Source organism: Indicator indicator, chromosome 1 (assembly GCF_027791375.1).
Source record: "Indicator indicator isolate 239-I01 chromosome 1, UM_Iind_1.1, whole genome shotgun sequence".
Lineage (NCBI taxonomy): Eukaryota > Metazoa > Chordata > Aves > Piciformes > Indicatoridae > Indicator > Indicator indicator.
This window is the reverse complement of record NC_072010.1, coordinates 6,403,394-6,474,725: the sequence shown is the minus strand read 5'-3', so window position 1 is coordinate 6,474,725 and position 71,332 is coordinate 6,403,394. Positions and strand designations below refer to the sequence as shown.

General features: G+C 42.5%; 2 protein-coding genes across 3 annotated transcripts; one reads left to right on the top strand and one right to left on the bottom strand.

Annotated features, from left to right (window-relative positions):
* Nucleotides 1-25,473: 25,473 nt before the first annotated feature.
* On the top strand, nt 25,474-44,558 carry EED (embryonic ectoderm development). Its single transcript, XM_054384188.1, has 12 exons — nt 25,474-25,602; nt 29,988-30,140; nt 35,416-35,508; nt 37,307-37,372; nt 38,076-38,201; nt 38,320-38,401; nt 39,924-40,015; nt 40,964-41,097; nt 42,214-42,319; nt 43,078-43,236; nt 43,679-43,752; nt 44,418-44,558. Exons 1-12 carry the CDS (start codon nt 25,474-25,476, stop codon nt 44,542-44,544), a joined length of 1,341 nt encoding a protein of 446 aa, XP_054240163.1. The 3' UTR covers nt 44,545-44,558.
* Nucleotides 44,559-54,601: 10,043 nt separating this feature from the next.
* Nucleotides 54,602-64,662, bottom strand: HIKESHI (heat shock protein nuclear import factor hikeshi). Of its 2 annotated transcripts, none has more exons than XM_054384315.1 (5): nt 64,583-64,662; nt 63,570-63,807; nt 59,779-59,930; nt 57,568-57,686; nt 54,602-54,961 (listed from the first exon to the last, which is right to left on the bottom strand). In XM_054384315.1, the coding sequence occupies exons 1-5, from the start codon at nt 64,610-64,612 to the stop codon at nt 54,907-54,909; spliced, it is 594 nt and encodes a 197-aa protein (XP_054240290.1). In that variant the 5' UTR covers nt 64,613-64,662; the 3' UTR covers nt 54,602-54,906. The 2 variants fall into 2 exon arrangements, with proteins under 2 accessions (XP_054240290.1, XP_054240297.1); XM_054384322.1 differs by having other exon boundaries at nt 57,568-57,626.
* Between the last annotated feature and the right edge of the window lie 6,670 nt (nt 64,663-71,332).

Genomic DNA, 71,332 nt, shown 5'->3' with positions numbered 1-71,332 from the left:
CAGTTTTGACTTCCTTAACATCTTTTGAATTAATTGAAATACTGACATCTCACTTGCTTAGGTTCCTCTAGGATAAAGCCTTTCCCATGCATCCCATAGGCAAAAATTCTGTGCAAGCTTTAGGTCTTTTTCATGAGCAGGCTCTAGAAATTGTCTACAATCAAACTGCTTAAGAGTATGAAACTCATAGATAACTTTACTCAGAATATGGGGGACTCCATGCTGTTATTTTTTATAATCCATATACTATATGCATAGCCACGTCTGTGTGATTTTACTTGCTTCCCCTTCTGTCTTCATCAAACCTCACCTCTATCTCTTCACCTTCACTGAAGTCCACAGCTCTTCCTTTCTGTCTGTTCCCATCGTCCATGTTGAGAGAGCAGCTCCTGTTTCTGCTTCATATTTGCCACATTTCCAGAAATGAAAAAAACCCACAGCCTTGTCCCTGTTAAATATCTATCAGCCTTGTTCATTGTTCTCTTCGGATTCCTCCTTGTAGTTCTCCTTGGCCTTGATGCCTAGAAAATACTTGGCAATACATGCTGTCTTGCTGACTAATGCAGTTGCATCGTTTCCTCACACTCCAATACAAGTCTATTGTCTTTTGTCTTTGATTTAGATTGTAAAGCTATTTGCACATCTATATGCCGTGCTGAGCAAAACTGCTCCTGGGCCTCCACAGTACCATGAATAAATAATAACAATCAGGTAAACCAGTTCTGAAAAAATGAGGCACAAATAATTTTTCAGCAAAACCTTTCCTGTGGAGATTTCCACTGTCATCTTTCACAAACACTAGCACTGTGCTGTCTTTGTTACAAATTTTTCATTCTTCTGGTTTTGATTCTTTCATGCTTCTAGTTGAAAAACTTCAGCTAGGTCCTGAAGCCAACACACTGTTGCAAGGATGTGCTTTCTTGGTAAAATTAATTTGTTTGTGTCTGTAAACTACCACATAGTAGGGGGGAAAAAAAAAATCATTACCTTTTTGAATATGCTCAAGGGAGGCAGAAAACTTCCAGGCTGCAGCAGGTTTCTACCATCTGTTGCTTAGACAGAAAGTTACACTTTCAGCTGGGTATTGGTGAGACAAGGCTTACTGATAACCTCTTTCATTAGACCAGCTGGTATAGCTTGAAAAATTAGAAAACTTTTCAAAATGTAAGCCCTTCTTATGTCCCAGATATGTCCAAAATATAATGTATATTAAATGATCTAACATATCATGCCATAGAAACAAGAAACAGACAAAACACACCAGGAAAGGTGTAATACAACTCAAGCCCTGAGTTACCACTGCATTTGGTCCAGAAAGAACATGCCAATATTGTTACATCAATGATGTAAGGGTTATTTTTACCAGAGGATGCTATTCTACTTAATAGATGGAATTTTGAAAGAGATATTTAAACACCTTATAAGGAATTGCTTAGAAAAGGATGAAAACCTTCCCTGATTGTATGAAGCAGCTAACAAGTGTCATCCTAGCCTGAAATCCACACAGAGTGGTTATGGCTGTGAGTACAGTCTTATGAGACAAACATCCTAGTTCCAAAAAGTCCTTCTAGATCTTTGTTTAGTCTGGAGAAGAGGAGGCTGAGGGGAGACCTCATTGCTCTCTACAACTACCTGAAAGGAGGTTGTAGTGAGGTGGGATTCGGTCTCTTCTCCCTAGCATCAGGTGACAGAATGAGAGGAAATGGTGTCAAATTGTGACAGGAGAGGTTTAAATTGGGTATTAGGAAAAAATTCCTTATGGAAAGAGTGGTCAACTTTGGAATGCCCAGGGAGATGGTGGAGTCATCATCCCTGGAGATGCTCAAGAAATGTGTGGGCATGACATTTTGGGATGTGGTTTAACGGCCATGCTGGTCTTAGGTTGACAGCTGGACTTCACAGACTTAACCAGGTTGGAAAAGACCTTCGAGATCATCAAGTCCAACCTATCACCCAACACCATCTAATCAACTAAACCATGGCACTAAGTGCCTCATCAAGTCTTATTTTAAACACTTCCAAAGACGGTGGCTCCACCACCTTCCTGGGCTGCCCATTCCAACAGGCAATCACTCTTTCTGTGAAGAATTTCTTCCTAACATTCAGCCTAAACTTCCCCTGGTGCAGCTTGAGACTGTGTCCTCTCATTCTATCACTGGTTGCCTGGGAGAAGAGACCAATCCCCACCTGGCTACAACCTCCTTTCAGGTAGCTGTAGAGAGCAATAAGGTCTCTGCTGAGCCTTCTCTTCTCCAGGCTAGACACCCCCAGCTCCCTCGGCTGCTCCTCACTTTGTCTTTCCATGATCTTAGAGGTATTTTCTGACCAGAACAGTTCTATGGTTCTATGATTCTATGATTCTATCCTGCCCTAAAACAACCCTCATGTTTGAAACTAGGGTGTCATTTACAGAGCTGCAGTTTCTTCAGGTCTTCTGTTCCGTGTAGTGTCTCATTTCTCTTTTACTTCCAGTGAAACCTAGGTGAGGAAATAATAGGTGGAAGAATTAAACTACTGTATGGCAGTAATTATTAATGCAAATATATCTGAGAAGTGAGAACTGTGTGTTCACTGAACTTATTTTTCCCAAATGTATGAAAACTGAGCCCTGTCAGAGGGAACTAGCTCAGATGCCTGTCACCTTCCACCATCTATCTGTGCCTGTATCAGGGTTAAAGCGTCTGTTGGTGCAGACTGTAGCTGAATGGAGCTGTTCAGACATGGATGAAGGTGGTGTCCCCCAGGGATCATTTCTGGGCCCCATCCTGTTCAATATCTTTATTGATGATCTGGATGAGGAGATTGAATCAGTCATCAGTAAATTTGCAGATGACACCAAGTTGGGAGCAGGTGTTGATCAGTTAGAGGGTAGAAGGGCTCGGCAGAGGGACCTTGGCTGGCTGGACAGATGGGCAGAGTCCAACATGATGGCATTCAACAAGTCCAAGTGCCGGGTGCTGCACTTTAGCCACAACAACCCCATGCAGAGCTACAGGCTGGGGAGAGAGTGGCAGGAGAGCAGCCAGGCAGAAAGGGACCTGGGGGTACTGATCAACAGCAGCTGAACATGAGCCAGCAGTGTGCCCAGGTGGCCAAGAAGGCCAATGGCATCCTGGCCTGTATCAGGAATAGTGTGGCCAGCAGGAGTAGGGAAGACATTCTGCCCTGTACTCAGCTCTGGTTAGGCTGCACCTCGAGTACTGTGTCCAGTCTGGGACCCTCAATTTAAGAAGGACATTGAGACTCTTGAACATGTCCAGAGAAGGGCAACGAGGCTGGTGAGAGGCCTCATACACAAGCCCTACAAGGAGAGGCTGAAGGAGCTGGGATTGTTTAGCCTGGAGAAGAGGAGGCTCAGGGGTGACCTCATTGCTGTCTACAACTACCTGAAGGGAGGTTGTAGCCAGGAGGGGTTGGTCTCTTGTCCAGGCAACCAGCACCAGAACAAGAGGACACAGTCTCAAGCTGCGCCAGGGGAAGTTTAGGCTCGAGGTGAGGAGAAAGTTCTTCATGGAGAGAGTTGTTAGCTGTTGGAATGTGCTGCCCAGGGAGGTGGTGGAGTCACCATCCCTGGAGGTGTTCAAGAGGGGATTGGACGTGGCACTTGGTGCCATGGTTTAGTAGTTATGAGGTCTTGGGTGATAGGTTGGACTTTGATGATCCTTGAGGTCTTTTCCAACTTTATTGATTCTGTGATTCCATGATTCTGTGGATGTAGGTAGCCATAGGGATTTTATCAGCAACAGAAATCCCTGCAGTGCAATCAGCCAGCATTCTCTCTGAACTCTGCCAAGCCTTTTGTAGGCACCTCAACAGCTTTGCCTTCTCTTGTGTGCCCTGTTCCTCTGGATAACTCTTTTCTGCTCTTTGCTAAACATGCCTTATGTTTTGGGAAATGCTGTTGATCTGGCATGATGCCTGAAAGCTTCTGCAGATGGGCAAAAATGGTTTATTCTGATAAAGAAAGGGCTTCAGATTCAAGAATATCAATTCTAAAGAAAAAAGGAGGAGAGTACATGGTAGAATGGAAATAACCCTCCCTTTCTCAAGGACAGTAGATGTGCTTAACAGTTTTTCTAACTCCCTTTCGTGCTCAGCAGCAGCTTGTGTTCTACTCACTATTTTGTCTGTGGAGGAGGATCTAATCTTCTTGGTGTTTTATCATCCACACAGGCAACTTCTGGGAGAGGCAGTGAACTTCTCTGATGTTAGTCATTTCTGCTGCTTGAAATCTGTTGATCCTGACATTCTGGTAACATTTGCACATGACTTTCTTTGTTACAGTTCCAGCCATTTTCACTTTTCTTCTTTTCCCTAGTGTCTTGGTCTGATGCAGAATCTGTGCAGTACTGTGAAATTAGTCACCTTAACGTACCACAGCCCTGTTCTAGGAAGCAAATCTTCAATTTACACTTGAAAATTTCCAACGTTATTTAGTAGGATTCACTCAACAGGGGCTTGTTCACATCAGGAATAAATGTGGTCCAAGAGTACAAAAAATGCCCCATCCTAAAGTAAATGTCTAAAAGACAGTAGATGAATGGTGCTGCCTCCTGCACTGACTGCTCATGGACCCTAAGGTGATTAGCTGAGACAGACCTACCTCTGCTATGAACATGGGGCACTGGGAAAATGAATCCCATCTAAAAAGCCTGAAAATACCCAAGAACAGTCCAGCACAGAGATTGTATACTAACAATTGCTATGAGACAACTACCTCTTTGTACTGACAATGAATATAGTTTGTCCCTATAGCTCAAGCAGGCTGAGCAGTCAAGCAGATGGGTCAGGACTCATGATGGTTCTACATGTGCAACATCTGTTTCTTTCTTTATCCCTGAATACCTAAGGAATAAGAGTACTAGTTGGTCAACTATAGCATAGGTGTTAGGATCACATCTTTATTTATATAATCACGTGCTATTGTGTCCCACAGAAAAGTTTACAGAAAGACTTCACAGGAGGAAGGAATTAGGACAATCTTCTGTATGGCATCTGTTTAGCTTTCCAACCTATATGCATGATCTTTTGCATAGGATATATGGAAAATACAATGGTAAGTCATCTGTGAATCCTGTTCATGGTGCAGTCAGGGGAGTGAGTGGAATGGTAAAGGATGAGAAGTCAGTGCAGAGAAATAAGGTTATTTTTCTATCATCAGTTTTCTTCACAAAGAATGCTGGGAAATGGCAGAGAATGGGAGAGAAAATGAGATTTTTAGCAAAAACTAAGAAAGGAATTTACGGGAGTATAAAAGAAATGGTAGCATGACTCAAAGCCTGTGGATTACTTATTGTAGAGATTTGAAAGAGTTTAAGATTCAATGAGATGCCAATAAAATTATACAGCTTGCTTGTGAATGCTCATCCAGTCTTTTAGTGTTGAGAGGACAGGGAAATGTATGTTTATTTTCTGTCTGGAAACTCCAATATTGCCATTTGAAAAGGAGCACCACCAATATGTGCCTCATTTAACTTTTTGCTGCTTTCTTAGGTGTAAAACAAAGGCACTGTCAGCCCTATGATTGCTCCAGTAACATATCCTGGCTGAACTCAGATCAAGCTCCTCTAGCTCACATGCTCCTCCTGATTATTTGTCTGTTATTGTGCAGATAGGATGATGTAGAGAATCCTTTAGTAAGTGCTGATCCATACTTACAGATCTGTATAGTAGAGATGTTCTTAATCTTGTCCACTGTACTTTTTGCCTAGTTGTGAATGTTCCATGGGGCTACATCTTCCCAGCTGAGAACTGAGAGTCCCTGTGCTACTTTTGACTCTCTGTCCTGGGTCTCCTGGGATTTCTTCTCTCAGCCCCAGCCACATACATTACTGTTTTAGGCTCCACAGGCCACACAGAGTCTATAGACAGGTGTTTTTCTTCCATAGTCAGGTGATGGTGAAAGAAGTGACCACTTCTGCCTATGTCATTGTGTCTCCCCACCAAAGCTGCTATTCTTTCTCCACTTTCAAAATATGATCTCCAGTGTGAATGCTTCCTAACCCATTTGAATGGGAAAACAGCCAACTTGCCTTAGAAAGTTTAAATAATTAATTTTCACAGACTAGGTCACTTTGCTAGAGATGGGTTTAGAGGTGTTTACATGAACAACTCAGCTGACAGATATGAGGAGTCACGAATCCATGGAAGAGAGGTAGAAAGAACATCTGGAAGTGACAACTTATTCCAGTGTCACAGATGAATCTAGAGGAAAGTACTGGGGTACAGACCAAAACTGTCTACTCTTCAGAAAGATCATGGACAGCCAATGTACATAGCTAGTAGCAAAGCCTGGTGCCTGGGCTATCAGTTGAGCTAAAATTCAAAATGGAATGATGAACTAGAAAGAAGATCAAAATATGGCAGATCCTCATCCGTCTTCTAAAAAGGAAACATCTGTCCCATCACATTGCATTGCAATGCTCTGACTCCATCAATAACATAGGAAGAGGACAAGAATCATGTGATAGAGCTGGACGTGAGTGAGCCTTTGAATAAGTTCTTTGCAAGGAATAACTAATCTGTCTGAGAGAAGTAAAATACCATCACAGATGAGAGACAGGATAAATCAGTACTTATTCCACCCATGTTCATCACAGCCAACAGTTAACACTGAGAAGCCAAGTTTGTAGCAGAAGTTGCAGTACTCAGTGCAGCTTTGCCACACTGCCAAATGACAGGAGACATCCCTGTCCTCACAGCTTGGTGTCCTACAGTACTCACACTTTTGCTGTAATGATATGTTATGTAGACCTGGGAGTAATGGTGAGGACAGTGTCACCTACTCTTTCATAAATGCCAGAAGCAATATTGTCCCCAGATCTGTTCTGGTGAGAAGGATTAGATGAGAGAACAAATGGTCTTTCTACTTACCATGATTCTTCCAAAGGAAAAGCATCATAAACCAGAGATCAATAAAGCAATTTCTCCCCAAACTGAACTGCTTACATAACAAGAAAACCAACTTGTAATATTAACTGTAAAATTGACATTTAGGGGCTGCTCATATTATATTCCTTGTTTGGAGCGGTGTCCATGGATTTATTTCTGAATTTTCATTACTGAGCTGGAAAAGAGGTGAGAAGTATGGAGGCAAAAACCTGCAGACTAGTCAGTATTATTTAAGGAAGAAGAGGCCTGGAGACAGAGCAAAGAATTTCTGCAGGGATATTCTGGAATAATGTGTTCAGCTTGGCCACTGTGTCTAATAAAGAATACAGCTGAAATAAAAAGGTTGAGAGATGGGCAGTAAAAATCATGTTAAGAATGGAAAACCGTGAGTATTAAAGGAAAAATGCTGAAACTTAATTTTAGAAACAGGACAACGAGGAGAAACTGTGATGGAGTGCATGAAACGAACGCTTAAAAGAGGCACGCTGGGACTCTTCCATTCATGTGTTTTTCACAAGAAGCCATTCACTGAAACACAATAGTGGTGAGCATGAAAGGAAGGAGGGAAATAGTATTTCAAACACTGTACAACCTCCATTGACTTATGATGTATTAGGATGAGAGATTAGCTGGGCTGAAAAAGATATTTTCTGAATTTTTCATGAGTGTTTTCCGACTATTTTAATGAAAAAATGTGAACATCTTCACTTGAAGGAATAGAGATCAAACTGTGCTATGGAAGAGATATAAACTGCAAAATTCCACAGCAAGAATGTAGCCAAAGTTTAAGTGATACTGTTAGGAAGAAACCACCAACCACAAAGTACTCATGCACCTGGTGTTATAGGATCTGGCCATTACCAAGGGTAGGACACTTAAGCAGATCACAATGCAGATCCAATATTACAACACTTATGCAAGCACCAACACTTTGATGGGCATCCTAATTAAAGATTAAGAGAAAATTAGGCATCTATGTTGAATCTTGTTTGGCTTCAAGTGTCAACAGCATGAGATAGTGAGATCTGCTTAATCACAGAATCATAGAATGGCAGAGGTTGGAAGGGAACTCCAGAGATCATCTAGTCCAAAACCTCTGCCAAAGCAGGATCACCTAGGGCAGATCACACACTAATGGGTCTTGAAAGTCTGCAAAGGAGACTGTGCAGCCTGGGCAGCCTGTTCCAGTCCTCCAGCACCCTCACAGTAAAGAAGTTTTTCATGTTGAGGTGGAATTTCCTGTGCTCTAGTTCATATCCATTGTCCTATGTCCTATCACAGGACACCACTGAAAAGAGACTAGCACCTTCTTCTTGACAATCTCCTTTCAGATATTTATGAACATGAATAAGATCTCCTCTCAGTCTTTTAGTCTTTTCCAGACTAAACAGCCCCAGGTCTCCCTGCCTTTCCTCATAAGAGAGATATTGCAATCCCTTAATCATCCCTGTAGCCTTTGTGGACACTGTCTAGTGTATCCCTGTCCCTCTTGGACTGGGGAGCCCAGAATTGGACATAATACTCCAGATGTGGTCTCACCAGGGTAAAGGACAGGTGGAGGTGAACCTTTGTAATTTTTTGTAAAAGACCTCCAGACCCTCCCTCTCCCTACAGTGACACCTGAGGTGGCTTGTGCAGTATGTATTATATGGGAAAACATGTGAAATAACTCCTTTGTCCCCAGATGTCTCTGAAATGGTGAAGTCTTGATATGAAAAAAGGTTCCCACTTAAGGTAGAATTTGCTGAGGGCTTTTCATTTCCTCCTCCTGGCTTTTTTGTTTTTGCAAACTGAGCACAAATGTCAAACTCTTTGGTAGAACAGTGGCATGCAATTACTGCAGAGAAGGTGTGGAAATGCTGTGTATATAATAACTGTGTGTACAGGCATTTAAAGTTGGCCATATCTTTAATTGTTGTGAAACAGTAAAGCCAGCTATAATTTGGTTTTAGTACTGGGCACACTTCTTCAACCTAGAAACATGGTAGATAACTCTGGTTTGATTGTTTGTGGCAGCTGGCTATATTCCAACAGCTATTTAAAAAATAAATCCAGGCCAATATGACCCATAATAATTCCTGGGATTATATTAGAGAACAGAGAGTGCATTATTTTCTTTAAAGCTTTTAGACTTCTCCTTCTGGAGGATATGTCACTAGCCTTTGGCAAGGAATTTATTACTTTAAAAATTGCTATGAATCAGAAATACAGTGAATCTGGCATGCACATGCACAAGGGGAAGACAGAAGATGATGACTAGCAGCCTGATGGCCAGTGCCTGTTAGGCTGCTGTGGGAAATTGTGTATGAGGATAAGTGTATCGTTAAGGCATTACATCTTCTTCAACTGTGAAGAGCCATTCCCTGGGCAAAACAAGACAAAGGCTAGCTTAGGTTATCATCACCGTTAGAAATTTTAAACCAAAACAAAGCTTTTCCAGTATTTAAATATCTCATCATTAAGGCAAGACTAAGATGATGCTGTTCTGCAGAAGCCTTTACCTTGTCCTGATATGCAGCAGCTGAAGATTTAGTCCTAAACGTCTCGCTTCCATTTAAGGTCTAAAAGTGGCTGCATTCCAGTGGGTATCTTCAGGGACCTTATAAAAATACTGATCTCCAGTTACCATTGTAGTGTGCAGTTCAAGAGGTAGGCAGAGCTCCTCCAACAGCAATATGAAAACATAGTCCTAGTATCACCTCTTCCATGAGCCTGTATTATATAAAAAGTTGACTCTGTAAATAAAATGGTCAGCTTTAAGGTGGCTTTAGATCTGATGAATTGTGAAAATGGTGCTGAACTGTGGCATTTTGCTATGAGGCCAAAGGAACTTAGGGTTGTGACTCATGCTCATAGGCAGCTTAAAAATGTCTGTAGGGGTTGACACCTATAATATGATCACAGTGTCCTCCATCACACTGACACTGGAACTTGTCCAGTCTCTTGATGAGCCAGTCCTAGGCACCAAAATGGTAGGAAACTAGTTCAGGGGGATAAAAAAGGAAGAAAGCTTTCTGCTAATTTATTGCCTTGAAGTGAGTCATCAAGGGCATGAGAGCTGGCACTAGGAACAAGATGGGATCATATAGCCAGGTATTGATCAGGGCTGTGGCAATCAGACTGACTAAAATTGTCACAGAACTGAGACCAGAGCTGGACAACCATTATGGGTCGAGGTCCCATGGATGTGGATGGTGATCCTTTTCTGTGCTCAGCTCTTCTAGCTGCCAGTCCTCAGCCTCCTCCTGCCATTAAATGGTGCTGTTCCCTAGGATCTGTCAGCAGAGCTGCTCATTCAATCATGGTGAGCCAGGACACTTAATGTTACGGGAATTAAGCAAACCAAACTGGCAGAGACTGAAATGGGCTGGGAGACATCTCTGCCTGCAGACAGGGACAGTAACCTCCAGAGGAAGAACATGGCAAGAGGCTTGATGGGCTGGGTACAGGGGGTAGTTGCAGCAAGTACTCCTGTGGTCATAGGTGTTTACAGTCTGCATGCTGGTTTCTGCCCTTAAAGAGCCTGTATGTTTAGTGTTTAAGATATAAATAAATAAAAAACCCAGAAACAGACAACTAGGTGGCTTGGTAATAAAATTTCTTCTTACAGGGAAGAAATACTAGGTCTCTTTATTTTAGTGGAGGGAGACATAGCAAGAAGAGATGGCCATGAGCTGGAGCCAGGCAAATTTCGCATGAGACATAAGGCACAATTGTTCAGCTGCGAGAATGATTAATCAGTGGAACAGGCTGTCACAGGAAAGCAGTAGATTTTCCATTTCTTCAAGTCTTCAGCTCAGGACTGGATGTCTTTGTGGAAATTTTAATAAACATGATTTTTTTTTTTCTTTTAAAGTGGAAACTTTTAATAAACATGAAATTTTAGGCTCAGCATTAACTAATTCAGTAAAATTCTGTTGTGCTTATTAACCAGGAGATCAAGCTGGATGATATAATATGCCTTCTATTCTTAAAAATCCATGAACTGTAAAAGGAAACAGTTATTGAGCTCCACTCTGGAACTGGTTAGGGTACACATTCATGCACTTTCCTTGTCAGTGGCAATATTTTGGCTGGAACATTGCAGCTCCTGGTGTCCAGGACAGCATTCTACTCCTCCTGAACCCTCACAGAATGGTAGGAATTGGAAGGTACCTCTGGAGGTCCTCTGAAGCAGGTTCATCTAGAGTAGATTGCACAGGAAAGTGTCCAGGCAGGTTTTGAAAGTCTCTACTGAAGGAGACTCCACAGACTGTTCCAATTCTCTGTCATCCTCAAAGTAAAGAAGTTTCTCCTTATGTTCAAGTGAAACTTCCAGTGTTCTAGTTTATACGCATTGCCTCTAGTCTTAGCACTAGCCACCACTGAAAAGAGCTTAACCCCATCCTCATGAGTTCTATCTTTTGTATATTTATAAGCATCAATAAGTCCACTCTCAGACTTCTCTCATGAGGTCTCTCAGCCTAATAGGAGAGATACTCCAGTCCCCTTGTCATCTTTGTGGTCCTCCATTGGGCTCTCTCCAGCAGTTTCCTTTCCCTCTTGACCTGGGGAGCCCAGAATTGGACAATATTCAAGGTGTGGCCTCTTCGGAGCAGAGGACAGGGGGAGGAGAAGCTCCCTCATCCTGCTGGCCACACTCTTCTTAATGCACCCCAGAATACCACTGGCCTTGTTGGCCACAAGGGCAAATTGCTGGCTCATGGTGAACTTGTTGCATACCAGCACCCCCAGATCCTTCTCTGTAGAGCTGCTCATCTGTACTGGTGAAAGGGGTTATTTCTCCCTGGATGCAGGACTCTATACTTGCCCTTGTTGAACTTCATGAGGTTCACCTCTGCCCAAATCTCCAGCCTATTCAGGTCTCACTGAATGGCAGCACAGCCTTCGAGTGTGTCAGCCACTCCTCCTAATTTTGTATCATCAGCAAACCTATAGAATCATTAAGATTGGAAAATACCTTCAAGGTCATCAAGTCCAACCTTCTATCCAGCACCACCATGACCACTTAGACCATGTCCCAAAGTGCCACATCTACTTGTTCTTTTTAACACCTCCAGGGATGGTGACTCCATTACTTCTCTGGGTAGCCTGTTCCAATGCCTCTTCACTCATTCAGTAAAGAATTTCTTTCTAATATCCAATCTAAACTTTCCCTGGCACAGCTTGAGGCCATTTCCACTTGTCCTGTAGTTAGTTTCTCGGGAAAAGTGCACTCTTGCTGAGAGTACACTCTGTTCCCTCATCCAGGACACTGATGAATATGTTGAACAAGGCTGGACTCAGTATTGACCCCAGGGGAACACCACTAGCCCTCTTCTGAGGTCAGTCCATCTCTGTCTGAAGTCCCTTAGCTATGATTACCTGTAGTTCACCATTCATTGTGTTTAATTTAGATTGTATCATACAAAAGCAGAACTACAAATTATGGGATAAAGAATTGTGCTTTAGTACCAAGTGAAAGGTAAGTGGAACAAAGCAAACGCAGTCAGACACAACAGATGCTACATGTGAACGAAGGCTGAGTTAACAGGCTTTTCCCGAAGTCTGGAATCTGCAATTTTCTCAGCAAGGCATACCAAAAGCTCCCACAGTCCTAAATAATCTGAAAATAATAAAGTAGCTCTTAAAAAAGCACTTTCCATCAGTAGGGTCCAAAGTCCATTAATGAGGAAATCAGCATTATTATTATTTCCTTTAGTTTTATACATTGAAGTGAAAAAAGTGACATGTTTGTAGCTAGTCATAAACTAGTGATGCTGATCCTGCTGTCCATAGCTCAGAGAAGTATCTAACAAGCTCACAAGTATACAAATGCATGTATTTGATTACAAGAAACTCAATTAACTTTCTTAGAAGGGAATTCTGTGGCTGCCTTTTGATAATAGTCCTGAAGGAACTGGGATAAAGAATTCTTTTACTCAGAGTTGGATCTGAACCTTATGATTTGGATATTAAAAGAAACTTCACTGACGGAGTTCTCAAACACTGGAAAGAGGCTTCCCAGGGAGGTGGTTGAATCACCATTCCTGGAGGTGTCTAAAAGACGTATAGGTGTGGTGCTAAGGGATGTGGTTTAGCACTAGGCTTGATAGAATTAGATAATCATTGAACACGATGATCTTAAAGGTCTTTTCCAACTGAAGCAATTCTATGGTTCTCTGTTTTTCACCAAATACAGTCAAACAGACAATACATAGTTAAAAGCTCTAAATACTTCTGATACCCACCTAGAGTGTCATTTCCATCCCTTTAATGTCTCCTTTAGATGTAGTTAAGATGTTAACAGTTGATCCATAGCCAGCAGTATGGGTACTGTGCAGTCCAATGGCAAATGAATGGTATCAGGTGGGAGATGTGAAGTGACTGTGACTGCTGTTCAGACTGAAGTTGGGCATGCAGCTGTGCAGCACAGGCTGGATGCCTGCCTGCCGCCACAGTTAGGAAGGGTTCGCATCTATGCCCTTGGACTTTCTGTGTGCCTGGCTACACATTTTAAAGCAGGCCTTCAGTTTGAGGCTGAGCTAAAAAAATAAGAAGGCTACTGTTGAAGCAGGTCCAGAAGAGAGCCACAAAAAAAGGTCAGAGGAATGGAACACATCAACACGTGAGAGTTGGGGTTGTACACGCTGGAGAAGGCTACTGGTAGAACTTGTGGCAGCCTTTCAGTACCTAAAGGAGGTGTGTAAGAAAGATCAGGACAATCTTATTAGCAGGGTCTGTTATGACAGGATGGGGGTAATGGTTTTCAACTAAAAGAAGTGAGATTCAGGTTAGATACAAGGAATAACGCTTTTACAACGAGGGTGGTGAAAAACTGACATATTACCCAGAAAGGTCAGTGCTCTGAGCCACCTGCTCTAGCTGAAGATATCTCTGCTCACTGCAGGAGGATTAGAATAGATAACTTTTAAAGGCCCCTTCCAACCCAGACAATTCTTATGAATACTACAACACTATTTTCATCCCTGAAGGACCCACACAGTCAAGCATTAGCCATGATACCTAGAATGATCTGGAGGCTCCAGTTTTCACTGGAGTCTTTTTTTTTCTACCAGCCAACTTTATAAACCACTTCCCAGAAACAAGGCAGCATACACACTGTGGAAACACTGACCCTCAAGTTTCTTGTGGATTATCAGAAATATGTAGCTACCTTGAGCTCAAATCTTACCTTGGCAATAAAGGAAACAGGACAATGAGAGTTTCTTCTGATTCTGCTGCTGTGTAATCTGTTAGACTATTTTGTTCTCTACTAATCTCCGTTAATTCTGTGCTTCTTTCTTGCCTGCCCTGCACCTGGAACATGCCTGTACAGAAGGGAACTCAAAAAGCCATTGACCTCATTGACCTTATACAGGATCAGTTATGCCTAAAATATTCCTGACTGACATTTTCCCAACCTTAAAGTCTCCATGTATCATCCTCCACAGCGATCTATTCCTATTTATTATCTGTCACTATAGCTTGCTATATATAAACTGAATCTTCTTTACTGCAATTAAAGCCCATTGCTTCTTGTGCCACAGAAAATAAATTATTTCTTCTTTTCAATGGCCTTTCATTTCTTTCATGTCTATGATCTTCTCAGTTTCCTGTTGTTTAGAGTAAGAAATTGATGATTGTTACATTGTTTGCATTGCAGTTCATGGTGTCAACCCTCTCAACATTCCTGCTGCTTCTTCTCTGGACACTCTCCATCTGAGTCATATTGTTCTTGAAGTGTAGTGCCTGAACCTGGAAAAACAGATGATACTTTAGCTGCAGTAGCTGACATTATGCAACATTCATCTGTTATTAAGCCCTCAACCTGAAACCTGGTCCACCCTTCTGTGTTCTCTGTCCCATTCTTGTGCAGTTGAACATTCCTGCCTAAGTATGGTATCTTGAATTTATCCCCATTAAAAAGATAGTTTCAGACCCTTTTAGGACTATGTAAAGAGGTTTTGGAATTCTAATACTATACCACAGTGTATTTTCAGTCCCTTCCCACTTCATTATCATTTCCATGACAAATGTGCCCATTTTCCATCCCAACAGCTAAATTATTACTGAATAGATTGAAAAAGACTCAACGAGGGAGAGTCCTAGGACAACAAAGAACAGTACAACACAATTGCAACAGCACTGTACTAGTGTGGTAGCACCCAACACAGGTATAGATCAAGTTTGGCATCATCTGCAAACCTTTTAAGATATCAAGTGAAAAAGTGGTACAAAGCCAATCAGTTTATGTATTCTGTCCCCTACCCTCCATTTGGCACTTGCTCTTACCTCTGCACACCCTCCTCTGTTCAAAACAACACAACTGTCTAGCCAAGTGGTAAACCAGGTTGAGGAAAAACTGAAACAGCACAAAGAGCATATCTCAGGGCTCAATGCATTCCCTGAACCAGCTCACTGTGGAGCTTGGGCCCACACAAAGAAGAGGATGGGAAAGTGTGGCTGGAAGTGTACACTAACAGTGAGTGAGCCCTTGCTGCTCTCACAGAAATGGCCCCACATACCTCTCTGCTCTTATCTTCTCTCTGACACTGGGTGTAGTACCTACTCTGTTCTTTTTGGCTTGGTTAGTTTTCAATCTGATTGGATCTTGATCTGGCTCACAGCAAATCTAAACAGTCAGTAATGTTGACTCAAGGCAAGCATTGGACATAGGAAAAGAGACTCCTGAAAAAAGTAGTTTCATGACTGCCTTTCATCTAGCTAAAACAATGTTTTGGCCCAGAAAGGTTTCCTTTATTGTACCTTCCACCAGCTCAGTGTGTGGCTGTGTGACTGATAAAAAGGGCACAACAAGTACCAGCAGTGTGTCCTGGGGCTGCTGCACCAGTGCCTTGTGTGTCTTAGCCTTCTGCACTGATAAGGGCCTTCCATCCACCTGCTTTCTACCCCCAGATCTGTGTCCTCTCCTCCAGCTGCCTTGGCAGTGTTTCCCAGAGCCTCTGGAGCCATATCTTTCCCTTGTTTTTCTCATGCTGTTATCCTCATGACCTTGTACCTGCAACCTTGTGATAGTCCTCTCTGCAGGTTCTCATGGGAAGCGATTGCCAGCAGTGTGAGAAACAACCCTTCTTCTCTGCTTTTCCTATCCTTGGATTGTAGTTTTTGGTTCACTTTACAGAGGGCACAAAGATTAGCAACCATCCAGTGTTAGGCACCTGCAACATAAGCAGTTGCAACCAGCAGCCTTTGGATGACCCCAGATAAACACCATATTGTTCCTACGGGAGAATTGCTATGGGGAGGGGGGGGCTGAAGAGGAGTCCAGGACAATATGCTTTCTGGTCACCCTTCTATCACCTTTTTCTCAGCTGCCCACTTAGAAGAGTTCTCCCTTTCCCTTTGTTTTTTCAATCTCTCTCTAGTTTATTTCACTATTAGATTCAGTGTATGCTCTCAGCTATGAATCACACTAAGACACCTTTGTGCACATCAGTGTCCCCACACCCTATGGGTGACAGGGGAAAGACACTGAAGGCAGGAATCCTCCCAACACTCCCCCTGCTTTAGCAAAAGCAGTCTTAGACTAGTTTTGCACATCTTACAGGTGACACTGCAGTTCCATGCAGTTTAGATTAATCTAAATTGGATGTTCCACTGTGTGTAATGGAGGGAAGGGACCATCTAGCTGAGACAGGAGGGAAAGTGACAGTGGAACTTTATTGGAATAGGGTGAAACCATACTCTGTGTGGGAAGAAACTCCATTAATACCCAAGACTTTCTTCTTTGTAGAGAGTTAAGTTTACATGAACTGTTGTGAGCAGAGGAGTAGTTCAGGAATAGAACACTGCCAATCACTACAGAGACAGGTAGATCCTGGGGAGCAGAGCTCTTGGGAGAAGAAAGGGCACCAGTAAAATTGTGAGGTGACAGGACACAGGAGCTGCTTCAGTAGCTGCTGCTGTTAGGTACTAAGTGGCTGTTGCCCCCTTAGCACTGCTGGCAAATCTCTGCCTGCACCCTGTTACGAGATTTCACAGTTACTTTGGAGCTTTTCCAGTACAACTACTGAAGAATTAAACTGAAGCATGAGCTGAGAGAATAACCCATTTTTTAAAATATAGATTAACCTCAGGTGTCAGGCCATTTTTCTCAGCAAACAATTCCCACACCATGCAGCTAAAGAAAGCCTGAATTAGAAAGAATACGTACGTCTCTAAGGCATTTCTAAATCACCAGATTTTGTTGCAGCTAATCATCACACTGATATTTCAGCCCTGTGAGTAGCTTCTGAGGATGATGCCAGCACAGTCATCCTGGCTCTGTGTGTTTCAGTGGAAAATATTTTGGACTAAATATTGTGCATGGCTATTTCAATAGAAAAAATATTTAAGGGAAAAGTGCATTGTCATAGTAAATCACATAGAAATCTAGGGTGGGGAATGGGAAAAAAGGCCAAAGTTACATACAAAGAGAAAAAGGTAAAAGCCCCATTTTGCAAAACTTTATTCTGTTATCCATAGATCCTTTGTATTATCTGCTCCTTTGGTGAGTGAGACTTAAACAGAACAGACAACACAGCACAAGATTAACCCTGTAATTTCCCCATAGACTGGCTGGTTAAAAGAACTGTTGATCTAGGTGGGTTTCCCAGTGTTAAGGAGAGAGTCATGAGCTGCCTGCCCAAGAGGCACCAAGAGGTAACAGAAGCATGGGGCTTGTTGGGTGGGGCTGAGCTGTTGTCTTTCCCAAGGGGAGATCATTCTTGTAGTGGTTTTTGGGAAGACGTGGAGAAAATTCTAGGGAGGTAGCTGCACATCCTTCTGTTCATTGTACAGACAGGGTCAGTGAAAGACAGTTTATCTGAACAGCAGTTTCTTACATTGGTCTTTCAGATTCTTTGATGTTATGACAGATTTAGTACTTTACTATTCACATTTCCAGGAGCAATTTCTGGGATGGCCACAATGGTGGACATCAGCCTTCAGCATTTAGATCATTTGTAGTTGCTGCTGATATAGATGGATTGCCCACAGCAGCTGCAGAATTCCTGATGAGTCGATCATAGTCATTTCAGTTGGAAAAGACCTTTAAGATCATCAAGTTCAACCATTACCTGACTCTGCCAAGTCTTGTGCTAAACCATGTATCTTAGCACCACATCTCTTTATCTTTTAAATACCTCCAGAGATTGTGACTCTACCACCTCCCTGAGGAGCTTATTCTGGTGTTTGAGAACTCTTTCAGTGAAGAAGTTTCTTTTAATATCCAGTCTAAACCTTTGCTGGTGCAACTTGAGGCCATTTCTTCTTGTCCTATCACTTGTTAGGAGAGACCGGAAGAGACCAACGCCCACCTCACTACAACCTCCGTTCAGGTAGTTGTAGAGAGCAATAAGGTCGCCTCTCAAGCCTCCTTTTCTTCAGACTAAACAATCTCAGACCTTTCATCAGCTTCAGATGATGAAGACCTCAATGTCTTTCTTGTAGTTTGAGGCTGCATTGTTAGTGGACCATACACAGTTAGTGCAAGGCTGCAGATCCCCCTCCTCCTCATTTCTTCCATAAACTGGGGTCTGAAGTCCCTTGGTAAATATGCCTCATACACTGTAAAATGTGTCTTGCTGTTCAGTGAGAGCTCCTTCACACACAGAACAAGCTCTTCTGGAAGAAAGGTCACTTTAGACTAAAGGCTCTGTTCACATGTGCTGTGGGTCCATGAGGATTTATTTGGTGACGATACTAATTCTGGCTTGTTTCCTTCCCACCTCTCTCTCTTCCCACCAATTGTTTGTGTGCCACTCCCTGCACTGCACCAGCAGAACTGTTTGTGTAGCTACGTTGTGAACAAACAAGGGAACTGATCTAATAGAACTAGGCAAAATAGAGAAATGTTTTTTGTTTTCTTCTGCAGAATCATTTGACCTGAGTGATTCATTATACAGCTTTATAAATCACTCCAGAGAACAGGAGGGCAGGTGGAAGCAGAAGGAATTAGATGGATGGAGTGGGATGGAACTGACTGAGCAGTGCTGTTGCTGGCCATGAAACCACAGACTGAGTTTAGATTTTACTGATGCTAACTGCATGTTTTTAACACTCTCCCATCGTGACAGCAGAGCTATTGGAGTAGCAAGGACAGTCCTACTCCTTGGGTCGAACTTGTTCATCTGTGAAGACAAATATTTGACAAACTAAAGTGGCACACAAGGAGATTTCAGGAGATTGCTGAGCTGGAGCTCACCACTACTCTCAGGATGAGATCTTGTTCCTCAGCCATCTTTCACTCTTGGCTGCAGCTTCCAGTCTTCCTTTGCACAAGTTCTGGAGGTCATTACAGAGCTTGCAAAAGTCTGGTCTTGTTCATTAGCCTGAGAGAAAAGATCAACTTTGTGCTTGATCAGTTTTCTCCTGAAAACTGAGCTGAACTGGCTCATTGATAGCCCTCTGACAAGCAGAGCCCATGGAAGAGAAGTGGTGGAAAACCAGATCTAGGAACACAGAGAAAGTTTGGAAAGGGAGGTGGGGGAGATGTCCATTCCTTCAGTAGTGCTGAGTTGTAAGATCAATTCAGCTGTCTGATCTTCTGATTCAGGTACACCTTCCATTTCTATGGAGAAAATATATGACTTTTATCCATATCATCCTGAGCTTCTGCAGCAAGATTTATATATGTGAGCTGTTCCTTGCTTTCAGAGCATGAATCAGCTAAAGGTTTGACCCATTAATTTTCCAAAAGTGAGAGGGGAAAAAAAGCTGAAGCCTTTTCTGGCTGTCATGTTCCCATTATGCAAAAGGGATGCCGTGACTTTTGATGTTAATGCTTCTAAATTTTCTGTTTTCATAAGGCAAAAACTGTGATGTTGGCTGTCAGATTTGCAAACTCAACTGCTGTTCTGAAAATCCAGCAGCAGTGTTTTCAGATTCTCAATAGAATACTAGTAGTGCAGCCTCTGTAATTGGAGATCAACTGAGAGGGCTCCTGAAAACACCTGAAGCAGAACAGAATCCCTCTCAGTTGCCATGGCTATGTTTTCCCATCAAGCTAACAGAATTTTAAAATTACTTTTTTTTCCAGTTAATTCAGCAATTCTGACCTATACATACACAGAAAACAGCTAATATCAGTAACAGGGAAACGCTTTTATACAGCAGATGCTGGTATCAGGTAGTTTAGGTGCAGGGCTATCTCTATATACAGGTAAAATAACCTGTGTAGTATCAGGGGCAGGACAGAGGCTAGGGCCCCACTATAAATGCTCTGAAGAACCAAACTTAGCTACTCCACTGAGTAATGGGAGAGGTTTGAGGGGAACAGGTCCTGCCTGGGGAGAATACTACTTTTTCATGCTCCCTATAGCTGTGGAATTAAAAAGCCTAGTTTTCCAAGACTCTCGATCTGTTTGCCCACTGGCTCTTATTTCAAGTATCCTTCTCCCCCAGCATAGCACAACTCCTTCATCTTTTCACCCATTTCTTGCATTTTATCTTAAGTATCCTCTACTGCCTGCTCTTTGGGGTTGTTCAGCCTGGAGAAGGCTCCAGGGAGATACTATTGTGGCCTTTCAGACTTTTCAGCAGGGCCTGCAGTAATAGGGCAAGAGGTGATAGTTTTAAACTAAAAGAAGGGATAGAAGGGATAGATAGAAGGAAGAAATTTTGTATAATGAAAATAGTGAAACACTGGCACAGGTCTCTGAGACACGGGAAAAAAAACATTCCTGGAAACATTCAAGGTCAGGTTGGATAGGGCTCTGAACAACCTTATCTGGCTGAAGATGTTCCTGTGTGCTGCAGGGAAGTTAGACTAGATAGCCTTTAAATGCCCCTTACAACTCAAAACATTCTGTGATTCTAAAAGAAATGCTGGGCTACTTGGACCAGCTGATTGTCCAAATCACCACCAGAAGAATGCAGTTGAGTAGAGGTCCTTCTGTTTTATATAGACTATCTGAAATTTATCAAGGAACAAAGATGTCAGAGAGGATGTCTTGCTGGACCTCTTGCAAATAAAAAAATGGCCAAAGATATGAAGGTGCAGTATTGGCTGCAGAAACACAAGACTATAGAGCTGAAAATCTTGAGAGAAATGAGCAAGGTAAGTAGTAGAATCACAGTCCTGGACTTTAGGAAAGCAGATTTTGGCCTACTCAGTAGAGGGCCCTTATAGGGCATGAGACCCATGGCAACTGGTTGATCTTTAAGAATCTCCTCTAAGGAAAAGAGCAGTCTGTTCTGATGTGCAGAAAATCAAGCAAGTGCTGGCAGAAGGCCAGCATGGATGTACGGGGGACTCCTAGCTGAGCTTCAACACGCAAGTGTACAGCAAGTGGAAGCACAGATGGGCTGCTCAGGAGGAACACAGAGACATTGCTTGAGCATGCAGGGCTGGTGTTAGGAAAGCCAAAGCTCAGCTGCAGTTGAAACCAGACAGGGAGATGAAGGTTAACAGGAAAGGCTTCTGTAGGTATACTGGCAGCAAAAGGAAGGCTGAGGAAAATATGAGTCCACCATGGAGCAGATGACGTGGTGACAAAGGACATGGAAAAGGTTGAGGTACTCAATACTTTTTTCTTGCCATAGTTTTCACTGATGTGGTCTGCCTTTAGACTTCCCATGGTGGTAGCAGCCCATAGGGGTGAAGCAGTACCCAGCATAGCAGTCAGGGATCACTGAAGCCAACTGGGCATACACAAATCCATAAGAGCAGATGGCATGCAACAAAAGCTGTTGGAGGAGCTGGCCTATGTCATTGTGAGGGACACCATCATTTTTCAAAGATTATGGTGATCTGGGGAGCTTCTTTATAGCTGGAGATGGGTAAAGATCATAGCTGTCTTCAAGGACAGCAAGAAAACTGATCCAGGGAATGACAGACCAGCCTACCTAGCCTGTGCTGCTGGGAAGGTGATGGAACAAATACTCCTGGAAGCCATGTCCAAGCACATGAAGAACAAGAAAGAAATTTCAAGCAGCCAGCATGTATTTACCAGGTCATATTGATCACTTTCTACCATGAGATGACTGGCTGTATGGACAAAAAGGGGAGCTGTGGATACTGTAAACCTTTTGACGTGTTTTCCTATAGTACCTTTGCAGTGAAAATGATGAAATATGGCTGGATAAGTGTAGTACCAGGCAGGTGGCAAGTTGGTTTGGCCATTGGCTTAAAGAGCAATCAGTGGTACAAAGTCCAACTGGCTGCAGGTTACTAGGGGTGTCCCTCAGGGATGGACACTGAGGCCAGTACCATTTAATGTCTTTTAATGATGACCTGGATGGTGCAATAAGGGGCAATCACAGCAAATCTGCAGACAGTACTAAGCTGGGGGTGAATGATTGCAAAGCTAGATGTCAAGGCCTCTAAGCAGAGTGTCCAAGACAGGTTGGAGGAATGGATTCACAGAAACTTCATGGAGTTCAACAAAGGCAAAGTCCTGCACTGGTGGAGAAATAGCTTTAAGTAAGAGTAAAGGTAAGGTGTCAACAAAGGAGCCTAGAGGAAAAAGACTCAGAGGTCCTGGTGTATAGCAAGTGCAACAAGAGTCAGTAGAGCACCATTGTAGCAAAGAAAGTTAACGACTACTAAATGAAAGGAAAAGAGTCTTCCCTTCTATTTGGCATTTGTGATATCACATCTTGCAAGTGTCCAGTTTTGAGCTCTCCAGTACAAGAAATACATTGATATGCCGGATTGAGCACATTGCGGGAGCCACTAGGCTGGTCAGGGAACTGCTGCTCCTCATTTATGAAAAGAACCTGAAAGAACTGACTCTGTTCAACCTTAAGAGAAACCTAAGGAGGGAGCTTATTGCTGTCTGCAGCTGCCTAATGGGAGGATGCAGAGAAAATGGATGCACAGGGAAAGGATGAGAGGCAAGGATAAGGGTCAAGAGACATAAATGGAAGCAGAGGAATTGCTGACTCATTACAAGGATTAGAAGTATTACTGTAAGTGTAGTCAAACACTGAAAACAGAGTACCACAGTGGCTGCAACATCTCTTGTGTTGAAGGTATTAAAAGCTGGATTCAATGAGGCCTTGAGTAACTGGCTTTAACTGGCCCTGCTTTGAACAGATGATGAGCCTTGAAGGTTTCTTCTGAACTACATGATTTTAGGACTCTGTGAAGAAATGTGCCTTGAAGACAATGAATGAAAAGAGTGACACAGCTTTGCTTTCAACTCATATGTATGTATGTATGTATGTTGTGTGTGTGTGTAAGTATTTCAATGTCACTGATTGCTCCAGAAATATTCTGGTAGGTAAAACTCCCCCCAGACCAGCTCATCTCTTAAGAGACCATGTTTTAAAGGCATTCCAGAAATTCTTTTTGACCTTTACTGTGGCAATCTCTATAAATATGTGAGGGGTGGGTGTCAGGAGGAGGGGGCCAGGCTCTTTTCGGTGGCACACAGTGATAGGACAAGGAACAATGGGTTCAAACTAGAACATGGAAGATTTCACCTCAACATGAGGAGAAACTTCTTTCCAGTGAGGGTGACAGAACACTAGAACAGGCTCCCCATGAGGGGTTGTAGAGTCTCCTTCTCTAGAGCCTTTCAAAACCCACCTAGATGCGTTCCTGTGTGGACTATCCTAGGTGATCCTGCTTTGGAGGGGGCTTGGACCTGATGATCTCTTGAGGTCCCTTCCAACCTCTGATATACTGTGATTCTGTGATACTGTGATAATCCTATGAGAACTCCTAGTAGGCAAAATCCTCTCATATACATCAAATCTAGCCCTCCCTGTGTGCTTTTAAAGTACCACTAAATCGTTATTACTTGAAACTGACTGCAGGTGTTAAAAAAATATTGTATTGTTCTCACGTTTTCCTCTTTAGACTATGTCAGGAGCCTTATTACCTCTTAGTTAATCTATGTATGGTATTTATATAGCAGTGTAATACTAACTAAAGAAATAATGAACAGTATTTTTTTTTCGTACCACTCTGGCTTGTAAGAAATGCTTCTACCAAAGCAGACTTGAGAAACTGAGGTACAGAAAAGCACAAAATCTTTCCAAGAGCAGAAGTTGAAGCAAACTCACTGACTTTCAAGCTTGTGTTTAACCACAGAACTAATTCTGTAAATGAAGCTTGATGAAGTGTGCTATGGCTTTTGGAAAGTCATCATGCCTGGTGTGCTGGTCTTTCATGTCTCCTGAGAAAGCAGAAAAAGGCAAGTGGTTTAGAGTAGAGCAGCCAGGATTGTCACCTGCTACAGGCATCCAGAAGACAGGAGATGGCATAGACCAGCCTGGGACCAGTAAATTGGTGATGGAGACTGAACTGGTTTATTTTGGGTGTGTGTGGGTAACTTCCCTGCATGCAGGCCAAGAAGTGCAGGCTAGCTGAGTCTTTCATTTTCCTTATGTTTTGGATAAGCCAGTGAAACATGGTCGAGTTGAATGTGTTGCAGGCTGTCTGGAGGCCATCAGTTGACAGCTGCAAAATGAAGAGGAGCTATCTTGTCTCCAGTAGTTCAAGGGCACCCATGGGGAGAAATAAAAAACCCTCACCACCAAGAACTTTGTGCTTGCCCTTCTTTCAACAGATCTGCAGCACAGTTATTATGTAGTCTTAAGATGTCAGTGTAAAAACATCCTGTCAGATTTTAAAAACAAGCCTGTTCTTTGTCTATTTTCCCACACACACTTTTATCACAACCTTGATCTTACAGCACAGACCCAAGGAGAGCTTTTATTAATTGTATACTGTAACCTTTTGCTATATATTATATAATACTTCCTTGCAACCTACAGTTCTGCAGATGAAGAGAAACTGCTTATTGCTAAAAACACTACAGTACATGCACCATTTTTAGCATATCTCTTCCTCTTTATCTTTGAACGCTATGTGAGATTAGATTTTACATACAGGGCATGGCTCACCCCTGTCACTGCCATCAAAGTAATCGCTTTTTGAGGATGGAATGTCTCCCTCAGGGAGGAAAGGCTTGTTTCTGTCCCAACAGAAAAACAAATAAGACGCTGTGCCTATGGGCAGATTACTTTTCCCCTTTGGTATAAGTTTTTTTACTGTTTGTAATTATTATGACTCTGGGACCTGTGGTTTCTGAAATAAATAAATAAAAATTTGGCAACTGCAGTTACTTCATTTACAGCTGTATTAGGAACTTGCCAGGGAGTACAGGAGCAGGCAGCAAAACAAAACCTTGTCTCGCAACACCGTTTTCAGACTAAAGGACTTTTGTACAGCAAAAGAACAAAAAAGCCACCTCCCTTTAGGCGCAAGAAAAGACACTCCGGAACCGCGCGAAGCCGGATAGAGAGACCGTTAACCTTCGGTGACAGGGACTGCTTGTTTCTACCTTACGAACATCCTCGCCCGGCCCTTCCTGGCACGGCCACGCTCCACGCAGCGATATAAACTACCACCAGCTGTTAGCGGACCGGTCAGTCTAACACCCGCCCTCACCGAGGCGCGAAGAGACCCTCCCTGTCCCCTCAAGAACCGGGCTAAGGCTCCGCCAGGCGCGGGAAGAGCACTTTTTCAGCAGTGTGGCAGCTTGCTCCGGCCCAGCCGGGGAACGGGCGCGATGCTGCTTTACGGCAGGCGTTTCGACCTCCCCAGCCGCGCTTTGCGGCTGCGTGGCGGGGTGGGGGGCGGGGAAGATGTCTGAGCGGGGAGAAGCCCCGGCGGCAGCAGCATCGGCGGGAGCGGGGGGTGAGATGCCGGCGAAGAAGCAGAAGCTGAGCAGCGACGAGAACAGTAACCCCGGGGACCTGTCTGGCGACGAGAACGTGAGGCCGGGCGTTGGGAGAGGCGACAGGAGCTAGGAGGGGGATGAGGGGGGGTGTGGGCAGAGGTGAGGGGAGGGGCGGTGAGGCGGGAGCGCGCGTCCAGCGGCCGCGGGGCCTCGCGCGGGGGGCGCCCGGGAACGCTGAGGCCGGGGGCGCCCCCGCTTGCCCGCCCGCCCGCCAGCCCCCGCGTGTGGACACCTCCCGGGCTGGCCCCTCCGGTGTCCCGAGGCTTGAGGTCCATGTCCCACCCTGCCGGGGAGTGGGCGCATCTCGGGCGGGAGAGGGAATGAGGGTGATGAGGGAGAGGAAGGTGTCAGTCCGCCCGCCGCGGCTCGGTGGCTGCCCCTCGAGGCAAACGGGCCGTTGGAAGGAGGCCCCTGTGGGAGAGACCGGCGTGGATGTGAGGGAGAGAGACTCGCTGTGCCTCCACGTGGGTGGTGAGGAGAATTTGAGGCCCAAAGTCTAAGCGGGCTCTGTCTTGAAGTCTGCTTCATGATGTTAGACTTTTCTTTTTTCTTCGTCTTTTTTTTTTTTCCCTGCAAACCAGCAAAATCTTCCATTTTTCTCGTAGTTTTGTGTCATGTCTTCACCGTCACATTGTAGAGTAACGTGTCATAAATTTATGTGTGCAGCCCTTTGGTGAATGCGTAATAGAGGATAGTGCTCACAGGCTTCTGTCAGCGGAAGGTGGCAGGGGCTGAGGGCTGTAATCTCTAAACCGGGCCAAATCTAGTATTCGGATCAAAGGTAACGTGACTGAAACAAAATAACTTTATACTTGAAATAAAAACTTAATCTAAGCTATCTAGCAACAACTTTATGTAGTTCCTGGGGTGGGGGGTGCTATTTGGACGTTAGCTTTACACAGGGTGGGTTTTTTCCTGGTTAGAGCACTTAGCCAGGAAGTGAGGGATAGAGACAGCATTGCTTGGTGTCATCAGCCAGTGGAAGTGCTGCTTGTGAGGTGGCAGGCAGGTTTGAGGTGTTCATCACCACTGTGACTGACTTACTTGTTTTTTACTGCTCAACAACGTTTGTAAATTCAAGTGTAATTTGGTGACTGAAGTAATTCAGATTTGCTTTGGTGGTCATTGGTGGCCATGGGATATGGGGTGTCTGATTACTGAAAATGTGATTTGTCTTAGTGGTGAAAGGACTCCCTTTCCAGGTGTTTGTTACTGGATGCCACTAGTCTTGAAAGATTCTGGAGTTTCTGGAAAGACTTTTGGAGGAGTATTACAGGATCACAGGATGTCAGGGGTTGGAAGGGACCCAAATAGATCATTGAGTCCAACCCCCCTGCCAGAGCAGGACCATACAATCTCCAGAGAAGAAGACTCCACGACCTCTCTGGGAAGCCTGTTCCAGTGGTCTGTGACCCTAACAGTAAAGAAGTTCCCCCTTGTGTTGAGGTAGAACCTCCTGTGCTGCAGCTTGCATCCGCTTTTCCTTGTCCTGTCACAGGAGCAAGTGAGAAGAGTCTGTCCCATCCTTCCTGACACCCAGCCCTCAGACATTTATAAACACTTCTTAAATCCCCTCTAAGTCTTCTCTTATCCAGACTAAAAAGCCCAAGGTCATAGAATCAGTCAGGGTTGGAAGGGACCACAAGGATCATCCAGTTCCAACCCCCCTGCAATGGGCAAGGACACCTCACACTAGATCAGGTTGGCTAGAGCCTCATCCAGCCTGGCCTTAAACACCCCCAGGGATGGGGCCTCAACCACCCTCCTGGACAACTCGTTCCAGGCTCTCACCACTCTCATGGTGAAGAACTTCTTCCTTACATCCAGCCTGAATCTCCCCATTTCCGGCTTTGTTCCATTCCCCCTAGTCATGTCACTACCTGATATCCTAAAATGTCCCTCCCCAGGAACTTGGTCTTGTTGAACCTCATGAGGCTGGCTTGTTCCCACCTCTCCAGCCTGTCAAGGTCTCTCTGGATGGCATCCCTTCCCTCCAGCGTGTCTGCTGCACCACACAGCTTGGTGTCATTAGCAATGCCACTGTCCATGTCACTGACAAAGATATTGAACAAGACTGGTCCTAGGACTGATCCTTGAGGGACTCTGTTTTTCACTGGCCTCCACTGGGACATGGAGCCATTGACAGCCACTCTTTGGGTGCAACCATCAAGCCAGTTCTTTATCCATCTCATGGTCCACCCATCAAACCCATGTGTCACCAGTTTGGAGACCAGGATGTGGTGCGGGACAGTGTCAAAGGCTTTGCTCAGGTCCAGGTAAATGATATCAGTAGCTCGCCCCTCATCTATTAATGTTGTGACCTGTTCATAGAAGGCCACCAGGTTTGTCACGCAGGATTTGCCCTTGGTGAAGCCATGCTGACTGTACCAAATCACTTCTTCACTATTCTGTCTGAGGTCCCTCAGCCTCTCCTCATAAGGCACGTGTTCCAGTCCCCTAATCATCCTTGTAGCCCTCTGCTGGACCCTTTCCAGCAGGTCCCTGTCCCTTCTCAAGTGGGCAGCCCAAAACTGGATGCAGAATTCACGATGAAGTCTCACCAAGGCAGAGTAGAGGTGGAGGAGAACCTCCCTGGATCTGCTGGACACACTCTTCTTAATACACCTCAGGATCCCATTGGCCTTCTTGGCCACAAGGGCACATTGCTGCCCCATAGATAACTTGTTATCTACCAGGACTCCCAGGTCCCTTTCTGTTATTCTGAGTCTTCTGTCTATAAGTTGCCATAATAGTGTTGGTTTGTACATTTTGTTTCACAGCTATCCTGGATGCAAGTTTGTCAGTTATGGTGTAGTTGCAGATAGCTGATATAGTTGTATCGTATCAGGTATCTGGTGTTCTTGTATTGCCCATATTTGCCTAGTCCAGAGAGAACTTCAGGGACTTGAAGTATTGTGACACCGAGTAGCAAGTGCACCTGGGAGATGAGAATTTGATAAGCTCTGAATTTTTTTTAAGTAAAGGAGAAGAAACTGGAAAATGTAAAAAACGTTAGACTCAAGTTAGGAGTATTAGAGGAGAGGTGGCCATTTCAGGGGTGCAATGAGAAGTTTCGAAATAATTCCAGGTTTGGCCAGCTCACCTACAAGCTTGTGTGCTGTCTTTCCTCCTGTTTCTCCTCTCAGGTGTCCTGATTTTTGGAGTCGCTGGGTAGGCAAAGACCAGTATACCTTTACTGGCTTTTGATCATACAGATATGAAAACTGGGAGAAAGAATAAATGTTTGGTAGGAATTGGTGTATTCATGTTTACAGATGACCTTATCCACTATTCCTAGTGGAGTTCATGATGCAGCTTCATGTTTCATTTAGTCTTTTCCAGTGACAGGCTGTTGCTTGTCTGTCTCCCTTAGTTCAGATCTAGAATTCATGTGGTCTTGGGACGAGTTAGTTTGCCCCCACTACTCTAAAATGGGAAGTTGTTTTTCAGCAAGCTTAACTTACTCGTAGGGAAGCACAGCATTACCAATTACGATACAGTGAAGTGTGCTGTGATGGGTGATGCAGAGAATGCTAATGTTCTTGTGAGTAGCGTCCTACAGGCAGACTGCATTTGGATTCATAATTTCTGTTAATTGTCCAAAGCTGATTTAAAACTGCGCATCAAGTGGGTGGGTTAATTTGCACATCCCTTTTTTCAGTATTCCACATCCTTACCTTAGCTCTGGCTGCTGATGTTTGGAGGGCCAGTTGGATTAGTTAGCTGATCAGGCAGCAAGGTTTTTTTTTTATTTTTAGCTTGTTTGTTTGTGTTTTTTTTTTCTTTTTTTGTTGTTTGGTTTTTCTGTGTGGGTTTTTTTTGTTTAACTTAGCTTTTAGTTCAAGTATCTGTAGGAAAGAGAAGAAGGGAGAGGTGGAACTTCTAGCGGCAGTGCTGACTTATTGCAGATGCTGGCTGAGGGTATACAGAAGTCTCTCAGAATGGTTATATTCTTAGTTTGGCTAAGCATAATGTTTTTACACAAATAAACCTCTTCCTTCAGTGCTTCAGAACAACTAATTTCATCTACGTCAGAGATGTTTTCTAGGGAAAGTTTTTGTTAAACTAGGAATTTTTTGTTAATTCTAGGAAAATGTTTTGTTAAAGATTTAACAAAATCTTTAGGCATTTTGTTAAAAGGAGCTGCCAGTATTCTGAAGAAACTTCACTAGATCACAGTTCACATCTCTCCCTCATGAATTAGACCTCATGTGACTCATGTTCTGTTTCTAGGGAGGAATGCTATTATGCTAGTAATAGATTTAAATGTGTGAATCTAAATAACACCAAGTCCTAGGAGATCTTATGTTCTTCTGGAAGAGAAGGAAAAGTGAAAAGGCCAAGTGCTGTGTAATTAGTCGAGTTTAAAAGCGGTTAACGATATCTTTATTACATTCTGTATAATTTGAATGTTTTCAGGACGATGCTGTTAGTATTGAAAGTGGTACTAACACTGAACGCCCCGATACACCAACAAACACTCCTAATGCACCTGGAAGAAAGAGCTGGGGGAAAGGAAAATGGAAGTCAAAGAAGTGCAAATATTCCTTCAAATGTGTAAATAGCCTTAAGGTAGGTATGTGGGAGCTTCAGCTAGGTACCACTTGCTGGCAGTAATGTTCATGTTGACTTCAGGACAGTGTCAAGATAGATACTTTAAAATGTCTTCCTGTTCTTTGCTCATTTAAAGAATATTTGGAATAGTTGAAGAAAAAGGATACTGAGAAATGGGAAACAGTAGGTAGTACTGCAATTCACCCAATTTTTGCATGTGCAAAGTTATATATGGTATATTATAATTATGTTTCATTGAAGTTGTAGTTGCTTGAGATAAAGAAACTAACTAAATAAATTCAAAATAAAACCAAACCTGTGACCACTCGATGCAAAGCCTATAACCTCTACAGGTTTTTCTGCCTGTGGAAATGTTTTTAAAAGAGCCCAAACACACAACAGAACAACTCAACAATCTTGGAGTGTTTTTTTTCCAAAAACTTACTTTGAGGAAACTTATTTCCTCAAATATTTTCTGTCCTCTGACAATTGTCATAAATGCTGTGTAGTACAATTTGATTAATTTGATTCATTTATCATGAGTGTTGCGATTATGTGTTTTCACCTGATTTAGGTCATATTTATCTTCCCACATCATACCTGATGGTATTAAGGGATATGGATTCATGGTCTTTACTCCCTGTTCTTGGGTTTAGAGTATTGTTCTCTTCTGTGCTGGTGACAGACTATGGTGGACTGAATGAATTTTCTCTTTTGATTCTTTTACACTGTCAGAATGTTGTTCTTTCATTCCCTGGTCTTGTGTAAGAGATTTATGTGGCAAAGGCTGTAAATGTGTCATCTGATTTTATTTTTACAAGATTTCTAAATAAAGGAAAGATTGTGTCTGGAGCAACAAATGTTAGCTAGCAAGGGGATGTGTGCAGCTCCGTGGTGGGTGCTCTCTGCAGAATTGCTTTAAGAGTTGTTTTTTTTTTTTTTCATCCCTCCAAACACTAACTGTTGAGCTGTGCTGATGAAGCTTTGACTTCAGCCTGCCTCACTGAAATGCTGGGGTAGCTGAGCAGGAGGGTGTGAGAGCCTTGGAGCATGGGAATGTTTTAAGTGAGTTTTGCCACCGGAGAAATTGTGATACGAAGTTATACTGACAAAAGTACCTGAGAAACAAGTTGATTTTACTGTGTTTTCTGAAGTATAAAAATTACCTGCAATCCTTTCAGGGTGTGGGAGGAAGGGAACTTCTTTTATTTTCACCTAAGTAGGCAGTTCTTCCTGTGATTCACGTGAATCGCCCCCACAGATAGTGCTTTTTGTGGCTGCAAGTCATGCTTCAGGCACAGGCCTTTTGGCACCCAAACATTTAACAAGTTCTAAGTTTTGCTAAGCATATTTGTTTTCCATCTGCAGATCAAATACTCCAATGGGGTTAGTACTTTTCAGTTGTCCTGTGGGAAAACAGAACATTTCTTCACCTTAATTTCAACTCAGATCCCACTATAGGGTGACCCTAAAGACCATGCTGTGAGCAATCCCTGATTTCTGTGGATCTGGATCAGGGCCTGGAAATGGCCCTGTGCAAGTGAAATGAAGTTGTGAGAAAAGAAATGTAGTGTTTTGGCTAAGTGGGGCATTTTTATTATCTTTTTTTTAAACTCCATTTCTCTTTGAACTAAAATAAGTGCTAATAATGAATGTGCATGTTAATACGAAGACTAGGTAGCAGCCAAATTTGGTAACACGTTTTTAATTCATGTTTGAGGAAATGTCTCTTCTGTTCTTTTTCGTGTTCTTCCATACCAATTTTACAGATACTGTGGAAATAAACTAATGATTGAATGTTAAATGTGAGTTCAAAAAAGCACTTGTGACTCTTTGAGTATCATGTCCTGTAATCCTGTAGTTTCTATGTCTTTGAACTAGGCTGTAAGGTGCATGTACTGAAGTCAATGAAGAGTCAACATGGTTTAAAGACAGGAAAATTAGTTTTATTATTCTCTAGGAATATACAAATTATATATATTTTCACTGCCCTGCTCTTGTTTTTCCTTCTTACTTTGCTTTTTACTTTTCTTCCTTGGGGAAGCAAAGAAATACAGCCATTACTGTCTGCTTTGGATGTTAAATGGTTATGATTCAGCCTGAAAAACTCAGTAGTTGCTAAATATGCTTTATAAACACCACTTTGGAAGTTATTTTGGGTGAAATTTAAGCATCAGGAAAACAAAAATACAACTTGGAAAATGACAGGAAATAAAAAAAAAAAGGACTTCTTTTTTTTGTTTGTTGCTGTATCAGGTTATTCTAAGGTGTAGTGAAAAATCTTTTCTCTCTGCGAGCTGAATGGAAATGTAGTTTGTAAATAAGCATATGCAGCTAACAGATGCATATCCTCACATCCGTATGGGCTTTGCTTATAGATCCTCCAGCAAAGAACTGCGTGTATTCTGCTTTGATGTGCTCCCTTTAAAGCTGTTATTACTTGCACTACCTTTTGCTCGTGCCAAAGAGTGTGGCTCAGTGGTTGTTAGCAATGTTGTCTCTCACCTTCTATTTGCTGTCCCCTGAGCTGGGAATTGGTACCCAACCAAATGCAAGAGTCTAGCTTGACTTGTAAAGGAGAGGTGACTAAACCTAGTGCAAGTCATGGCTTGCATCCACTCCTGGGAAGTGGAAATGCATGCATGGTCATTTGGTTCCCTGCTGGAAGTGTGGGGACAGCATATTAATTACGTTCATTGAGTTGCAGATGATTATTTTCTCTGCTGTAGTATTTACTTGACTGCCTTCAGACTTAAAGCAGGTCTAGTTTTGTTGTCTGATGGAACATGAGCTGGTTTTAAGTGAGTAAGAGCAGAACTCTAGTCATAGATTATTTATTTATTTGCCTTTGTAACAACTGTAAGCCTTGTTTTCTCCTTTGACTTCCTTCTCTGATGCATGAAGAACCAGAGTACTTTGGGTTTTGTGCCCTTTTTTCATACTAGGGTCAAGATGGCATTTCACAATTCTACAACATCTGGGTCACTCTTCTTGTCTGTATGAACCAGCGGTCAGATTTGTGTGACATACTTGGCATCTCAGGATAACTGTAATGTGCAGAACCTAAAAGCATTATTTTTTTTAAAAACCTGCTTCTTCATTGTTTAGCACTTGGGACAAAAAATAGAGCAGACAGGTACTCTCAAGTGGTAGTTTAAATGAGGTGAGCATAACTTCTTCACATACCTTAGTGACTTCCTGCAAGAGCCTCTGCCTGACTCCTTCATCCATTAAGCACCAGAAGAATTGCTGTGTGTGCAGTTAGGCTCTTGGAGATTGTAACACTTGATACGAGGAATGTAGTGCAGATGATGTCAGTAGTCTAAAGACATTTGTCTCTGAGAGTAATTTTTCCAGTGAAATAGGTTGTCTTTGGAACAGCTTACTAAGTACTTTAAGTATGTGCTCAAATAGAGAAACGGTATAGCTCTCTGTGCTGACTCTTTGCTTATTATGTATCACCCTAGTCTGGGCCCTGCCTAGAAAATCACAAATTTACCACAGCTTATGCTGGAAAAATACCCATCTTGAGGGAAGGGAAAAAAATCTTCTTCTCTTCTCCAGTTTCACTAAATTTGTCAGAAACTGCACATAACAGAGAACAAGACTATTGCAGGAAAGCAAGCACAAAACCTGTTAATGTATCTCTGTAATAAAGCAGTAAGAATCCATGTGTTTTACCTGCATTATCTTCATGTAGTGTATCAAAAGTCCTTGGTATTCACGAACGTGAACTCTTTCACACAGAAGTTCACGTCCACCTAATTATCAGTGGAAAATTCTTTCAAAGTATTCTGTGTTTGACCTCTAGCCATTCTCCTCAAGGAAGACTTAAATACACTTTAAAAATAAGCTTAGAAAGTATAATTCATAACTTCATTGGGCATTAAAAATCATGGGTTTATATATGCAATCTTATGACATACAATTTTCATCGTTCTTCATCTCCGATTAAATTGTAATGCTTTGCAGATGCTGATTAGCTGTTTTTTTCCTTCTGCCGGGGGTCACTAATAAACTTACTACTTTTACTAACATCTTATGTCCCTCATCACATCACTAATCTGTTCTTGTGGTGGGTAACACCTTGAGTTAACCTTTGAACAATTGCTTTGTGTTCAGCTTTGAAAGTTGTTAACTCTCCTTAAGAAATGCAGGAGGGCCTTCATCTGTAGAAGGATTTTCTCACTTCTCTTTCTAGGTCTAGCTATGTCTAACAGATCTTGCCTTTTTCAGTAAATAACACTATTTTAAATTCTTCCACACTTCCTTACTTTCATGAGTAGTGTTGGACTCCCCTCCCACACCCCCTCCTCAAATTTGTTCTTTGGTTCTTGGATAGGCCAGAGCTGCCAGGGCTAACATTTCTCCTGTTGTCTCTGAAGCCCTGCCATTTGAAGGCTGCTTAACAACCATCATGAGACACTTCCTTCCTGCCTGCACTGTCCCAGACAGTCCCCTGTGGGGAGGCACTTTAATGAACATTATTCTTACTGAAAACATCCTGTCAGGACAGGCCAAAATACTGTTATCAATTATTAACAAGCACCACCATATTCATCACAATTCATAAACATATCTGCCCCTTTTTTCTCTATTAAACTGATGTAAGCTGTATAAAAATAATACTTGGCATTTCTCTGCTCACTGTTTGTGAAGGTGATGTGAAAACACTTTGTAGGCATGACCTTTGCAGAAGCATTGTGACGTTGCTGGAGAGAGTTCATCGTGTCTGTGATAGAGTTGCACGACCTAACTGTGCTGTAATAGTTAAATGTGTACCTTCTCCAGCTTTTATCAGTATAACTCTTCTCTGTCCTAATAATTCTCCTCTGTGAAGCTGTAAATCCTTGCATGGAAGTAATTATAACAATATAAAATACACAGATATGTGTGGCCTTAGATGCAGGGGGTGGTTTGTTGAAAATTACAAAACAAATTAGTAGAGCTGCAAATGTAACTCAGGAGTTCTGGCAACTTCTGGCCATAACTGAGACAACAGTTCTTCCTCTTCACTTTTAAATAAGTCTGTGATGTGAGAAAGAGGAGAAAAGGGTGAAATATTCCTTTAACCTCCCTTAAGGCAGCCAAGTTAAAACATGGCATTAAAAAACTGTGTTTTTAAAATGTTCACTATCTGAATTTACACTAGATGCGAACCTAGTAGTTTGAGGAGGAAAACATCAATTAAACTTTTTGCCACCACTACTGAATTTCACAGAAATGATATGCCTGTGGGTTTTATTTTTGTGTTGTGTTTTTTTTTTTTTTTCTCTCTCTAATCTTACTTCAGGAGGACCATGGCCAGCCTTTGTTTGGAGTCCAGTTTAACTGGCACAGTAAAGAAGGTGATCCTCTCGTGTTTGCCACTGTAGGCAGCAACAGAGTGAGTAAAGCTGTTTTTAACCATAAGCCTTTCCCTGTGGTTCTGCTTGCAATCTCTTTTTTTTTTTTTTTTTTCCCCCCGACCAATCCCTGTACCCATGTTTAGTCCAGACACAGGATACTTCACAGAGAAATCTTTACTTGTGAGCTAGGCAGCATCTGTTACTTGGGAGAGTTACATCCTCTGGATTGTTTTATAAAGTCATGTGTTAGCTATTTGGGGATTAGCCTATACTAAAGAAAAAATCCTTCGCTAATAGAAATAAGGGATAAGGAAGAGAGGTGCATAAATGTATCTTCTTACTAAAAGTACTCTTCATAGATGTTATTATTTCCAAAAGGTTGTGTGCTCTAAAATGGGATGAGAAATGTCTGCAATGATGCCAGACGGCTCAGTAGCTAAATTAATGGCCTGCGTGGAGTGAATTTATAGCCTTTTTCTGAATAAGGGTCTCTGTCATTTCTGTTTTGAAAATAACTCCTGAATAAACCAGAATCGTTTCATTTCCAGGTTTGTTCCACCTGGCAGTTACAAAAAGTGCTAAACTAAGATTTACAAGGCATCAATGGCTCATTAAAAGACCCAAGTCAAGCTAGAGATGTTGTGGTGGGTTGACCCTGGCTGGACACCAGGTGCCCACCAAAGCCGCTCTTATCATTCTCCATCTCAGCTGGACAGGGGAGGGAAAATCTGATGAAAAACTCATTGCTTGACATAAGGATAGGGAGAAATCACTCAGTGATCACTGTCATGGGCAGAGCAGACTCAGCTTGGGGAAGTTAGCTTAATTTATTGCCAATTAAATCAGAGTATTGTAATGAGAAAAACCCCAATCTTAGAACACCTTCCCCTCACCCCTCCCGTCTTGGGCACAACGTCACTCTGATTTTCTTCACCTTCTTCCTCCAGCAGGTGCAAGGGAATGGGGGTTATGGTCAGTTCATCATACCTCTGTTGCTTCTTCCTCCTTATGGGGAGGACTCTTCATATTGTTCCCTTGCTCAAGCCTGGTTCCCTCCCATGGGAGTCTTCTATAAACTTGTCTGACTAGAAGTCCTTCCCACAGGCTGCAGTTCTTCACAAACTGCTCCAGCATGGGTCCCTCCCATGGGGTGTAGTCCTTCAGGAACAGACTGCTCCAGTGGGGTTCCCTCATGGGGTCACACGTCCTGTCAGCAAACCTGCTGCAGCATAAGCTCTCCATGGCTCCACAGGTCCTGCCAGGAGCCTGGTCCAGTGTGGGCTTGCCATGTAGTCGCAGCCATCTCTTTGGCTTCAGTTGTTGTGCAGTAACTTTTTCCCCCTTCTTAAATATGTTACCTGAGATGCACTACCACCATTATTGACGGGCTTGGCATTGGCCAGCAGCAGATGAACCCTGGAGCTGTCTGGCATTGGCTGTGTTGGACACAGGGGTGGCTTCTGGGAGCTTCTCACAGAAGCCACCCCTGTAGACTCCTGCTACCAAAGCCTTGTCATGCAGACCCAGTGCAGGTAAGTGCAGTAATTAAATCTAAGTAGAGTTTAATCTTGCTAAGACATTTCAAATAATAGGTGTAAATATCTAGGAAGGACTGCTGACAAGTTGTGGAGTGGTGCTCTACTGAAACTGCTGTGAGCATTCTTTTACCAAACCACTTCCACATGTTAGAAACAAACAGACGAGGGTTGATATCTAAACCATAAAGGCACGCTAGCTCTCCTCCATCAGGAAGTGAATGCACAAGTGCATGTGATTTTTCTTCAGAAATACTAGAAATAAGCAGCAGTGTCTCAAACTTCCTTTTTTCCCCTCCAGGTTACTTTATATGAATGTCATTCCCAAGGTGAAATCCGTCTGTTACAGTCCTACGTAGATGCTGATGTATCCTTTTAAGATAAAAGCCACTTGTGTGCTTCCTGAAGATCAAAAATGAAGAGGAAAATTTGTAGGAAAAGGCATACAAAGGCTTTGTTTGTAAAACTTTGCTCATATAAAACATTTGTTAGGTTCAAGTCTTGGTTCTTTGCCGCATCCTAGAATCTCTCCTATTGGAAAAGTATTAAAAATGCAAAGTCAGTGACTGTGCTGTATTAAAACATTTGAAAACTGATTCTTCATCAGTTTAATCTTCCCAACACTAATGTTGTGTAATGTTGCACATTCACTGATTTACTATCTCAATTTCCCTGTAAATTGGAACTGGGTTTAAAGCCTAAGAATTGTGTGTCATGCTCTGAAGTCTTGCTCATTTGCAGCGCACGAGTCAGTAACTTGTGAACATGGTCTTGATGCATTCTTATTTTATTCCCAACCTTCAGATGTTTCGGAGAAAGGTTGAAAAGTGATGCTGAGAGAGAAGATGTTACTTGTATGTCATGAAACAGAAGTGAGGAAACTGGCACTTAGAGAGCAGGTGATGTTGCTTGTATTTACAGATATGTAATCAAATATGTATCATACTGGGTCCAGCAGAGACTTGTGGACAGTTGCATAAAATAGCAGCAAGTTTTAATTTAAAAAAGTTGCATCGTTGAAGAAAAAAAAAAAGTTTTTTTTCTGTGTTCCTTAACGTGAAATGTTGTAGGCAGATGAAAATTTCTATACTTGTGCGTGGACATATGATAGCAATACAAGCCATCCTCTCCTGGCTGTGGCAGGGTCCAGGGGTATTATTAGGATTATTAATCCTATTACAATGCAGTGCATAAAGGTGAGTGCTCTAAACATTGAGTTACAGCTGGCATTTCAGTAAGGCATGAAACTTACATCTTCTAAATTCAGGTAAACATGAGGGGAAATGATAACTTGGTCTCTGAATTTTATCCCAGCACTACGTGGGTCATGGAAATGCAATCAATGAACTGAAATTCCATCCAAGAGACCCGAATCTTCTTTTATCTGTAAGCAAAGGTGAGGAAAAAAACCCTCTTTTGTTTTTGTACAAATCAGGATACTTTGAATTGGATTTTGGTCTTGAAAATGGCCAGAACCTCCATGAATTTTTTTTTTTTTGTCTGGCACTAAACAGGCTTAATCTTGAAAGTCTAGAGCAATTTTATGGCTATATATCTTGTAAGCATTAAATCCATGGCCTACAATAGACATTATTCCACCTGTGGTGCAAAGGGATTGTGAACAGTGCTGCTTTTGGGAAAGGAAAAAACATGAGAATTGGGATTACTCTTTCTTAGTTGGGTATATTCAGTTGTTGAATCATGTTGCCATCTAGGGGGATGTTTCAGTGTTGCACGCAGCATTCAGTGCTGTGTTCTGGGGAGAACTTCTCTGTTGCTCAGGAGCATTTCTGACTTTAATTTGACCCGGGTGTAAAAAGCACATTAGTGAAGGGAAAAGCGGGTTTTTGGTATGGTGTCTTACGGGATTGTCCAGAATATCCAGTCAACACCTTCCTTGTCTTGACTGTTTTGATAAGTAAGGGAATAGTTGGTCTGCTGCAAGAGCAGGCCTTTGGGAATGCTTGAGTTGGAAACTTTCCTACATAAGGGGCCTTTTCATTTTAGTGTATTTGCTATTACTGATGAAGCTGCTTTGAGAATAGGATTCTTGCAGCTGTCAAGTTTGTGCTGTGGGTCTGTAACGCTGAATTTCTTGAGTTCTGCATATTTGTTAGGCTCTCTTTTCGTAGTGTTTTGACATCAGTAAGGGTGCTACAAGTTTTAATGCAGTCTCTGTATCAGGTACTGTATTTGAGAAGGCACAAGGCAATATTGGAGTCTCAGAATGACTTGTCTGAGAGATGAATAGAAAGAGGAAAGTATTTGGGACCTTGTGGCCTTCCATTTGGTGCTGCTGTCATTCAGTGCAGTGTACTTGTGGAATCCAAAAGTGGAGTGCAACAAATCTTCCCATTTCCACATGGGAAATACAGTAGAGGTTCTTCAATAGAAACTGTTAAAACTTTCTTTAAACAAGTGGATTATTCGATTGACTTTGGAGAATGTACTGTTTATAGAGACAGTTTCTCCCATCACTACAGTCTGTATAATTTAATAATGATTTAAAGATTTATTTCTCTAAAGGAAAACCCAAACATCTCAGAAAGCTGATGTAAGAACGGCCAAAAGGAATTTAGTATTTTTGGATGTATAAATTATTTTTGGAGTAAGACTGCATAATACCTGTCCAAGATCAGACTTTTCTGTGCTTTTTGGATGATCTAAAGATCCAAGTCTGTTTTGGTTAGAAGCTGCCCCTTGGGGAGGGGGATGGGCACACTTTCTCAACTGCAGAATAACTCCAACAATTTAGTTGTAATGACAATTTTAGTTAATGCAGTTTCTTACAAGTGAAGAGGAATTAAGTGCCTTTTTGACATTTACATGAACACCTGTTATTGAAAGTAGTTAAGATGAAATATATTATTCATATGTGCATATAAAAAGCAGCATGTAATTTTATTTGTTCTTTGTAGATCATGCATTGAGACTGTGGAACATCCAGACAGACACGCTGGTTGCAATATTTGGAGGAGTAGAAGGGCACAGGGATGAGGTGTTAAGTGCAGTAAGTGGAAGACTGTGGGGCAGTGATTTAGATTTACAAAGGGTAGTAAGCCTACAATATGCAAATTTTTGTGCACTGTTTTATACCTACTTAAAAAGAAACCAAACAAGCAATAAAACCAGAAGTGCATAAATACTGGTTTGAGGATATAGGCAGGTGGCTTGATTGATCTGGCCACCTCTCAGTATGCAGGACAGGTGTTCATTTTCTGCCTTTTCAGTAGCTAGTTTTCTCACAGTGCAGTCTAGAAATAAACAAAAATGGGCTCAGAGGGGCTAGAAAGAGTAAAACACTTTTGTGATGGTCCCACTTTTGAATTTTATGAGATCTTATAAAGCCAAAGCAGCAAGAACAAATAAATGTTAGAGATGTTAGAAATGTTAGAACAAATAAATGTAGTGAAGTAAAGAGGTTATTTCAGTTGAGTTGTGCTGCCCATTTGAGTGTCTGTGAACAGGCACTGGTACCCAGCAAATACCAGCTAGAATAATTGACTTTAGTATGCTGCTCTTAAGAACTGTTTCCATTCCTATTGTGTGACCTGAAAGGTGAGGGGTGCACCTATGTGGAGCCTGACACTGCATTATTCTCTTGTGGTTGTAAATAGCCATCACTTGTGTTGTAGCCCTGGAATTCTGCCAGAACTGCTGCATGGCATGAATCCTAGGGCATTTACCGAGGGGAGAGCAGTAGCCGTAGATTCTTTGTCCATCGGTGCCATTGAATATGTCTCTCTTTCTTGAGAGGGAGTGAATATAATTATTAAAATACTGTGCTGCTTTGCAGTGAGCAGGGTTAAATTGTTAATACTTTTCTATTGGAAATATCCAATTTTATTGCATTTTTTTTGTGCAGAAAATACTGGTTTGATTGAAATGATGGGATAAAATTTGAGTTACTATAATGCAGCTTAGGCTGGGGATGCTCAAAATTATTTAATATACATAGGATTATGATCTTCTTGGTGAAAAAATCATGTCCTGTGGGATGGATCACTCTCTAAAACTGTGGAGAATTAATTCCAAGAGAATGATAAATGCCATCAAAGAGTCTTACGAGTACAACCCAAATAAAACTAACAGGTATGTACTTCTCATCTTCTTGCTGTCTTCACAAAACATGAATATCTTCATCAATGGCCCAAGTTAATTCCTGTCCAGATAGTGAGTGACCTGGGAATTGTGCTGGATACTGCAGCTCTTTGGATGAGTATTACTGATGTTTGCCTCTAGAATTTCATTTAACTCATTCAAAGTCGTAAGACTTATATTTTTGAATGTCTTAATTATTTCTTACCTGCTGGACTTGAAAAGATCTGGAATCACCGTTTTTATCATTCTTTATTAAAGCTTATATTTCCTTCTGTTTCCAGACGTCAATGGCTTTCATTCGTCTTGCTTCAAAATTGCTAGGAGGGAAGCAAATCTCTGTGATTAAATGTAGCAAATAGTTTTATGTTGAGTAGTTATTACTAATTATTTTATCTGTTACTTGACTTCGGGGAGGGGACAGGACTGTCTGCATAGTAATAACCTTAATTGCCATCGTTCTTTGATCTGACCTCAGATATGAGTAAAATGTCAAGTAAACATAGCCATTAGATACCTGATAGATAAATCCTTCTTTATGTAGTTCCTCAACTTTCTAATCTTAACTTCCAGTTAAACCATTGAGAGAATTGAAGAGTAAAACACACTGAACATGTTCAGCAATGAGACTAGCTGTGAAAATACTCTGCCTTTTTTTGGTAATGTTACCAAATATCAAATGATGCTTTTTCTCTTCTTTTTTAGAGTGCCTTTTTTTTTTTTAATGATAATTTTTTTTTATAGTGTGTATTTCTATTTAGCAATTTAGATGTTGCAGAAACAGCATCAGGAAAATAAAGCTTTAATTAGTTTTTGAAATATTTGGCAACAGGAACTGTATTTGAAGGAGTGGTTTTGCTCAGCACTGCTTCTGCACAGTCTTGTACATGGGAAACTAGTTATTTCATTAGGAATGAGAATGAAAACAGGCACTGTTCTTACTAGTATTTAAAAAAAACAAAGGCATACAAAATCTACTTGGTTGTAAAGCTACAGTTAAAGTTAAAAAAGACAGGCTTGTCCTTTTAACATCAAGATATGTTAGAACTGGTATTAAAAATTAGTCTTGTGCTTCTTTCTCTGAACTTCACTTGGCAATTTTTTCCATAGGCCTTTTATTTCCCAGAAAATTCATTTTCCTGACTTTTCTACAAGAGACATACATAGAAACTATGTTGACTGTGTACGATGGTTGGGAGATCTCATTCTTTCCAAGGTAACATAGCAGCTTTTTCAGCTACATTACTCTTATTTGATTGTTTTGAGGATTTTGAACAATAGAAGTGTTACTAGCATTGGGGTCTTGGATATTAAATTACTGTGCTGTGTTAGATGATTTTATGGAGTGTGTGTGAATGTGCTCAGCTGTCAGGACATGTGAATAAGCGTTTTATACTTAAACAGTAAAATCATTACTGCATCTTTACCTCTGCTAAAGGTACAGGCCAGCTAACCAGAGTCTGCATGGAATATATAGAAAGAGAATTAATAGATACTGATGAGTGGTCCTGCTGCTAAAGGGATAAAAGAGTTCTTATAATGGAGTAACTTCAATTAATGTGTTGTGTTCACTGGTAATACTGGGTTGCAAAGGCTAAAGGAGGCAGTCCAACTGCCTCATTGCCAGAAACTGGTGCAAGCATGGTCCTATTGGTCGAAAGAACAGTCCTTAAATCAAGGTTAATTTAAATTGGTCATGGAATTGTTTGAGCACATCTGGTTGACTTCATCTGAGGGAGGGCTCTGGCAGTCCTGTTACCTGGCAGAGCTGTGAGGGCAGCAGGCTCCCACTGATGCACAGCAAGGAGTTGTTGGTGATGTCGCTGTGCTCTAAGGAGAGAGGTGAGATTTTCAGTTGTGCTTTTTTAATGTCATTGGGAAGCTGAGAGATTAAATGTTTGGTTATAATTAGATTGCTCCTTCAGTCTAACTATACATTGTAAATATAACCGATTTGTTTTGGTTTCCCCCCAGTCTTGTGAAAATGCCATTGTGTGCTGGAAACCTGGCAAAATGGAAGATGATATAGATAAAATCAAGCCCAGTGAATCAAATGTGACCATACTTGGCAGATTTGATTACAGCCAGTGTGATATATGGTACATGAGGTTTTCGATGGATTTCTGGCAAAAGGTATGTGTGAGCTTTGACACTGCTGCATCTGAAGGCGCATGACTTTTCATTGATTCCATATTTGTGGGCATAGGAAGTCTTGGTTCATGTGATGCAGTGTTTGAGAAACAGAATGATTTGCTGCAAGGGACTTCATATGAAACTGATGGAGCTCCAGATTTTTTTCATTCTGGGTTCTGCCTGGTGGATAAAGTTCCACCAAATACTTAGTTTCTGCCAAAGGTATGTTTACTGGCATCTTCATCCCTCTTCTGCAAAGATGGGTAACAAAGTGGAAGAAGGGAGGAACATTTATAGCATTTCTAGCCTCTCCAACAAACCCATTAAGTGATTCATGTTCAGGCATTGACACAATTTATCAGCTATAGAGCCTTTAAAGAATTCTGAGTTCCATTTTTCAAGATAGTATTTTAAAACCTCTATATTCTGCTTTCTTTTAAAGATGCTTGCTCTGGGCAATCAGGTTGGCAAACTTTATGTCTGGGATTTAGAGATAGAGGACCCTCATAAAGCCAAGTGAGTACTTGTATTTTTTTTCTATTTTAAAGACAGGGAGTTAGGGTGCTTTCTGTTTTCCTGCACTGATAACTACAGAAATTCTTTAACAGTAGCAGTCACTTCCCATTTTAACTAGTAGTTAAATATCCTGAGCCCCTGAAGGTTAACATTTATTATTTTTTACTGATTTAGCATTTATACTACAGTAGTACCTGACCATATTGTGCTGCGTACCATATGCAGATACAGTAAAGAGCTTACAAAGCAGTGAAGAACAAATGTGCTAGGTGTGTGTAGGACATGACAAAGAAGAAAGCAGTGAAAGGACCAGAGCAATGAGAGTAAAAGTAAGCATTGAGCACAGTGTGAAGAAAACAGTGTAGCTTTCCAGTTCCTCACTTCAGTGGCCAGGAAGTTCTGCAGCAAATTCTAAATGATGGGATTGAAAAGCTTTCAATCAGTGCTTCAGTGGAAATTGGGTGGGTGAGAAATGGTGGTGGGTGAGCAGGAAACACCTGCTTTCCCAGGTCCACATTGGGAATACAAAATACAGCATGGGCATAATCCTGCTGCACTTCAGTTCCTCCTATGCCACATAAAGGTATGGTTGGTGGAATAGTACTCTGGTGTAGGAGCAAGTGCAGATTTAAAACTGCAGCTGAATAATATTCTTTTCTTTGTAGATGTACAACTCTTACTCATCCTAAATGTGTTGCTGCCATTCGACAAACCAGTTTCAGCAGGGACAGTAGTATCCTGATAGCTGTGTGTGATGATGCCAGTATCTGGCGCTGGGACAGGCTACGATAAATTACCTTTTATGAATTCAAAGTAGAAGATATATTTTCAAATTATAATATAGTCTGTTAACTTGCTAGTACGGTAGATGCATTTAGTGTAGACTTCCCCGAAGGTTCAGCAAGCTGGAGCTGAACTTAGTGATGTTTACATTCTGTGTATTGTTCTGCTTGAAATTGCTGCTTTTAATAAAAAGAAGTATTTTTGTAAAGTTTTCTGAATTGTCCATTTTAATTATTTCCCACAGTGACTTTTCATTTATGGCCTATGAAATTACTTTGTGTACAGCTGTCACTTAAATACATGATAACTTGCTATAAATTTGGTATGGGGTTTGCTGGGACAGAATCCTAGGTCAGCCATGGGCTGCAGGCCATCAGCAGATCTGAGTCAGCCAGGACAGCTGACTCAAGTTGGCTACAAGTGTATCCCAGACTATGAGCATCACACTCAGTATAACAGGGCGAGTTTGCTGAGGAGAGAGGAGCCTCTTGCTAAGAGCCTTCTGCAGGAGCTCCTGTTCTTGCTGGGGCTCCTCCCAACCCAGTTACTTTTCCTTCTGCTCTGGAGGACTGCCTTCATGCTTGGTGTGCCCGGTGTAGCTTTGCTGTGTGTAGCTATATACTTTGTATTGGAGTTGGTACCAGGTTCACTGTTTCGTTGAATCCATTTTCATCTTGGCCTGTGGGTCTTCTTTTCCTGATTCCCCTTCTCTTCTGGGGAGGGGTCATCTGGTGATAGAGTAACTGCTAGAGTGTAGCCCCAGATGTGGGCTAGATGCAGACAGGAGTGCTTACAGCTGTATTTGTGCCTTTTTGACTCAAAACCTTGTACTGAATATTGTCCAAAGACCACATGAAGGAAATACTACACTTGGGAATACGGTATAAAGAAATGTTGAATCACTGCAAAGGAATGAGTTAAAAATGTTTTTTAAGTTGTATATTGAAATCGATTAAGTTTTAATAATCTAAAACTGGGATGTGTTTTTCACCATTTCTGTTGCTTGAAAATACTGAAGTTTTGTATGTGGATCACATTGCTCACCTGTTTGGTTATTGGCTGGTTAGTTACTATGACTTTCTTAAAGTTAGTTATTGGAAATATATTTTAATTGTCCCTATTGTTCATATCCCCAGTTAGCCTCATCAATATCTTACTTGAATTCTGAAATCAATACTATTTCATATAAGTTTAAAATGTGTTAATAGAAACGTTAGGGGAAAGATGAGGAAGATGGCAGGGATGATGAACAGTGATAATCTGTGTTCAAAACACTTGTATCTTGTCAGGGTCTAGTAGAAATGTTAGTGTGCATATTCTGGAAGTGGTCCAAGGCATGGCACAATAGCTGTGTGTACCTGAATGAGGAAGAAAGTTTTTTAGTGAAGCTGAACCATTTACATACTTTTTTTTCCCTGCCATGCTCTTATCCTTCACCAGAACACGTTACTTGAAAGGAATGTATGAGAGTATTACATAAACACAAGTACACTGTTACTGGCAACAGGATAGTGCTGGTTCTGATCAGCAGATTAAGTTAAGTAGTCCTGTCTGCTACTGACTTCTACTGACTTCTTAAGTGTGTATCTGACTTTTATCTCTCAGGATATTGCTTTTTCCTGTTTGTTACAGTTTGGAAAGCTTTTAAGTGCTCTGTTTAAACAAACTACCTGTTTGGTTTGAAGTATTATGGCTAAGCCAATTTTGATTTGTGTCCTTGAGAGCCTGCAAAAAGTTAAGTCCAGACCTGGCATGTAGCTGACAAGTCTTCATCTGTAATATATGATTTTTTTTGTTTACTTTTAAATCCTTCCCCTTACTGCTGGGGAGGTGCAGTAGTACCATTGTAGCACAGCTCTGTCCAAAGCTAGTATTCAGTTGAGCTGGATTCTGAACCACTTTTTTTCTTGCACAAACCAAGTGGCCACCACGCTCCTTTTTGGAAAGGGTGCCCTTGACTGGCTGGCTGTTCACAGGGATGTTATCAGGAAGCCAAGCATAAAACAGAGACACACAGAACCAGGCAGAAGCTTGAGCATTGGAGGAAGGAGACTGAAATACCTGCAGAGTTGAGCACAAATCAGCTGGAGTGGGGACAGGTGAGATGGAAGCTTGGAGGCAGTTTTTAATCTCTAGTCCTACTGCATCTATAGAACTGCTGGCACAGCATGAACTAGTGTTTATGCAACAGTTATGGCCTGTACACCTTATAGTTCATTCTGTGGAAAGTATGTGGGGTTGGCGGTCTGAAAAATTGTGGAGGTGGGGATGTGGTTGGGAGAGCACTCTAAAAGGCAGTGTGAGGGCTTAGGCTTCCTACAGCCTTCAAGGAAAGAGCTTTCACCTGATGAGCTCACATATATTGAGATCACTTGGGTTGGAGGCTGGTACCATTCAGAGTCTGAAATGGTTTATGGTAGCGTGCCAGTGGACTAGGTCTGTGTTTTCCTACATCCAGGATTGAGAGTGAAATGGGATACAAAAGCAGCAGGGATTTTTCATCCATGGTTGGGTTTTTTTCTGTGTAAGTGGTGTTCTGACAAATGAGCTCTCTGTTGGAGAGGAAGGAAAGGAAGGGTGGTGCTGGACTAGAGAGAGGCCTAACAATTAGGGTCAGCTTGAACTTCTGTATTAACTTATGAATGTGCTGAAGACTGTTGTCTTAAAATGCAGACAAGTGTTCCAGCAGGTTTGCCCTGAGAAACCTGGATGAAGGCAGGATCGGATTCAGGTGTTTATGAAGGGAAGAACTAGAGACTGTGAACTTGTAAAAGTCAAGTTGAAACAAGCCTATGGGGAAGAAAAAAGTTCTTTACTACTATCAACCCCATCAGCATTTTTAATACATTGAATATACACAAGGAGGAAAAAAAACTTGTCAACATTCAGACCTAGAAAGCTCAAATGAACATCAAACTTGGATATTTATTTAATTGGGGTGTTTTTTCCTAGAGTTGCCTAGTTCTGAACTATAAAAGGGAGAAAACCCTTTTTTTTTTTTTTATGTGTATCTTCTGGAAGATCCAGCACTAGCACAGGTTAAATCTTTGCAAAAGAATTAAGAGTTTAATACTCTCCAAAATACTTTAATCTTTTAATATATACTTTTCCCTAACACACCTCGAGAGCTTCAGTGTCTAACTCTTTGTGAAATGAAGTGTGGTTTGAGTCTAGTATTGGGGAAACCTACCCAAACTATTTCCAAAAGCATTAATGTGTTCTTTGCCTTTGTCTGCAAGCCACCTGTAGTTCTGGTCTTTGACAGATTTTGTAATTGGCTCCTTTTGTTTCCCATCTCAGCAAAAGGCAGATGAGAGAGAGGTTAAGTCAGGCTCTGCTTGGCTCCAATCTCCTGATGGATAGTTGCAGTTCAGCCAGGAAGCTGTTTCAGGAGGCTGCAAGTGTTGCCAATGTCTGTTTTATATGAACTCTGCATGAAGAGTACAATATAATTTCAAAGTTGCTGTTTCCTTCAACTGTTGCACACTGAGTTCTTTGAAAAGATTAATCTTTCATCCCTTCATCCTTGTCTTTCTCTACCAACTTTCAGAGACAGAAAATTGGCTAAATGATTGGCTTGGGCCACAGTCTTAATTTTTAGGTAGAAACTGTGCCCAGAGTCGGCAAGAAAGTTTGTAGCACAGATGGATGTAGAGAACAGGCCCTCGGTTGTTAAATCAGCAGTTGCATTAGAAGGGTCTCCCTGTTTCAGTGAGTAAGGTCCTATTTGCTGGGGTTTTACTCCATCTGCTGGTGACTGTGTAAAAAAAAAAAGTGTTACCACGGTGTAACTTGATACAGGTTCACCTTAAGGGCCTCTCATTTTAAGCCAAAGTGAACAAGTGAACATGGGGTGAATTTTCTCTTCCTAGTGTACATAGGAGTATGTGTTTTCTTTGGTGTGTTCTGTGCTCATGTTTCCCCACTGATTATGTTGGGGAGCTCTGGCTCTATGGCCAAAAGTCAAGAAATGTATTTCATTTACAAGTACTGCAGGGAAGGCTTCAAGGCTCACTTGAGAACATCTAGCTGTCACCATGAGCTGTGTGCCACACACAACTGTCTGCCAGAAAAATATCTGTCTCACTATCCTAATCCTTTTTTAAAAAGCAAATAAAAGTAAAAAAAAAAAAAGGCAAATACAAAAAACCTCAGCAAACCTCAAAACAAACAAAAAACCCCCACAGAATCCCCAAAGATAACACACACACAAAGGATTTGGACTACTTTTCATTAATTTTGCATCTCTTTCAGCATAAACCAGTACCAGTATATGTAAGCCAGAACCAGTAGATGCACTTTTTGCTTCCTGTATTCTTAAATTTGCCTCTTGTGGGGTGATGAAATGAGTGCAGAAAAAGGAACCAATCTGGCCCTTGTGAAAAGAATCCCCAATCTAACAGCTCACGTTAACTTACTTGGAGGGAAAAATAATTGGGAAAATACCCCCTCAAATGGAGGAAAAAAAAATTTATATATAAACCACTGTCATGGTTCTAAGTCCAGTGTGGCAGAACATGTTCAACCTCAAAGCCTGATGATCAGTAGACAGTCTTTGTTTTGTTTTAAGAGGTTTTATATTTAAGGGACCTGAATGCCTTGTAGCAAGAAACTGGGAACACAGCACAAGCTAAAAAATACTCTAAAAATAGGAGGACCATTGCAAAATAATGATTATTATTACAGGAATTACCCAGGAGAAGGATATTTTTTTTAATGTACTGGGGGGAAAAAAAGAAGAATATATAGGTAAAAGGCAGGATAGACTAATGCAAACATTATAGCTTTCTGAACTCCTCAGGCTTATTCCAGAACTACTTCTATGGAATCCTTTTCTCCCAATTTAAAACACTGTCTTCAGGTAGAAATTATTGTTGGGAGATAATGCCTTTGGCTGTTCAATCGTGAAAACAGAGTAGAGAGTCTAATTCCATCTGAGGCAGAGAAAAGGCACTAAAACCATCCTGAAAAAGGAAAATGCAATGAGAAGTTTATTCCATTCCTCAGCAAGGAAATACTTACCTGTTCTATCAGGCATACCAAGAAATCTTTATTATCCCTCTCATCACAGTAAAGTTTGTTTTTGTCTCTCAGGACAAACCCATATGGAACAAAAGTTGGAGGAGGTAGAAGATATAGCAGCTGCTGAGGCAGCAGATCAGCCAGCAGCAGGGAACAGGCTAGTGCAGAAGAGCAAGGACTGGCGGTTCTCCCTGCAGCACCCCCAGTGCCTCCAGCAGGTCTCTGCAGCCCCTTCACAGCCTGTACCTTTGAGTCTGGTGACCTGTCTTGTAATCACAGTAGAGGGTGGAGCCACAGAGAGAGGAGCCTGTTCTTCTCCAGTCTTTTTGGCTCTGCTCCTTTCCTCTGCCTGCCTCTGAGCTTTCCATGTGAGGATGCTGAATTTACAGGGAAAGATGATTAGCAGCCTGAAAATAAATCCCCAATTAATCAAGCAGAACAAGGAATGAGAAAAAACCCTGCTGCTTCAAGACCCTGGAGTTTTCATATGTTAAGTTTCCCTAGATAAACTATATGCCTGTTCCTCAAACCTCAGACCTCACGTAGCTAGTGAAATTCAGCAGTAACCTACCACAACCATAAACTTCACAGATGAGACAGAAAAAGCATTTATGCTTGAGAATAGTTTGGTAGTCCAAACAAGCAACCCACAGAAATTAGTGAGGTTGTACTTTTATATCACTTCTGACAGGCACCTCTGTGATACAGTTCAAAGGGAGATGGAGTCTTCTTTCTGCAAATTTCTGTTCTGTGAGCCCAACCACAGCAGTTTTGAGAGAGCACAGTAATTGACAGTGGTGGTCTCAAGAGTGTACCACATTCACTAAGCTCAGAGCCACCAGCTGAACGCGCTGTGGCACTGGGAGAAGTTCATCATACACACTGCTGAATTATTCAAAATGTTTATAGAATCACAGAATTGTTTAGGTTGGAAAAGACCTTTAAGATAAGTCCAGCTGTTAACCCAGTGCTGCCAAGCCCTCCACTAAACCAAGTCGCTAAGCATCACATCTACTTTTGTCAATACCTCCCAGGATGGTGACTCCACCACTCCTTGGGCAATCTGTTCCAGTGCTTGATAACCATTGTGCTGAAGAAGTTTTTCCTAATACTCAGTCTAAACCTCATTTGGTGTAACTTGAGGCTGTGTCCTCTTGTCCTATCAAAGGGCGTTATATATAATCATATGTAATTTTATATATTATATATATATTAATTTACAGCCCTAAAGACTGGAGACAGGGCAAGAGCAGTCACAAAGCTTGTGCTTTAGCCATCTCGCTCACTTGGGCTAGTTTAGCTTCTTGAAGCCCAAACAACAATCCCACCATCATCGTGGAATAACCAGAATGATGTTTTGACCAGATCAGAACAGAAGCAGTTTCTTATTAATAACTACAGGAGAGAAGATAGAGCAGCAGAGTGATGGCTTCTGGCTAACACAAAGGACCCCAACGAGGTCCATAGTAGAGTTCATGTACCTGTTATATGACTTCATCAAACCATGGCAGATAAGCAGGACCACAGAAAATTTCAAGGAAGAGTGGCAAAATGTAGATTTCTTCATAGAGGGAGGCTCTGGACAGTCAGATAAGGAAGCTGTAGACAATAGCTTTTTTTTCACAAATAATTCACCTTTGTTAAGTACACCATGCAGATGCAGTGAAGCTGTTAGGTCATGCTGACACTTCTTCACTAGTGAGGCCTTGCAAGGGTCTGTGAAGTGTAAGTTATTTTACTTCCACATCAGGCAGAGGCTTCCTAGACATGCAAGAACCTGAGCAATGACCACCAGCAGCCTTTGGTACCGTGGCACAACTTAACGATCCTTTAATTCCAGCTTCCATTTGGTTCTTCTTCTTCTTCTACTTGAGGCATCATCAGCTATGTGAGACATCTGCTATCTGCGTAACAAAACTACCATATCCTACAGCAGGATTTGACAGGTCACACAGAATGATCCTAGTGACCCACACTCTAAGGCAGCTCAGCCTGGGCCTCTGCTCCTGTTGTTGCTGCTTCTTCACAAACAGATGGCTTATAAATATGTCTTCAAGAAATGTGGAGTAAAATGAAACAGACTTTCAGGATCTTAAGCCTGCTACACACACTCCCTCTTGTAATTCCTCTTCTGTATGGCTTCAAGTGAAGACATACACCTTCCAGCTCAAACAGGAATAAGCATGAAGCATCCTGTGAATGATTTTTTTCCTCAAATAATCTCAAAGAGGCAGAAGAACCCTAGTAAGCTACCTAATGTGAGCTGAGAGGCTCTCACATTGGTCAAGGGTGATGGCAGCAACCTTATTCACCTGGAAGACAGGATGACAGGTTTAGGATGGATGTCAGGAACTCCAGTTTCTCCCTGGAACGACCCAGTTCATGATTTCTTTCTTCCTCTGCAACAGGAATAGAGGCAGGCAAGATGAGTCCAAGCTAACAGCTTGAAGGCAGCAAACCTTTCAGCTGCTGAAAAAAAGAAAGCAGCTGCCTCACCAAAGCTCTCCAACAAAGCTCTTCTGTTAACTATAACCCTTCTTTACAAAAAAAGTGGAGACACCACTCCTAAGAACTGGTCCTAGGTTATAGTACTGCTAGGCTTTCCACAGGGGTGACACAATTCAACCAGGAGATAAATTCTTGACCAGCAGTGAAGACAGTGGAGGCAAGCGGTTTTGGGTATATCCTTCAAGTGGACCCTGACTGCTTTCCCACCTATGCACAATGGCAAGTGCCACTCTTACTCTGCCTGGTTCTCCTACCCTTTCCTAAATCTTCAAGAACAGGGCACTGGGCTGGATCAATCCTTGGTTTGACCCAACACAGCTCTTCTTGGTCTTGGACCTCATCAAGACAACTGTTGACAAGACAATAGATCTATAGAGCTCCTGTATTACTGTACAAGAACATACAAGCCAAGACATGCCAGGGGACATCAGTTCAACAGGCCTTTGAGATTCAGTCTGAAATCCTGGAAGCAGCGTGACTTACATTGCTAAGAACTTCATTCCAAATTTCCTGTTGCATCTAGGCTAAGAAGAAATTTTTCATACAACTTCATCTTGGCTTTCTTTTGCCTGCTGAAAAGGACACTCATGTCCGGGGAAACAAAAATGAATATTCAGCCTGCTTGAGATGCAGCGAGAGAGGTACCACAGGGTCTCATTTACACAGTTCTCCACAGTGCCACAGGGCTTTGATATCTCCAAGGCTGTGGTGACACAGTCCACTGGGACAACTGGTGTAGAATCTATTAAGTAACATGAGAGACACATGGCAGAAACTCTAATTACAGTCAAGTTTGAGCAGCCTTTGGGCAATGCCTTGCTACGGCATGCTTGAGCGCCACAATAAGGTCATCATAAGTGTCCACTCTGTGCAGGCACAGAGGACTTGAGAAGCTTCATGTACCCTGCAAACATTTACAAGATGCAGAAGAGAACTCCTGAGAATTTCTTGGACCATTCCAAAATTCCACCTTTTGTGACCAGTGGCCATTCCTAGACAGCGTTATTAGACACCCCATGTCTGTTTCAATGAGAAACAAACTTTTAATCTGTATTCTTACTGGGAATAATTCTTCTAGCACAGCCAAGGCAGTGGCAATAGGGGTCTCTGGGCAAACAATTTTCTTTACCATATGCAGCTCTTCTGTAAGAACAGCAAATGTCCCCAGCCCAACTATTCTGACACCTTAAGGAGTGGAAGAAAGAACATGGACAAGGATTTGACATAAAAGTCATGCAAACACCCTTTAGCTAGAGGAGGTCATAGGTTTCTGACAATTGTGATATGTTGGGTGGTCCTTCCGCTCTGGTAGTGTGGTGGGTAGTGAGGTGGATTGTGAACTGGTTGAAAGAAGTCAGAGAGTTGTGGCCAACAAGACTGAGTCCAGCTGGAGGCCTCTATCTAGTGGAGTCCCTCAGGGGTCAGTACTGGGACTAGTACTATTCAATATATTCATCCATGATGTGGATGAGGGAACAGAGCGCACTGCCAGCAGGGTTGCTGATGACACCAAATTGGGTGGAGTGGCTGTCACACCAGAGGGTTGTGCTGCCATTCAGGGACTTAGGCTGAGGAGTTGGGCAGGGAGAAATTGAATGAAATTCAACAAGGGCAAGTGTAGAGTCTTGCACCTGGAAAAGAACAACCCCATGGATCAGTATAGGTTGGGGACTGACCTGTTGGAGAGCAGTGAAGGGGAAAAGGACCTGGGGGTCCTAGTGGATGGGGTTGACCTCGAGCCAGCGATGTGCTCTTGTGGCCAAGAAGGCCAGTGCCATTCTGGGGTGGATTAGAAGTGGTGTGGTTAGCAGGTCAAGAGAGATTCTCCCTCCCCTCTACTCTGCCCTGGTGAGGCCACATTTGGAATATTGTCTCTGGTTCTGGGCCCCTCAGTTCAAGAACAGGGACCTGCTTGAGAAAGTCCAACACAAAGCCACAAAAATTAAGGGAGTGGAACATCTTCCTTATGAGGAGAGACTGAGGAATCTGGGGCTCTTTAGTTTGGAGGAGGCTGAGGGGTGACCTCATAAACATTTATAAGTATGTAAAGGGTGAGTGCCAAGAGGATGGAGCCAGGCTCTTTTTGGTGACAAGGGGCAATGGGTGGAAGGTGAGGCATAGGAAGTTCCATGAAACAAAACATTTTTCACTGTGAGGGTGATGGAACACTCGAACCAGCTGCCCAGGGGGGTTGTGGAGTCTCCCTCTCTGGAGATACTCAAAACCTGCCTGGATGCATTCCTGTGTGATCTGGTATAGGTGATCCTGCTCTGGCAGCAGGGTTGGACTAGATGATCTTTCAAGGTCCCGTCCAACTCCTAACATTCTGTGATTCCGTGATCTTTTAAATATAACTAGAGCTGGACTCAATTTTTTCCGTACACTTCCTAGTTTTTCAGTTTGGGGCACACTTGTAGATTACATTCGGAAGGAACCAGCTGCCTGACCACCCCTTCAGAATGAGGTAAAGAAGGTACATTTATTTTGTTTACAACATGCCAAAACATCACACCAGTGTGAAACAGTGCTACGATTTTTTATCCTGAAACTTCTACTTTAAATGCAATTTCAAAAGAGTATTTCTCACATGCACATGGAACACTGATTTCTTCTTGCAGCCAAGTACTTGAATTGCAGAGCAAATGCATAGGCAAGTAGTTTTCACAGGTTTTAATTTTAAATAATTTTCAAGAGTAATACAAAAGGTACAAGTTTGTCTATTCAGACTAATCGTTTCTGTTGCTTTTTTTTCCGCTCCCCCTCAAATTCTTCATTGGAGACACTTGCTGCATCTTTCAGGTAACACTCTTTTGATTGCACTTCAGATGGCACAATTCAAGCTTATGTTTTCCAGAACAGAGGATTCTGTGTCAGACGTCTCTGGAAGTTCTCATACCTAGAATAAAAAAAAAAAAACAAACAAAAACAACCAAACCCCAAAAGCTGATGTAAAGGACATGGCTTTAAAAATTATACAAATAATTTAGTCTATGCATAGAACACAGTGAATTATATCTACTCCATGCCATTAAACAAGTAAATCCAAAATCCTCCTTTTTAATTCCACATCACAAATATTCACAGTGAGACTTGTGTGTTTCACCAACACTATGTACTTAATTAAAGCTGTATCCGAGAGGATATTCATTCAAGCTTAGTAAAATTGTAAGTGAATTAGAAGTGGCTATTTTGTGCCTAACATTTTTGGGGTTAGTTGAATGCAAGTTCAGGTAGGTAGGAGTTTAAATGAGGCTGCCCATCTCACAGAAGAAATCCCAGCCATACCAAGTTATGAAAACCTCATACCAGTTAGGGATGTACAAGGTAACACCACTGCTTCTGAATCCAGCTCAGCTGTCTCTGTACTACTCCCTTCAGCAGGGCTCTGGGGTGCACAGAGCCAGCTTAGTAGTTCTCAGTTCACAGGACAGTGGAGCTGTCACTTGAGCAAGCAAGCTTGACAGACACCAGCAAGCTTGTGCAGAGACCACAGCCTCCAACTCAGGATCACTTCCTAGCAGGCCACATGTAACTTGTGGACAGGTATGGAAGAGGGCACTGCAGACAATTTCATGCTTAAGGTCACACATTGATTTGTCCTGCAGTTCCAATGGAAACCTTGAGAGGAAGCAGCCCCCATTATTTTTCCACTCTGAACAAATAACTCCAACTTCAACATTTATTTAAATACCATTTTAGTAAAATCTAATGAGGAAAAATAATCGATGAGGGCAATCTTTTTAGCAGGGCCTGTTGCAACAGGACAAAGGGGAATGGTTTTAAACCAAAAGAGAGGAGATTCAGACTAGATACAAGGAAGATTCTTTTCTTACAGCAAGAGTAGTGAAACACTGGCATGGCTGCCAAGAGATGGCAGAAGCCCCATCCCTGGAAGCATTCAAAGTTAGGTTGGTCAGGACTCTGAGCAACCTGATCTCCTTAAAGATGTAGGGGTGATGACTGCAGGAGTGTTGGACTAGAAGAGCTTTAAAAGTCCCTTCAAGCCTATAGCAGTCTGATTCTATGAAGTCTCTAACATGCAATGGAATCAAGTATGCACACATGTTGTCTAATAGAAACAAGCACACCACAGGCTGAAAAAAAAAAAAAACAGAATTCATTATTGACCTGCAGTGAAAAAAGGGGAAAGTAAACAATCTCTGTACCTTTCTAAATAAATAAACGTCGAGCTACAAAAGCCTAAAGCTTCCTGTCAATTCCCACAAACCCAAACTGTAAAGTATCAGAAGATACTGGCAAGGAAACAAAATATAAAAAGCTCTTCCTTCATGTCATAGTTCTTAACCCAACTGAAATGCAAGGAGAGACTCTAAAAGGTTTTAAACCCACTCAGATTAGAGAAAGTCTTATTTATGAGTGAATTTCTTAGCCAACCTATTGAATTTCCATTGCAGCCAGCCAGTTGCATAGACACAAGATACTCTACCCTTTACAAGCTATAATCAAATTCATTATAATGCCTCAGAAACATATGAAACAGAGCCAAAAGATTTTTTCCCATGGCTGCAATCACCTTAACAGATTTCTATACACAAATGTGTTCAGTTTACTTGAATTGTGCCTCACTTCACTACATTGATTTGAAAAGGTGCCAAAAGCAAATTCAGCATCATCCAGGCAGTGGCCAGCCATCACCCTGCTGCTTTTGTCTGTCTTCCCTTTGGTTCCTTTCCTCAGAGACCCTACCCACATGTGGTCATGGAGTGAGCAGGGTTACCTTGATCTGCATTATGCTACACATCCAAACAAAATGCACTGCTGAAGTTAACTTCTTGCATATTCATGAAATCAGTACTAAGAGTAAAACTGTGTTCAGGGAGTCCAGAATACTGGTTTAATAAAGGGACTGGGTAGAGGCTAAAGAGGGTTGAACTGATAAAATTGTAGGGAAGACTTTTTCAGACATCTTAAAGGACTGCCTGACAGTTCACAACTTATCTCCAGACTACATGGGTTATCCCCATAGACTTCTTAAACCAGTCCCTGGAAAACAACTCTCAGAAACACAATTGTTGCTTGCACTCAAGGGTCTTGGTGACAGAACAAGGTCATCTAGGAACAGGATTTCTCCACCCCCTCTCATTCTTAAGCAATGTGCTGGAACTATGCCTAGGCAGAGAACAAGTATCACAAATAAGCACAAACTGACGAAATACCAGTTTCTTCTGTGTCCCCATTCCTCCCGAGCATTTGCATGATCACCAGTGTAGTGCAAATCCACTTATGTTATCTGTGGAAGCAAAAAAAAAAAAACACCCCAAAAACCACCATAGGCTTTTCAGCGTTTTTCTAACAAAAATCTGATATGAAGATGATGACAAATAAAAATGGTGGCTAGAACTTCCCTATACTTGAGAAACAATCAAACATTTAAACCTTTTTGCATCACCTCAATGAAAAGCATCAATGCTTAGAAATCAGGTGGTTTAATGCCTAGAAAAAAAGAACACTTGTTAGCAGAGATCACTGTCATGCCATTACCATTTCAGAACTACATTTGCAGGAATGAAAGCTTCAGAAGGATTTGGGGTCATCTGTGCCTGAGTAACAGCAAATGATGAAGCAAAGTTGTAGAAGTTATCCAACATCTTCTGAGTGAACTAAAATAAATAAAAAAGGAGACATTTTAAGTAACTTCTCTTTTCAATCCGAATTTCTGTGAAAAAGGTTGACAGACACACAACTCCTATATGAAGTAAAACTAGCACTGTGGTCTAAAACAGAATAGGAAAGTGGATACAGTAGGTCCAGGGATACCCATTTTAAATCAATCAAAACATCCTCACTCTCAAATCTTGCCTTCAGATGCATCCAGAAATCATTTTCACACAATGATTTCTCTGTTCTTCCTCTGTTCTCTACTCCCTCAGAAGTTTTGTTCAACTATGACTTTATAAATTTTCTCTATAGGAGTAACTATTACTTGAACCTTTCACTCAGCTGTATTCCTTGAAAGCAGTGCACAATTTCAGTTAAGACTGTCTTTTTTTTTTTTAATAAAAAACCCTTCTAACTGGAAGTAACATTTGTAAAAAAGTTTTGCAGTCACGATGTATTTTTTTTAAATACTGTATCAGAAACCTTGCAAATGACCTCAAGTGGCACATTATTACCTCATGGCTTAACTGCTACAATAAAAACTGCTAGAAACAGAAACATTAGATGTCATTTGCCCCTGAGAATTCCAGGAAAGCTGAATTGACCATATTATAAAGTGGCCAAGGATGGTAACAACATCCCAGCCTGTATCAGGAATAGTGTAGCCAGCAGGAGTAGGAAAGTGATTGTGCCCCTGTGCTCAGCACTGGTGTGGCCACACCTCAAATACTGCATTCAGTTTTGGGCTCCTCACTACAAGAAGGACATTGAGGTGCTGGATAGTGTCCAGGCAAAGGCAACAAAGCTGATGAAGGGTCTGGAGAACAGGTCTCATGAGAAGCAGGTGAGGGAACAGGGATTATTTAGTCTGGAAGAGGCTGAGGGGAGACCTCATTGTTCTCTGCAACTACCTAGAAGGAGGTTGTAGTGAGGTGGAGGTTGGTCTCTTCTCCCTAGTATCAAGTGATAGGATGAACGGAAATGACATCAAATTGCACTGGGGAGGTGTAGATTGGATATTAGGAAGAGTTTTTTTACTGCAAAGGTGTTCAGGCATTAGAACAGACTGCCCAGGGAGGTGGAGTCATTGTCCCTGGAAGTGCTCAAAAAACTTGTAGACATGGCACGTCAGGACATAGTTTAATGGCCACGGTGGTGTTAGGGGTGTTAGGTCTACAGCTGGACTCATGACCTTAGAGATCATTTCCAACTGAAACAATTCTATGATTCTATAAGAAAACAGCTGTTGGTCAACTCCTAGTTACAGTAACTTTCTCCAAGAGACCTTCCCTTTCAGCAGCTATTAAGTGTATAATCTGCCAAAGGACATCAGCTACAGTAGCAGGATTACTGTTCAATTACCAATCTACCTCAACCAGCATCTGTAAGGAAAGCAGGCAGGAAAAATAAAACCCTTACCAAATGCTGAGATGTTAAAAGGTAACAACAGAGCTGTCAGTGTTAGGGAGATCAAGATTTGCCATGCTGATCTAGCTTGCCTTGAACTGCTGTTAGATGGCCAACTATACGCTACTGCTAGCTGAAGATTTCCAGAGGTTCAAACTAACAGACAGGCTGGGAAAAAGTGGCAAGTGTTGCAGCCCACAGCCAGATCCACAGGGAAATAAAGGGAAAAAAAAGTCTTTGGGAGAAGGCATGATTGTGCAGTTCTGCAGAACTACATGAGAAGTGTTTCTCAAGGGTCAGTGTATCTGTCGTCTGAGTAATTGTTGACCAACTCTGAAAGTCTATGAACAGTTGCAGCATCTATAAATCACTGTCTCTTCCACGCATGTAGTCATTGCTGCTCCTATAAGGAAGCATCATAAATATGATTACATCACAGTGGTATCAATGCCAGTCTACTGCCCTGATTCCACTGAGTGTGCAAAATCCAGTCCTTTGCAGGACACAGTTTCCCAGTGTAAGAAAAAGTAATTTCAAAATATCAAAGCATCCAGCAAAATGATTTGACAACAATTAGGGTGATTACAATCCTATAGCCACCCAGCGATTTTTTCCCCCTGAATTAGTTCACAGGCTTAAAGACTTTTGTAGCACAGAGAACTTCAGATAACAGAATGTCCAAGCTACCTCGGTGAATGAATCTACTGATGACACAGCAGCACTAGCAACAGGAGTCTGCTGGGCCAGGTTCTCCAGCAGTTCCACTGAGATTCCAATCTGGGCCACCGTTGGTGTCTGAGGGAGGTTCATGGCACCAAACGGATGTTGACTTCCCTTCCCTGAAAGCACCACAAATAGCAGATGTTAGATTTGGCACACATGTAAAGATTATTACTTAAATCACCATGTTTCTTCTGTAGGAGGTATTCCTCAACTCCCAGCAAGGATCACCCTAGCTCAGAAATACAGAAAAAGCAGCACACAGTCCAAGCACAGGCACAAGGACACACAAGCACAACAGATGAAACAGTGAACAGGTATTTAAAAAAAATTCTAAAAAAATAGAAAAACAGCTTTAAAGTTCCCTATGAAGTAAATTAATTCAACAGGAATTATGATCTGTGGATAAAAGACAGCAGAACCTACTCTACAGAAGGGAAGCTTTTAATTCACATTGCAAGTAGTGCAGATAAACAGGAAACGTTCAGCACTGCTGCACAGTTGTTTGATCCACTCATTCCAAGCCACGCTCTTGTGAACCTGCTTGTGCTATGGAAAATACCAAATGCTACTTTAACATCATTGACTTAAAGCTATCCCTGTGGAGGGCTGGGCAGCTCCACGTCTCATCTGAATTGCTCAAAAACCACCAGCAGCAGCGAAGGTCAAAATACAGCCATGGAACAAAAAGGCCTCTGACTTTGCAACCACAAAGAAAACAATGAATTGGGCAGAAAAGCGTCCCCAAATCATATACTACTCATACAGGCATCATCCCAGCCCTCTGCCATCACTTCTGTCCTGAGTATTAACCAGTACTTTGAGCCCCAGCTTCAGCTAGGGTCTCTGCAAACAATGACACCTGGAGTCACTTAAATCATGCACTCCTCTGTCAGTGTCCGTAAAGGAAAATACAGGGAAAAGGTCTGGGGACACCTGAATGCAAACACATTCTAATACTCCACCTAAGTTTGGGTGAACACAATAGACGCAAGTACATCTTAGCACAGCTACTTTCACTAGCACTCTCTGGCTTCTTACTAGCAGGAGGAAGCACAAGCTACTCAAGAGCTGTCCCACAGACCAGTCAACACTGTCCTGAGGTGTGAGAAAGCTTACCTGAAATCTAAAGCACCACCTGACTTAGCTCCACTGTTAAAAATTCACTGAGCAAGATAAACTTGAGAAGCTGAACTGAGACTCAAGACTGAAGATCTTAGAAACCTGACCATTATTCTGCAGAGACACAAAGCAATACCATAAAAAGCCAACATCCAAGCCACAAGGAAAGCTTTTCAACTGAAGCCAAGGGTCAGTCCTCGCTCCAGATCATACTACAATGCAGTGCTACAGTTACAAGTAGAGCACTCAAACTGCTACTTTAACACAAGGCCAAGAAGAGTTAATCTCATGAAGTGCTATTTAGAGGTGCTTTTGACAACTGCCCTTGCTGTGTGATCTCAGTATTTACTGTAGGTAGATGCTTACCTGATAAAGGTAAATTTTGTTAGCTATTAAAATCACACAAGTGCCATCAGACTTCTCCAGATCTGCAAGTATAGCCAAGTCAGTTACAATGACAAGTGCCAGCAACGGCATTCTTGTGAAGCTTGATTCTCTAGGCCCAAACAGCTTCCCTGCAGCACAATTTCAGTCTTTGAAACAGAAGGCCAGCAAAACATTCTATCCACATTTTCCAAGCCAACTTAAGCAAAAACCTGTGGCAAATGCCAGCAGAACCTATGTCTTGCCTTCCAACAGTGGTCAGGCTCTGGAAGGGCATCAGAAGCCCAAGCAAATAATTTGAACGCATGAGTCACACAATGAGAACTGACCATAATTCCTTCACAGCAATTACACTGGGAATGCCAATTATATTAATGAATACAGTTATCACAACTACTGCAGCTCCAACAGGCACTGAGGGCTCTTACTACAACATTTAATTACAGCTGAACCTTTATTAAACAAGCACAGAAATTGCATAATTCCAGGAGACCAACTCAGCCTCTTTCACAAAGGTATATTACTACTTTACTCCTCTTGACACTGAAGAGGCCAATCAGCTTTGTTAAAGCCAGAAATAGTCTATTTTGCCTTGACTACAGGCTGTTGAACATTTCACCTGTAATCAAAACTCCAGAAGTGGGAAGAGCAAGAGGCTGAAACAATGCACATTGACTGTCATCCCACTGGAGAGTGGGAAAATGACCAGAAAAATGCAAACACAGTACCACCATTATTCAACTTTTAGCATGAAATATAAATACCAATTTTGTAAGGGGATTGAGGGGTGTGTGTAAGTTAAGTCTGTTTTCAACAAACATGAAGATGGATTTGAGATGACTGAAAATAATGCAGATTTAATGCTTATTACAAAGCAAAGTCACCATCTTCCATGACCATTAACCCTCAAAAAGAAACATGTTAATAATGCTGGCTACTTCAGGCTTTTGGTTCCTAGAGTTTTAATGAATATCAGCAGATGCAAGACTTCAGTGACTGCATCAAGGGGTCAAAACAACAAAAAACCTAAAAGCCACACATGCACTTATATTTCTAGACTCAAAGTATAGCTTTAAAGAATAGTAAAATTATCCAGAGAATGAAAGAAAAGTCCCTTGGAAATTATGCTTAATCATGCAAGAAAAATATCTGAAAATGTGTCTTCCTACAGAGCTGTCAGACAGCATAAGCAGTACAGGAATTTTTTCAAGCACAAAAAACATAGTGCAACAGCCAGCAATACACTTTACATTTTCACTAGCAACAACTGTGGAATATACAAAAACATACCCCACCAAAACCTGTCCTGTAGCTGTTCTCTTTTCTGAAGAAAGACCAAGTTTTTGAGGGACATATATGATCAGCATTCATTTTGCTCTCCACCTTGAGATCCCCTATCTCACGCCACACTGCGACTCAGGGGTCATTCAAAATAAGGTGTGCCATGTTATGAATTAGCACATTTTAGCACAGCAATCTCAATGCTTACCAAAAGAGAGATTCGGGTTAAGACAGAAACCTACAGAGGGTGTGTATTACTTTATCAGCATAATACTTTAAGCTGACATACCCATTCCTTGAGTGAAGAGCAAGTGTGCCACTGGGATGTTTCATTTTTATAATATGCAGGGCAGAACTCCAAGATATTTAGGAAAATACACCCACACCTACTTCAGGTAGCACCATCACTCTAGCTCCCAAATGAGTCAGATTTCTCCAACTTCAGTCTATTTAAAAAAATACTAACAGGTTTGGAAACCTGCTCTGCAATGAAGACTCCCTCTACTGGGCAGTTATGCAAAGGCACCTGAGCAGGAAGCAGCCAGCTGTCCAAATCACTGCGTTACAGAACCTCTCTGTGCTACAAAGCACAGAATTGTTAGAGCGGAAGCTGAAAGAAAACGCTGCAGGCATGTCTAGACAAAAGCCTGAAAACCATGCTATGGAAGTTACAGGGCTATTCATCCTCAGGATCTCTGCGCAGAAACACTGGAACACATGCCAAGCCTGCTCAAGGGAATTTCCAGACTGACAGTACAAGAGAAGAGGAGTGAGAAATTTCACTATGAACACTGACATACAGACAGATGTCAACGAAGGTGACAGACTGCATTTAGTATAGCATCTGCTCATGACTATCTGAAAACACATAGTGGTCTGCCTTTTTGTTGAAAACCACCTTTAAACATTTCTCTCTTTATGTGTGCAGGAATACATCTGTTTCACTGCCTGCTATATTTCACTATTCTTACCAGATTTCAGACCAGAAATTTTGAAGATGGCACTTGGCTTCTCATTAGTGACAAACCCCAGCAGCTGCCACACTGCCATCCCGCTCTGGTCTGGATAACAGAAATAGACAGATCCTCCCATTCCTTCTGGAAATGGTATGGTTCCTAGCATGAAGACCACTACATGATTGATGTTTTCATAGTCCGGCAAATCAAATACAAACTTGTCTTCAGCCACTTGTTGGGGAGCTGCTTGTACCTAAAGAGAACAGAATTCTAATTAGTATTACTGTTTTTCATCTTTTACAGTAACTGAATTTCCTTTCACAGAAATACACCTAAAGTGGAACACAACAAAAAGTGAGGAACGCACTAACCTGAACAGCGAATAACCAGATAAAAGTAAAACACAGCAGAAAAAACAACTGCAAAAAAATATGACTAAAAACGCACGACAGTCTTGTTCTACCTGCACTGAACATATATCCCACCCGGGACTACAGGATCAGGATACCTTTGCTCCCCATGTGCGTAGGAGGAAAATAGGGTGCAGAAGAGGTTGCCAAGTCTATAAGCAGTGGCTGTTGACCACCTGGCTGGCACAACCCCAGGATCATGGACACCTGTTCACACAGGAAATACAATAGACCTTGAGACAGGCAATTAGAAGGACGGCTAAATGCCAGAGGAAAAGATACCCTCCTCTTTACCCGAGATGCCGCATCCTTGCAGCCAAGGCACAATCTAGGCTTAAAAAGCTTCTTTTAAGCTCGCAGCTTGTCTCTGAGAAGCCCGAGCTCGGGGGATGGCCAGTGCCTCCCAGGAACGAGGCTCTACAATGCAGCTGCCTCTGGGGATGAGAGGCACCAGCCAGCCGAGGTGTCAGGCAGACGGCGAGGTCCCCCCAATCTGGGGCCAGCCCCGGGCTGAGCCCGGCGAAGCGAGGAACAATCCCCGCCGGGCGCCCCTGCGGCAGCTCCACCCCAGGCCCCGAGCGGGTTGAGGGCCCCGCCCGCGGCCCGGGCAGCGCTCACCAGCCTGCCCGCCACCAGGCAGCCGAACATGACGGCAGCTGCCGAACCCCCTCAGACGCTTCACTGTTCCGGAGCCTCCATGAGCACCGTCTGTCGGAAGTCAACGCGCCACCACCGACCCCGGAGCCGACGCGTCACTTCCGGAGCGCGGCCGCGGCGCAGGGAGAGGCAGGCGGAGGCCACTTCCTTGGCGCAACTCTCGTGGTGCAAGGCGGCCGGACGGGACATGCTGGCTGCGTTACGGCACTGAGCCAGCTCCGTGCGCGGGAAAGGGAGAGCTTCAAGCAGTCTGGGGGTCACCAACTCTGGCAGCCCTTGCGGGGTTTGGTGGGATAAAACAGGACTGACTTGTGCTGAATGCTGAAGGGCACGGGAGACGGTATCATAGAATTGCTTCGGTTGGGAAAGACCACTAAGATCATTAAGTCCAACTGTCAATATAGCACCACCATGGCCATAAAACCATGTCTGGAAGTGCCATATCTGCGTCTTTCTTGAACGCCTCCTGGCACAGTGGCTACACCACCTTCTTGGGCAGCCTGTTCCAATGCGTGACCACCCTTTCAGTAAAGAAACTCTTCCTAATATCCAGTCTAAACCTTTCCTGTAACAGTTTCAGGCTATTTCCTGTTGTTCTATCACTTGATACTCTAGGGAGAAGAGACCAGCTCCCACCTCACTACAACCTCCCATCAGGTAGTTGTAGAGCACAATGAGGTCTCCCCTCAGTCTCTTACAGACTAAACCTCTATTCCCTCAGCTACTCCTCATGTTGTGTGTTTTGTTGTAGCAAGGTGGGGGGCAATCTCTGAAGTCATGAACAAGGAAAATGGCCTCAGGTCTTGCCAGGGTTTAGTTTGGATATTTGGAAAATTTTATTCACAGAAATGGTTGTCAGTGATTGGAACAGGCTGCTCAGGGAAGTGGTGGAGTCACCATCTTTGGAGGTATTAAAATGGCATGTATATGTGGCACTTTGGGACACGATTTAGTGTTGGGCTTAGCAGTGTTAGCTTAACGGTTGGACCTGATGGTCATGAAGGGCTTTTCCAACCTAAACAATTCTACATTTCTATGATAAACCAGCAGGAGAAAAAAAAGGAAAAAATAAAAGGTCTTTTCCACAGTTTGAAAGAGTTGGTGGACAAGGAGAGGCAGCATTTTGTTTTCGTTCATGTAGTGAAGGAATTACAGAATCATTAAGGTTGAAAAGGATTGCTAAGATCATCAAGTCCAGTCGTCAACCTGGTGCTACCATGACCACTAAACCATGTCCCAAAGTGCTATGTTTGAACATTGTAAGAGGTGGTGACTCCACCACCTCCCTACGCAGCTTGCTCCAATGCCTGATCATTCTTTCACTAAAGAAATTTTTCCTAATATCCAAGCTAAACCTTCCTTAGTGCAGCTTGAGGCCATTACCTCTCAACCTATCACTTGTTACTAGGGAAAAGAGGCCAATACCTACCATGCTACAACCTCCATTCAGGTAGCTGTAGAGAGCAATAAGGTCTCCCTTCTGCCTTTTCTTCTCCTCAGCTGCTCTTCATGAGATGTTTTCCAGATCCTTCACCAGCTTTGTTGCCCTTCTGTGGATATGCTGCAGTGCCTCAATGTCTCTTGTACCGTGGCACCCAAACCTCAGTATTCATGATGCAACCTCATCAGTGCCAGGGGCAGGATTGCTTGCCTACTGCTGCTGGAAACACTGTTCCTGATACAAACCAGTATACTGTTGGCTTCTTGGCGACCTGGGCATGTTGCTGGCTCATGTTCAGATAGCTCATGTCCATCAGCATTCCCAGGTCCTTTTCTGCCAGGCAGCTTTCCAGTCCCTGTGTTCCAAGACTGTAGCGTTGCATGGAATTGTGACCGAAGTGCAGGATCCATCAGTTGGCCTTGTTAAATCTCCTACAATTGTCCTTGGCCCAGCTGATCTAGGTCCCTCTACAGAGCCTTCTTATCCTCAAGCAGATCAGCACTCCCCCTCAATTTAGTGTGAGGTGACAGGTAAGTACATTGCAATAGTCTCAAAACCAAGTTAGGTAGCTCCTCAAAAGGCCTGAAAAAGAGCAGTTGCACCAAGGGTGCAAATCACTGAGCTCTGGGGCTCGATACTCCTTTGATTATTTGATGCACAAAAAAATAAGCTTCTTTGCAAACAATGATTGTAGCTGAAACTCATTCTAGACATAAAGTTATGGCTGCAAATTGCCCCATTTAGATCACCAGGGCATGAATGTCACTACTCTCTGGTACTGCATCTAATTTTTGCCTAAAATAAGGCAAGGTGAGCTTAAGAAGTAGACAATTCCTATGGTGCCAGTAATTCTGCTTTTCATAGAACCACAGAATCTTAGAATCCCCTGAGTTGAGAGGTGCAACCCCGCTGCAGTAAACAGGGACATCCCCAACTAGATTTGGTTGCTCAGAGCCCCATCAAACCTGACCTTGAATGTCTTCAGTGATGGGGCCTCCACCACCTTCTTGGGCAACCTGTGCCAGTGTTCTGCCACCCTCATGGTAAAGAGCTTCTTCCTGATGTACAGTGTAAATCTACCCTTTTCTAGTTTAAACCTATTGCCCTTTGTCCTAGCACTATCAGCCCTTGTAAAAAGGCTCTCCTCAGCCTTCTTGTAGGCCCACTTCAGGTACTGTAAGGCTGTTATGAGGTCTCCTCAGAGCCTTCTCTTCTCTAGGATTAACAGCCCCAATTCTCTCAGCCTGTCCCCACAGTAGGGGTGCTCCGTCCCTCTGATAATTTTTGTGGCTCCCCTCTAGACGTGCTATATCAGGTCCATGTCCTTCTTGTGTTGTGGTTCCCAGAGCTGGACACAGTACTCCAGGTGAGGTCTCACCAGAGCAGAGCAGAGTGGCAGAATCGCCTCTCTAGATCTGCTGGCCACGCTTCTTTTGATGCAGCCCAGGATGCAACTGGCCTTCTGGGCTGCAAGTGCACGTTGCTAGCTCATGTCCACCTGTTTGTCCACCAGTATCCCCCAAGTCCTTTCCACAGGGCTGCTCTCTATCACATCATCCCCCAGCCTGTATTGACAATGAGGATTGTTACGATTTTCATAAGCATTGCCCAGTAAATGAAAATGAAGTTGAGCCTGACAGGTTACTATCTTCCTTCTTGGGCAAGTGTGTTGTAAATATATTTTTGTGGCCTTTCTTTGTCTTAAGTATCACATAAGGAGCAGCCTTGCTTAAGCTGAGTGTCCTGGGGGAACTGTTGAAAGGAAGATAGTGCAATTGGGTGCCACCCTTTGTACTTTGTTTTCCTCTGTAATTTTGGAACAAGGGGCATAGGAAGAAAGTGAGAGAGAAAGCAGGAGGACAGCTGATTTCTTGAGGCCCCTAGACTGTCCTTTGCAGATATATTTGAGGTGAAAACGGACCATACTCTTCTGCAGTATCATTGTGTGCACAGGTGGGTGAGGGACCTGTGCTTTTGAAGTGCTCAGGTGTGGTTGACAGCCATGGGAGAGCTGTAACTTGGCAGAACATATTTCATGTGTGTGCCAATCATCTGGATTCCCATCAGAGTTCATACAACAGACTCTGCTCTGCAGGGGACTTGTGCAGTGCCACTGGGCTGGGAGTCTGGTGGGCTTACAGCTGAATTTCATGTCTTACTTTCACAAAAAGAAAATACTTGCAATACAGCTCAGTGTTCAGTCTTGAATAATAATGTTAACCTCTTTCTAAACTTTGTTCTATTTCATTGTATGAGATTTTAGTCACATACTTAAAAAATAAACCATTCCCATCACCAAATACTGGATTCACCCAATTGTTGTCTAGGGCAGGAGATGTGGTAGGAGTGGTTTCCTTGTCCCTTTTTAATGTTTTCACCCACTTTGGCCTCATTTGGAGAAGTTAATTATAGATTTGCCATAAGTTCTCTCAAAATGTCTGAGGTCAAAAGATGCCTTTTGGGGCAAGAGGAGTCTAGTGCTCAAGGGGCAGACTTAGGGGCCAGCATTGCACAGTGCATGAGCTGAGCCCCAGCCAAGAGACATCAGGTTTTGGTTCTCCTTGGCACATCAGCCTCCTTGGGGCTTTCCAAAACAGCCAGTTCAAGGCAAAGACTGACCTGAGCTCTTGACCAGTGCTGCTGGCACAAAAGATTGCAGCCCTTCTCTGCCCCATGGGTGAAGGTGACAGCGGATTTGTCTGTAACCCAGCAGCACCTTTTACTACCCAGCCCTATTAATCTGTCTGCCAGTTATTGTGAGGTCCCAGGTGCTGGCTGCTGCTCTTAAAGCTGCTTTTCTCTTGAGCTGCTTTGCAGTGTGAAACAAGAACAAAGGGAGGCAGTGAAATAGCACTTGATGGTGGTTCTGTCAGGTGCAGAGAAGAGTATGACTAACATGGGAGGCATTGGTATGAGGAAGCTCATGTTTCCAGCACTCAGGAAGTTTGCCCCTGATGGTAAAGCCTTCAAGATGTTATTTTTCTGGTGCTCGTAGAGACTGTTACCTATAGTGGCTTTGGGGGCTGGGGTGTGTGAATGGAAGTGCAGAGATGGTGGCTGCAATGAGGGATGTGACTGATTTCACTTGTCAGTGTCTTACTCTGCTTTTTGAGGGATTCTTTTCTGTCTGTTCTTTTCATTCTGACTGACAGCAGGGTATATCCCAGGATATGGTGCCTCTGAGGCTTCATAAGGTCTTTCATGAAAGCTGCAGAGGGAATGAGGTGCCCTTCATACATACTGATGGTGTCTTCCTGTTTGCAGCCTGTGGCTTAAGGCTGTGAAAGACACCTCTGAGGGACCTATAAAGCCCTCACAGAAGAAGCAGAGAGATTTTCAGGAAAACGCTGAAAGAAAAGGTAATATCAGAGAGCTTTATGAATTGCCTTTTCTTCTTACTAGGTGCTTAACACCAAGTTTAAAGGCCCCTGTGTGGCATTATACAGATGAAGTGAATCTTCCTACCAGGAAAGATTTTCTAGGGCCTAGTGTCTTCTGCAAACTGTTCTTTCCTTTTCTAAGTTGGTTTGTGCACCAGGGAGTAAACATCTAGGATGATCCTTCAGGCTGCTGAATACCAAGTTCTGCCTCAAACTGCTGCTAGTGGTGGTGCTTCTGTCTCTTACGGGGCACACTTTTCTTCTGATGAGGAACATCATCTGGAGATTATTGTAGAAAAGGCTTCTTATCTGTCCAAAACAGAACTTCAGTTTTCAAGTTGGGAATCCCAGCCTTCAATCTTATTTGGCTATGAACTTTCCCAGAAGAATATTTATGGTTTCAATGTGTCAGAAATAGGAATAGGGACCTATGTGTCAGACATAGGACGGGACTAATACTGAGATCTTGGATGGTGAAATAACACTGATTATTCAAAAGAGACTTTACTAGGTCTCTGGCATCTCTCAAACAACTTTTCACAATAGGAACAAGATAAAACAGGACAAAAATTACTTGCAGGTGGAATAATGACTGAATGAAGTGTTGGACAAGTTTCAGTATAAAAAGGACCCAAGAGTAGGACAGATGGGGTATTAATGGTCTTAGTTAGTTGTTTTTATGACCTGACTGAACATCTGCATGTCATTTTCAAGTGAATCCTCACCAAGGCACTGTTTAAGAGAGGTGTCGCTTAATTTTCACAAGGTTTCTTCCAGCTCTTGCAGTTGATTTGAGGTAAGGACCAAGGGAAATCAAGTGAAGAGAGTCCTCAGGTGAGTCTTCCAAGGAAATGGTGGAGTGTAACACTGTGCCTTTGTACTTGTGTGAGAGAAATGGTTGCTTTGGACAGGCAGATGTTCTTTGGCAGAAGGCTCCAGGTGGGCTGTGCAGAAGATGGATATACTCTATTTAAATCCCTTTCAGTGGTATTTTTTTGTGCTTACAACTCCACCTAAATGCATTAATATACCTTTTTTTTCATATGTTTATTATAAAGATTTCCCCTCTCCTACAAACCACTTACTTTCTGTGATTCTTCCTTCCACGCTGCTTTTTGGTGAGAGAACTTTTGCAGCATCCCTGATGGGACATCCTGTTCCTGTGGTCGTTGGGCACTGAAAAATACATAGAAAAGTTACAGGCAGCTGATGGCTACACGCCTCTGTACAGCTTCTCAAAGCAAGGAAAACAGTTGTGGTGCCTGCTTAGGCAAAGGTTTCAGCTCCTAGGCCATTTAGCTGCAAATGTTGGCTTGAATTTAAGAGGCTTGTATCACGTTGCTTCATCTGAAGCAAACTCAAGAATGTATGGGTTGAAATCAGTGTGTGGTATTTCTCTGCATTTTTTGTTTTCTTCCTTCACACCCCAAAACTTGACATCTTCCTTTTAAATTCTGGGGTGCATTAGAAGGGGTGCAGCTAGTAGGTTCAGAGAGGTTCTCCTCCCCCTCTATTCTGTCCTGGTTAGGCCACATCTGCAACATCGTGTCCAGTTCTGGGCCCCTCAGTTCAAGAAGGACAGGGAACTACTTGAAAGAATCCGGTGCAGAGCCACAAAGATGATTAAGGGAGTGGAACATCTCCCTTACAAGGAAAGGCTGAGGAAGCTGGGTCTCTAGCATTTGCAATGCTGTAATAATAGGAGCAGTAACATGCCTTGCTTCTATTTGACACTGCTGACTGACTGAACTTTTTGCATAGGCATTTATTCTGTAAGATTTCCATGGTAATTGTGTTTAAATAAAACAAATTTCAAAATTTCAATTGCTATCCACCTTCTGTTGACAGGAAATAAAATACTAAGTGAGCAAAGTGTGAGCTTTGGAGGGG

What these genes read in the sequence shown, in the direction of transcription:
- HIKESHI (XM_054384315.1), bottom strand. Translation starts at nt 64,612, where the DNA reads ATGTTCGGCTGCCTGGTGGCGGGCAGGCTG. An exon ending in GCCTGGTGGCGGGCAGGCTG is followed by an intron (nt 63,808 to 64,582) that starts GTGAGCGCTGCC and finishes TGTTCTCTTTAG; the next exon opens with GTACAAGCAGCTCCCCAACA. An exon ending in GCAAATGTAGTTCTGAAATG is followed by an intron (nt 54,962 to 57,567) that starts GTAATGGCATGA and finishes TTTTTATTCTAG; the next exon opens with GTATGAGAACTTCCAGAGAC.
- EED (XM_054384188.1), top strand. Translation starts at nt 25,474, where the DNA reads ATGTCTGAGCGGGGAGAAGCCCCGGCGGCAGCAGCATCGGCGGGAGCG. An exon ending in ACCTGTCTGGCGACGAGAAC is followed by an intron (nt 25,603 to 29,987) that starts GTGAGGCCGGGC and finishes GAATGTTTTCAG; the next exon opens with GACGATGCTGTTAGTATTGA. An exon ending in GAGATCTCATTCTTTCCAAG is followed by an intron (nt 42,320 to 43,077) that starts GTAACATAGCAG and finishes GTTTCCCCCCAG; the next exon opens with TCTTGTGAAAATGCCATTGT.